This window comes from Papaver somniferum, chromosome 9 (assembly GCF_003573695.1).
Source record: "Papaver somniferum cultivar HN1 chromosome 9, ASM357369v1, whole genome shotgun sequence".
Classification (NCBI taxonomy): Eukaryota; Viridiplantae; Streptophyta; class Magnoliopsida; order Ranunculales; family Papaveraceae; genus Papaver; species Papaver somniferum.
The window spans coordinates 162,397,737-162,469,825 of record NC_039366.1 but is presented as its reverse complement, the minus strand read 5'-3'; the positions used below and the strand labels follow the sequence as shown (position 1 = coordinate 162,469,825).

At 38.0% G+C, this 72,089-nt stretch overlaps 2 protein-coding genes and 1 long non-coding RNA gene across 3 annotated transcripts; 1 reads left to right on the top strand and 2 right to left on the bottom strand.

The window, feature by feature from the left end:
* Nucleotides 1–41,487: 41,487 nt before the first annotated feature.
* On the top strand, nt 41,488–52,340 carry LOC113312802 (serine hydroxymethyltransferase 3, chloroplastic-like; the record flags this gene model as incomplete). The annotated part of the gene is made up of 7 exons (XM_026561539.1): nt 41,488–42,105; nt 51,011–51,168; nt 51,248–51,422; nt 51,548–51,665; nt 51,767–51,879; nt 51,991–52,113; nt 52,242–52,340. Coding segments are annotated over exons 1-7 (1,404 nt in total), but the record flags the coding sequence as incomplete, so codon positions are not given.
* A 3,110-nt stretch (nt 52,341–55,450) lies between these two features.
* LOC113313988 lies at nt 55,451–57,138 on the bottom strand. Its single transcript, XR_003342190.1, has 4 exons — nt 56,686–57,138; nt 56,552–56,607; nt 56,418–56,453; nt 55,451–55,683 (listed from the first exon to the last, which is right to left on the bottom strand). It is a non-coding gene; the product is annotated as an uncharacterized LOC113313988 (long non-coding RNA).
* Nucleotides 57,139–61,118: 3,980 nt separating this feature from the next.
* Nucleotides 61,119–63,335, bottom strand: LOC113312801. The gene is made up of 3 exons (XM_026561538.1): nt 62,498–63,335; nt 61,528–62,410; nt 61,119–61,437 (listed from the first exon to the last, which is right to left on the bottom strand). Exons 1-3 carry the CDS (start codon nt 63,333–63,335, stop codon nt 61,119–61,121), a joined length of 2,040 nt encoding a protein of 679 aa, XP_026417323.1.
* Between the last annotated feature and the right edge of the window lie 8,754 nt (nt 63,336–72,089).

Genomic DNA, 72,089 nt, shown 5'->3' with positions numbered 1-72,089 from the left:
CACCGTTTTTTCAAAGTTTATTAAATGCCACACTCTTGACTTTTCCCGTCACGTTTTTTTGAGAAAACAGTTAACTGGCGTTAGTATCCGTTAGTGCATATGTGGCATTAAATCAGCAGCATAAAATGACATTGAAGCCCCTGAATCAGTAACTGGAACGAGTTAGCCAGTGATTGAGCAGAGAGTTAACTCGTGACTCGGTGCAGTGAAGAAAACGAGTTAACCTGAATCCTATTCCTATTTCTCCTTACTTTTCTGCCATTGATCCACTCAAATCCAAGATCATCAAGCTTCTTAAAGAGAACTGTTGCTGCGCTTTTGAAGAAGAGAGCCATTGCTACAATGAATGCCCACTGCATAAACAAGAATGCTACAAAGAACAATGCAAATCAGAAATGCATCTGAGAATATGTAAAAATTAACTTGAAAAGACAATTAACATGTAATCTGAAAATTAGTTCTAACTAATATCATTTTCATTCATAAAGCAAGATTATCCCATCAAAATAAAACTGATTTCTGGTACATATACATGTCCAGACCAGAATCAGTATCTAAAGCAACCAAAAAAACTAACCATCAATTAGATACTTGTCCACAACATATCTAAAACAAACAATAAAGCACACACACTTCTACTTCCTAGTCTTCTTAGCCTTGGTTTGCTTTCCCTTTGTGACAGAAAGATGTTGACTGACAGATCCAATACCAGCAAAATTCTGACTGAAATTTTGATTATCTTGTGTAGATCCATGAGTGTTAGGTCCTGCTACTGGTCTTCCTTTAGTGCTAGGTCCTGCAGATGACTCACCAACAAAAAATGATGTACCTCTGGATCTGTTCACCTTGGCTTTACCCCTTGCAGTGCTACTTTCAGGCTGATCTCTCTGTGTGAAGGTGCAGTTTGCAGCATCATACTCAGTGCTTGGCTTGAATCCAGTTTGGTTTTTACCAACATCACCACCAGCACAGGTTCTCTTGTTGTGGCCAACAATAGATCCACATTTTCCACACTTCCTTTTCTTCACCACAGTTTCAGGTTCATCATAACTTCTCTTCCTCTTCTTTGCTGGTCTTCCAGTTTTTCTCTGATAAGGAGAAGGGTTTACGTTGATGTTCATGGTTGCCTGCCAGAAGAAGAGAAAACAAATGAGAAAGTTAAAGTAATGAAACCCTAAAGGGTTTGATTCTTAAATAGGGAAAAGAGAAAAATAAATAACTAATATCTTGAAAAGTAAATGCACCACATTCAATAAAGTTTATAAATCTACCTTATCTTCCCATACCCATTCAATTATGTCTTCTAAGGGTGTGACAACATTTGCATATGTGGTCCTATAATACTCCACAGAATAGTAAGGAGCACAATAACTGTTCAATCAATAAAACAAAGGTGTGTCAGTGTACAAGGAACAATAAATAATACAAACCACTTACAAAAACAAAAGTAAATGAATAATTGGTAGGCTTTGAAAGGGGACAGAAAATAAGAGCAAGAGGAAGCCTACTTGTTAACCGCAAGTGCACGGTGTCGATTGTAGCTTGTGCAAGAACGGGTCGTTTCCACAGGGACTAGGGTGTATAGTTGAAGTTTTTAAGCTAGTTATCTAAATTAACAAGGCAGTAAATAAAGCAATGAGGTAACAGTGACAGAGAACAAAGAAACAGTGAAACAAAGACAAACAAACCAAGGCTATGAGCGAAGGGCAGTGATGGAAGCTAAGGGATAAGGTGAGAACTAAGGCTTCAATTCCACCCCTAGCTGCATATAATTCTCTAAGATGATATACTAGTCTTCTCCTATCACAGCGATGCCTTAATCTCAGCTATCATATGTCAATCCCCTAGAATTACTTGTCTTTCTAAGGTACAAGCAATCTAAGATTATACTACATTCAGTTCATATAGCCTTTTCGGAAATTAAAACATGCTTGTCATCAAACTGTCATGGAGAAGAAGTACTCATACAATAAGGTTATATTTATCTAGAGTTTCATCTCTGCCTTAGTAGTATAATTAAAACATGATGAAGTTCTTAAACATGTTGTTTGTCAGACAACAATGTATAAAACTATCCTAATGATGCTAACATAAGAACATAACACGAACATGAGCTTAATGAAAATTGTAACAATCACACAATCACATTCAAAACATGTTGGAGTTCTGAACAATAAATATTTAACAGTGCATTTGAATTGAAAATTGTGGAACTGAAAGATTGACAAACCCTAAAACTAACAGTTCATGGAAATGTAAATTACAAAATAAAACCTAAACTATTCCCATTGATGCTCTGGCTAATCCAGGCATGCCCAAAAACAACACCTAAGAACCTTATTTATACATGCAAACCAAATATCCAAAAATCCCCAAAATATAAAATTTAGGGTTACACAAAAAATCCGAAATTGACCTTTACCTCATATCTGATATCAATCAATGGTCTCGACCCATTCTTCTATTGCTTCTCCTCTTCCGTAGATGGTGGTTTGATTTCACTAACTCCGTTTGTCTCAAACTTAGTTTCTAGGTTCACTGTTTTTGAAAAGATAAAAGGGTTGATAGACAAGGAGCTAGAGGGTATCATGGTGGTGTCCTTTAGTGATGGCGGGGGTGGCTGATTGATGGGGTACAGTGATGGAGGTGGTTGAGCGGAGTTGGTGGCGGACATGGTGGTGGTGATGGTCGCTATGAAGAAGAGGGGAAGAAGAAGGAAGATAACTCGATAGAGTTTCTCTTAGGGGATGTTTGATTTAGGGTAAATAGGTTAGGGTTCTAGAGTATTGAGTGGACCCATCGTATTTTGATGATCAGATGGTGAAAGACGATGGATGAAAAGATGAGAGAATTATCCAACGGCGAGATGGAAATGGGAATAGAGCGACCGTTGGATCTGAGATACATCAAAACTGACGGTCTGAGATGGAGTTAGGTGCTAAAGTGTTAGACAGGAACATCAAAACTCGATGCACTCTGATGGAGCGACCGTTGGATGATGGATTGGATTCAATCTGACGGTGAAGGAGAGAAACGGGTTTGGATTTGTATTTGGGTTTAGGAAATGGGTTTGGGGTTAAGGAAATAGGTTTTGGGCTTAAGTAATCTTGAGCCCACTTCTTGTTTAAGAACAATTTCTTCCTTTTTAAGCCCATTTTCATCTTTGATTCTTCCATACCACATTTTTCACTTCTTTTCCGCTAGAGTTTCCTTCGGCTTTTTCCGTGTCTTTGCACTTTTCGCTCCGCAACTCATCTAGTCTTTATTTATTACCTAAAAATGCAAAATTAATTAATAAAAATATTTATTCTTGAAAACAATGAAAATACAGAATGTGGGATAAAATGTAGAATTAATGCACAAAAGATGAGTTAAATGCCAAGAAAAATATATAGAAATATGCACTTTTTAGCACTCATCAAATACCCCCAAACCTGAATTTTACTTGTCCTCAAGTAAAACAAAACTAAGGAAATCCTACCTATACCACTGTCGCTGGTCTCTCGATTGAATTTAGCGAATGCAATAAGCCTTTTAAACCACTAAGTGTCCCTAGTGGACGAGTGACGTCTCGTGAAGGTTTGCTTAGAACGTACCTACGAAATTCTAGGACAAAATATAAGCTCAGATTCCATGAAATGTGACATGTGCAAGACAGTATAAGCTCACAGCAAAATGGAGATGTCAATCTAGCTATCAAAGGCACAATCCTAGCACTGATAACAAATAAAGACATGTGATAAGAGTGTAAAGTGTATCTACACATGTGTAGAGAAAGATCGGATGTTATGACTACTAATCACCAAGAGATAGTTTCTCAGGCTAAGAACCGAGGTCGAAATCTAGCTAGCTGTCCGGACTTTACGAGAATTGTGAATGAGTTGGAGGTATTTCACAATTACTCGCGTTGTACATCAATGGCATACACCCTTCCTTGCTTATAACACAAAAACACAAAAGATGACTCTTATTTACATTGACTACACTCTTTTATTTTTGAAACAAGAGAGGATGGAATTGATAAATACTTGATTTTTTTTTTTTTTTTTTTTTTTTTTTTTTTTTTTTTTTCTGAATATATACATCATTTTTTTTTCTTTTTTTTTTTTAACATGGTAACACTTTTGATATATATACAAAAGGAAACAAAAAAATTACATGACTCTTAGCAAGAGGTAGCCCTTTTTGATGCACCCAGTTAAATTCGATGGTTGTTTTTCTTAACGTAACCTCCACCTTCTATCCCAACCAACCAAAGAACAAGCTAGTCAAGTTTCGTTCAGTATTCTAAAGTGATTGGCAATCGTGACTTCCTATCAAACACCTTGAAGATCGAGGCTATACATGTATTGGTAGATCGTGCACGTGCAAGTTTCTTATCACTATGTGAATTGTGGTAGAATCAGGGTGCCTAAATATCTAGACTAAGAATCCTTATGTTTACATACATGCACAAGAGTCAACATTTCAAGGTAAATGAGCTCCATTTTTATGTTTTTTTACAATTTTATATTTTTATTTTGATTTTTTCATTTTTTCATTTTTTCAAAAAGAAAGAGTTCTGTTTTCAATTATAACATGTGATCGTGGTATCTATACCATACCCCCAAACCTAAACTAAACATTGTCCTCAGTGTTTCAAAATATGAAAAGAATTATAACATACGAAGAGGATTATGCTCAGTAGAGAAAAAGGAAAGAGAATACCCGATTTGACGGTGAAAGCAAAATTAGAACTCCGTTATTCAAGGCAAAAATCCAACATATTTCAGTTAAGAGTCACATTGGATTAGAAGAATATGTACAAAAGAAACAAAAGATTTAATAATTTTATCTACTGGATTATATACAAGAAAATTCTACCGTACATTTGGTTTTGATGGGAAACATTTGGTTTTGTCGGGAATGAAAAACATTTGGTTTTTATGGGAAAAAGAAAAATTTTGGTTTTTAGGGAAACATTTGGAAAACTTTGGTTTTTATGGGAGAAGGAAACTTTTTGGGTTTTTAGGGAGAAAGAAAAGAAAATTTAAAATTGGGAGCAAGCCCACATTGGCGGGAGAATGCACAGCCCACTAGGAAATTTGAAAACAGCCCACAACCGCTGTGCAAAATGAAGCCTAGCTGAGTGTGAAGTGAAGCCCAACGAATCAGTTTGAATTGAGCCCAGCAAAAGGTTTTGAATAAAAGATCCCAACCGTTTAGGGCAAAGCTTGGTCTGAAGCCCAGATGGGTTGTTTTTGGAGCCGAAATTTGTTTTAAAAACTTTGATTCTTAGGCCCACTGTTGGTGAGTAAATCTCACCGTTGGTTTTTTGGAATTTGAATGTTTGGCCCACTCGAAGTTTGGTTCAGGCCCACAGTTCAGAAACAAGCCCAGAGTTCAGAAACAGTTGGGTTTTTGGGCTAGCAGTTAACTGGAATGCGAGGCCCAGCTGGGTTTTAAAACTTTAAAACGTTTTTCAAATTTTTGGTCTGGGTCTAAGCTCACAATGTAGGGGTTTAAAGTTCAGTTGAGTCTAAGCCCACAAAAGGTTAGAGCCCACAGTTTAAACAAATTTCAGTTTGAGGCCCAAAATGTAACTAAGTCCACAATCCAATTCACAAGCCCATAATCACTTTTAGAATTTACACAGCCCAAAAAGAAGTGCAACTGGGTTTGAAAATGGTTGTCAACTTTTGTTTGGGTCAAGCCCACAGTTCAGGCTTACTCTTGTAGCACAGCCCAGCTGTTCTGTTTTAGTTGCACAGCCCAGTTGGGCTTGGTTCACAGCAGCAAGTTCATCCCAGCAGCAGGCTTCAGTGGGTAGCAACAGTCATCCCACATCACCAGCTCACAAAACAGCAGGCACAGCAACAGAGATGGAGAAGAGAGCAGCAGCTGCAACAAGGGAAAGCAGCACAACTAGCCACAACAACAAGTCAGGCAGCAACAGGCCAGCAGCAAGGTGGCAAGCCCAATGGTACCTGCACTCAACAGAGATGATCAGTCTCTTTGAAGAAATGTGAGGCAGAAGCAAGGGAAGAATGCAATAATGAATATGCAGTGCAAGATGCAAATGGAAATGGAACAGATGCAGGCTAAGCTACAGATGCAGATGCATATGCAGATGATGCAGATATGATGCAAAAGTTACAGACTAAGTTACAGCTAAAGACACTAAGGCTAAGTTAGAGATGCAGGAATTACAGACTAAGTTACATACTAAGTTACAGCTAAAGCAGCTAAAACAGTTATACTAAGTTACACTAAACAAGCTAAGTTACAGCTAAGTTTGAAAACAGAAAAGCAAGAGCACAATTTTTTTTTTTTTTTTTCAACTACACAGCACCAGTCCCCGGCAGCGGCGCCAAAAACTTGGTAGGCTTTGAAAGGGGACAGAAAATAAGAGCAAGAGGAAGCCTACTTGTTAACCGCAAGTGCACGGTGTCGATTGTAGCTCTTGAAAGAACGGGTCATTTCCACAGGGACTAGGGTGTATAGTTGAAGTTTTTAAGCTAATTATCTAAATTAACAAGGCAGTAAGTAAAGAAATGAGGTAACAGTGACATAGAACAAAGAAACAGTGAAACAAAGACAAACAAACCAAGGTTGTGAGCCTAGGGCAGTGATGGAAGCTAAGGGATAAGGTGAGAACTAAGGCTTCAATTCCACCCCTAGCTGCATATAATTCTCTAAGATGATATACTAGTCTTCTCCTATCACAGCGATGCCTTAATCTCAGCTATCATATGTCAATCCCCTAGCATTACTTGTCTTTCTAAGGTACAAACAATCTAAGATTATACTACATTCAGTTCATATAGCCTTTTCGGAAATTAAAACATGCTTGTCATCAAACTGTCATGGAGAAGAAGTGCTCATACAATAGGGTTATATTTATCTAGAGTTTCATCTCTTCCTTAGTAGTAGAATTAAAACATGATGAAGTTCTTAAACATGTTGTTTGTCAAACAACAATGTATAAAACTATCCTAATGATGCTAACATAAGAACATAACATGAACATGAGCTTAATGAAAATTGTAACAATCACACAATCACATTCAAAACATGTTGGAGTTCTGAACAACAAATATTTAACAGTGCATTTGAATTGAAACTTGTGGAACTGAAAGATTGACAAACCCTAAAACTAACAGTTCATGGAAATGTAAATTACAAAATAAAACCTAAACTATTCCTATTGATGCTCTGGCTAATCCAGGCATTCCCAAAAACCACACCCAAGAACCTTATTTATACATGCAAACCAAATATCCAAAAATCCCCAAAATATAAAATTTAGGGTTACACAAAAAATCTGAAATTGACCTTTACCTAATCTCTGAAATCAATCAATGGTCTCGACCCATTCTTCTATTGCTTCTCCTCTTCCGTAATTGGTGGTTTGATTTCACTAACTCCGTTTCTCTCAAACTTAGTTTCTAGGTTCACTGTTTTTGAAAAGATAAAAGGGTTGAGAGACAAGGAGCTAGAGGGTATCATGGTGGTGTCTTTTAGTGATGGCGGGGGTGGCTGATTGATGGGGTACAGTGATGGAGGTGGTTGAGCGGAGTTGGTGGCGGACATGGTGGTGGTGATGGTCGCTGTGAAGAAGAGGGGAAGAAGAATGAAGAGAACTCGATAGAGTTTCTCTTAGGGGATGTTTGATTTAGGGTAAATAGGTTAGGGTTCTAGAGTATTGAGTGGACCCATCGTATTTTGATGATCAGATGGTGAAAGACGATGGATGAAAAGATGAGAGAGTTATCCAACGGCGAGATGGAAATGGGAGTAGAGCGACCGTTGGATCTGAGATACATCAAAACTGACGGTCTGAGATGGAGTTAGGTGCTAAAGTGTTAGACAGGAACATCAAAACTCGATGCACTCTGATGGAGCGACCGTTGGATGATGGATTGGATTCAATCTGACGGTGAAGGAGAGAAACGGGTTTGGATTTGTATTTGGGTTTAGGAAATGGGTTTGGGTTAAGGAAATAGGTTTTGGGCTTAGGTAATCTTGAGCCCACTTCTTGTTTAAGAACAATTTCTTCCTTTTTAATCCCATTTTCATCTTTGATTCTTCCATACCACATTTTTCACTTCTTTTCCGCTAGAGTTTCCTTCGGCCTTTTCCGTGTCTTTGCACTTTTCGCTCCGCAACTCATCTAGTCTTTATTTATTACCTAAAAATGAAAAATTAATTAATAAAAATATTTATTCTTGAAAACAATGAAAATACAGAATATGTGATAAAATGTAGAATTAATGCACAAAAGATGAGTTAAATGCCAAGAAAAATATATACAAATATGCACTTTTTAGCACTCATCAATAATACAAAAAATGTAATTGAATAATACAAACCACTTACTCTTTCCAGTTTGGCCTCAGCAGTTTCAATGCACATACAACATGTTGACAAGGGAATCCCCTTAGCTGCCATTGCAAACAAGTGCATTGTTTGTCTATAATATTCACTGTGAATATTTTCTTGGTGATCACATTAGTTACCAAATAGACTTGTCCAACCACACTGCCTTCTGTATCAAACTTTTCAACCAAGTCAAGCATCTTATTTATCAATTTAACAGCAGCAGGGACCAAACCATTTTCATTCCACTTAGCAGATTCTTCCCTTCTCTTAAATAACAAACCCATGACTAACTGACCATACATCATGCCTAGTTGTATTATAGGTTTATCTCTCATATTAGAAGCCATGGAATTAAAAGATTCAAAGAAATTGTTATTCATATGCTCACAACAGCTAAGGGGATCAAAATAGGCCCTAGACCAAGTACTTGAATCTTCTTTCCTAAGATATTCACCAGCATCAGCATTTTCTTTGCATATACTGTCAAAGTGCTCCTACATTGCAAAACAATCACAATTTTATATATAACCTACAAACTAACAATCAAGAAACATAGGGAATTTTAACAAAAGAGGCACAAACCTGAAAATGCTTTACTTTATAAGCTTTGCATGCATTCCACAATGAGCTGTGCAAGGTTGGTGCCTTGTAGTATTTCTTGAAGTTATTGTATAAGTGCATGCATATGCAAATAAAGAGTTAGTACTTCTTCAAGTTCATGAACCAATAGAAAAACACATACACAATGTAAACTACTGTAAAAAAACAAGGGACTAAACTTAATTACCTGAAACAATATCTAACTCTTGCACCAGGGAAAACCTTAGGAACAGCTTCCAACAAGCCTTTCTGCCTATCGGAAATAAAGGTAATGCTGCCAGCATGATGTGCATTGATTGCTGGAGCCAAATCCTTGAGGAACCCAGTCCAGTTCTCCTTAGTTTCACTCTGACAGACCTTAATGCCTAAAGGCACAAGATTATTCTGACCATAAAGTGTTGTTGCAGCCATTAGAACACCACCACGCTTTCCAGTTAGATGGCATGCATCTAACCCTATGACTGGTCTTCCTGCTTTCTGAAATCCTCTCATTGGTGTAGCAAATGAAATAGTCATGCTCATGAATGCCTTATCTGCACATTAAGTAACCAAACTATGTAACTAACTGAGCATAACTTACAAATAAATAAAGGGAGGGGCATAAATAATATGTACTGAACATAATGTTACCTTTTTTCGATAACTGTATTTAGCAACTGACCCTGGATTAGTATGAGCCACCATTGCACAAAAGATGGGTACATCCTTGTAGCTGTCATCATAATTACCAAACAGATCTTCTAAAAGAAGATTTCTTGATTTCCATGCACAAATATATGGTATATCTATGTTATGAGTAACAAAAAAGTCTCTTGCTATATGTCTAGGCTTTGGAATTAAGGCCCCAGTTGTCTCCTTTAACTTCTCATGTACCACTTCTTTTACAAACTCAGGATTGGCAGATCTGTTAAAACTCTTTGGATTTCCAACACAAGTATGTTCTAGATTAACCTTCCTAACAATGAAAGTAGGCTCATGCCTTTTTATGCTAGCATTTACAAACCATTGACATCCATACTCTTCCCTAAACCTACATCCGACTCTTAATCTAGTTTTGTCACTCTTGTAAACAGTGTACTGATAGTTATTTTTTACACAGTAACCCCTAAGATGTTTCTTAAATGCCTTCTTGTTATTAAAAGCATACTTTACCTCAATCTTTGTAGGATCAACAGGAGCCACCTCTTCTTCTACAGGGAATAAGGGTTCTTCTTCTTCATCATTGTGCAAATTGAAGTCTTCTTTCCAGTTCTCTTAATCAAACTTCGCTTTCACATCTTTATCATCTATTGCTTCAAGACAATCATTATTATCATTACTCCCACCATCATTAGAAACTGCAATTAACAAACAACATCAAAGTGTTAGTACATTTAAAGAAAGGGGAAATATACAATAAGTTATAAACATCAAAGGGTTAATACTTCAATACCTTCTTCATCATCTTCTTCACCGCTGCTTGAATCACTACTTTCATCTCCAACTTTATATGTCTTGACAATATCTTCATAATCAGTATCATCCTCTTCATCACTGTCATATATTGGTGGATCATTTGGGTCTTCAATGGGGTTACATTCATCCACAGTAGTGTTCTCTAACACCACATTCTCCTCATCATCATCACTGCTGACCCCTGCATCATTGTTGTTCACTGCATCAATCTGGTTTACTGCATCAGTATTCTTGACTGCATCAACCCAGTAATCATGGTTAAAATTTTCAGTCACTTGAAGTGGTACACTGCTAGAACCCACAACATTGGCTTGACTAACGCAAGAATAAGCCTGAGATTCCATTTCATTTAACAGATCCACAAACAATTTCCTAGATACTCCTCCATTTGAGTTTTCAAACTTTGACTGAGCTTGCAACCTTGGTGATCTCCTTACAGTCTTTTCTGGTGATCTCTTTACAGACTTTTCCTTTGAAACTGGCTTTTTAGCAATCCTCTTATGGGACTTCTTTGGAGTCTCATCAATTACTGTCACTGGTTGTTTCATTGCAACCTCAATGAAGTCATTATCATTACCGAATTCAGAATTTAATATCTTCAAATGTAAACATATAAATCCTTTATCATCAGGTACTTCATGCTCCCAAAACTTAAACAAGTCCTCATTACTATCCATAATCTCAGGCAAACATGGTTCTATCATCCAATATAAACTAGGAATTTCATTTTCAGTTAGGCGCAACTTAACACGCAACATCTGCTCAAATTCCTTGAGGTCAATTTTTTCTCTATCCATGTGAGGGAAGAACAAAGTCATATTATTGTCCATAACCAACACGCTGATGTCTTTATATGGATAATATGTTTCATCACTGCATCATAAGTAAACAAATGAACTTCAGTAAACTTCAGAAATTGAACTCATGCTTCAATTCACTATGAACTTTACTGAAACAATCAAACATCAACTTTACTAAAAAAATTAAAAACTACAGAAAAATTTCAGAGAAAATTTAACCCTAACTAAATCAGAAAACAAACCAAACATCAACTCATGCTTAGATTCAAAACCCTAACATGCAACAACATCGATATAAGTAACAAAATGAAAAGAAGATGAAAAAAAAAGATGAAAAAAAAGATGGGTTTCTTCAGAAATTGAAAAAAACGAAGTTAGGGTTTTAGTAAAACATACAACTGGTTGTTCTTCCCGCTCTTTTTCTTCTTGATCTTGAACTTTACAAAACCCTTCACTCAGATTCACAAACTAAACCAAATCCCTCTGTAGAACCCTAGTTTTCTCTAACCTAAGTTTCTCCGCTGGAAAAGAGAGACACAGAGAGAACGAAATGAATGAGAAAGTAAAAGCCTTGATGTGGTTTCATTCCGTGAAGGATAAGATAGTAAATTAACAAAATGCCACATGTAATAATCTCGTGATGTTATTCTTGAGACAGGTGTAAGAATCTTGACCTGGTCAACGAACTTTTGACCAATTAGGTGGGTCCGGACGGAAACACTAACAGTTGTGGCATTTAATAAACTTTGAAAAAAATGGTGGCAGTTTTTGAAACATGAAATTGGAAGTGTGGCAGTTTGTTAAAATTCCCATAACTAAATTTTTGTTACCCACCTATACTAGCAATAAATCGCAACAAATTAAGAAAAATTTATGAGCTTCAAACATTACTGCGGAATTGAAAGTTGATTAGAAGTTGCTAAGCTGTCGGCAAAACCCAAACTCTAGATATTGACTAATTGAAAGTAAGCAGTACCAATTTGAGTGTCATATTATAAAATCAAATTCTTTAAACTATTTAGGTACCGGGTAATTTGGATAAATAAGAATTGGTAAAGCTGCCACTTGGATTTGATACTTTAGATTAGACAGGGAGTAGAACTCAACATAACACCTAAAACTCACCTGACCCCAATCCTTGAATAAAATTTTGCAGTCATCACAATCAATCAATCAAAGAATCACCCTTAACGATTTTTCTTATGATTTTAGATTTTGAAAAAAATAATAGATAAATATTTCTTAGATTCAACTTACTTGGAGATATCTGGTGAAGATGATACCGTTTTTTCATGTCGTCCCATTATATCTTGATCCCGTTATGATTTGGTTAAGAGTTTTCAGAAGATGTGAAATTTTTTCTATTCTAGGGCGTATTTCTGTTCTTCCCAGTTCAGAAAAGTAAGAAGTTTAGAAATAAAGTGAAGAGGAAAGCTTTTGTTTCGACTTTTGAGAGGGTTTTGGGTGAGGACAAATTTGTCCGATTCATAGAAAAATATTGGACTGGTCGAATTAGGTAAGTCAATTACGGGTTTTCCACTCCATTGATCCGGAATTCTCCTCCCTATAACAAAAGTGTTATTTTTTCTGTCCTTCTCTACCATGGTAGCTAATAGTAATAAGAGGCAAGGGCCGTTGACATGGTGCAAATTTACAGGATTTGACAGTCCAGTTTAAACCATTGGATAAGAAATTAAATACGGTCAAGATGTTTTCCTTTCAATCCGGTAATCGGATACCATAAAGAAAGGAAAACTCATTTAGGTTTACTTCTCTCTTTTTTTATTTTCCGTGGCGGGTAGGATAAAAGAAATAAAAATGTTTGATGAACGAAAAGTAAAAGACATTTATTTGTTAATTCCCAAATGTGAGGGTGCCACTTCTATGCATAATTTCAGACCCATAAGTCTGATTGGTGGTGTCTATAAGATAATCACTAAGCTCTTAACAGAAAGAATGAAAGTGGTAATGCATACTATCATCTCTGAGTTCCAGGGTGCTTTTGTAGATTCAAGACAAATCACAGACGGAATTTTAATTGTATCAGAACTTATTGATGCTAGAGAAAGAGCCAACATTCCTGGATTTGTGGTTAAGGTGGATTTACAAAAAGCGTTCGACAACATTAGTTGGAGTTGTATTGATTACACTTTAGCTAGATTTGGCTTTGGTTGTGTATGGAGAAATTGGGTTAGATGGTGTTTGTCTACAACCAGATTTGCGATGGCTATAAATGGGACTGCATTTACTCTTTTTAGAAGTGGTAAAGGTATTAAACATGGAGACCCGATGTCACCTTTTCTCTTTATTATGATGGTCGAAGTACTATCTTTATTGATCAAAAAAGCTGCCTTCTCAAGATGCCGCTGCTATTAATCATCTTCACTTTGCGGATGATCTCATTTTATTTATAGATGATGAGGTTGAGCAAATCAATAATCTAAAGAATGTTTTATTTTCTTTTGAACTAATTTCTGGGTTGAAAGTCAATTTTAGGAAGAGTGCATTTGTGGCGGTTGGGGATGCACAAAATGAAGATGAATGCGCTAATAGTTTTGGTTGTCAACTTGCTGCCTTCCTAATGAAATATTTGGGAATTCCACTGGGTAGTAAGTCGAAAGCTGCGGGAGTGTGGGATGTAATTTTGCAGAAGTTCCAGAAGAAGTTAAGTGCATGGCAGAGAAGATATTTGACAAACGGAGGTAGGCTGATGCTTATTAAACATGTACTTTCTAGCTTGCCGGTATACTACTTATCACTTTTTCAACTGCCTATTTCTGTGGAGAAGAAAATGGAAAAGATAATGAGACATTTCTTATGGGGTTCAACTAAAAACAAAGCAAAAAGGAGTTGGGTGGGATGGAAAAAGGCATGTTTATCAAAAGAAGGGGGTGGAGTTGGTATCAAGAAGCTGAGGTTGATGAACAAGTCACTTCATGCAAAATGGATATGGAGGTACGGTGTAGAAAACAAGGCACTATGGAGAAGGATTGTTAACCAGAAGTTTGGTGGCAATCCTAAGGCTTTCTATCCTAACTCGACAAACAAATCAATCGGCAAAAGTTTGTGGCCTGGCATCTTCAAGTGCAGCTCACATGTGGAGAACAACTCAATATTGCAGGTTAATAAAGGAGATAAGTGTTTGTTTTGGAAAGATAAATGGGTGAATGGTTGCTCATTGCAATTTTTATTTCCTTCACCATTCAAGATCAGCAGATCGAAATATGCTACGATAAAAGAAATGCATACCACAGATGCGGGTTGAAATTTCAACTTCCGTAGAGCACTAAAGGACAATGAAGTGGATGAAGTTGCACAACTAATACCTATTCTACCTAATATTAATCCCGACAGTGGTGATGATCAGAGAGTCTGGCAATTTGGTTCCAATTTTTCTGTGGCCAACTATTATAAAACACTTGAAGACGACAGTTTGTTTTATTTTCCTCACAAGAGCCTTTGGAACGCAAAAATAGCTCAGAAAGTAATTTTTTTTTCGTCTGGACTCTATGCTATAATGCAGCACCAACAATGGATACTATCAAGAATACTATTCTAGTGAATGGGTGTCTACTTTGTAAAGCAGCTGAAGAATCTGATCACCACATTTTTCTTCACTGCCAAACAACAAGGTCAGTTTGGTTGTATTTTCTACATGGTTATAATCTGAATTGGGTTTTTCAGCAGTCCGTCAGGCAGACATTATGGGAATGGAACAGAAAAAAATGCACTAATTTGTCTAGGAAAAGAAGAATTTGGGACATAATATCGTTTGTTATTTGGTGGGTTGTTTGGATTGAAAGGAATAATAGGATTTTCAATGACAAGTACATGAATCTGGACGAGATCATTGATAGCGTAAAGATTTTCATTTTCAATTGGTCAGTTAGCTCAAACACTTTTGATTGCATTACTCTAAAGGATGTTTTGAGTAATTGGTATGCCGTCTTGGGTCCTTTGTAATTTTCGCTCTATTATATGAGCTTTGTATCTTCTCTGTTCTCTGCATCATCTTCTTAATGGTATGGAGGAACTTTTCATTCTCAATAATATTGCACTTTTTGTGTCAAAAAAAAAAGACATTTGTTTGTTCATGGGCATTCGATAGCCCGGACTCAAGCTGAGATATCTTGTTCGTCATTCATTTCTCATCCAACGGTTTTAACGGGCTATCAAAACATGTAAAGTTGCATCCTGTCAGAGGATCGTGTCTAGGGATGGCAATGGGTGGGGATCTTGAATCCCATCCCCTATCCCGTTCAGAAAACCAAAATCCATCCCCTACCTATTCCCCATAAGAGTGGGGCGGGGACGGGTATGGGGAATCCCCGTAGGGGATGGGTTTCTCATGAGTTACCATAACATTACAATAAATTTTTTAAATTTTGTAAATAATAATTTAAAAATAATTAGAATGGTTCAAACAATGATACTAACCTAAGCAGTGCATTTTAAAATTTTAAGTTTATAATAACCAACTAAAACTGAAAAATAAAGGAAACAATTGATCCACAATTAAGTATTATGATTCCTTTTACTTCTTAGTTCTTCATTATTAACCATCTTCCTCCATGTTAATCATCTCATCATGATTTTCTTCGTTATCTTCCAAAAAAATTCACGGATCACATATAATAGGTAATGGTATGGGGCGGGTATGGGGTGGGGACTTTGAATCCCATCCCCACCCCATCCCCGCATCACTACTTTCGGGGATTTCACGTACCCCGCCCCGTTCCCCGTTTGTACGGTAAAACCCTAACTCATAGGAGCTGATCCCCACGGGGATGAGTTTGGGTGGGGAAAATTGTCATCCCTAATCGTGCCTCTTGTAATAATTATCTAGCGCACTTATTTTTTTAACCTCTCGTTTCTAAATCCTGGTCCAACCACTGCTAGAGACTATATTTCCATAAACTATTATATTATAACTATGATTCGTGGGATTGGTATTTTGTGGATTCACGGGCAAAGCAGTGACAGTGTAATTCCCAGGCAGGGCACAAGGCATGTCTTCTCCTGTTACTCATAGGCCGCCCCGTACATTAGGTAAAGCTCGTTCTCCTGTCTTGATCTTGGGCCTCATGCTTGGGGCCACAAACAGCCCGTGCTTCGTTCAGTACCATACCTCCTCGCCCCTCATTATTGACTGTCAAAATCAAACTACAGAGACTCATTGATCTCATCGGAGCACTTATATCAACTACACGGACTTTCTGTCTTTATTTGCATTCTTTACTTGGATTGGTTGGTATGCAAAACACTTATCATTGTGAGGCATGTAACTCGTGACCGTACCATCTTTCATTCACGACCTCAGTCAGTATACTGCACTGGAGTGTGCAGATTAATAAAGTTTTGCTCAACCTCAAAGACACTTGTACTCGGATCATATATAGTATGCTACTGGTACTATAATTATTGAAATAATTCGGAATGTATTCGCTAATTACTAATCAGTTGATATACAATTTGTGAACACGTAAATCACAAAGGAATCTATATGTTCACAAACAATGTTCGCACTCTAGGTACAGACTCGCACTGATAATACAACGGCATTGATTCCTTGGCTCCAAACCTTCGGGTTTATCATAGCCTCATCTAATAACATCGCGAGGGGCGTTTACGTAGGGGAAGATAAAGAAAACGAAGCATAAAAGTAAAACTCATGGAGCGTTAGACAAATATAAAGTGCTGAAATGTAAATAAGACTGGAATTTACGTGGTTCAGCACTAAGGCCTACATCCACGGGGTTGTTGTTTCACTATATACTTGATAGTTACAAAGATAGTCGAGTGACTTTGGGGTTTACATAGGTCTGTATATTGTAAATGACTAACTTACACTCACAATCTTTCTCTCTCCTTCTCTTCCTCAATTTTCCGATCCCCTTACTCTTGGTGGAGAGGGGGTATTTATAGGGTTAGAGTGTAGGACCCATCTCTGAGGGCCGTTGGAACCTTATCTTCTTGTGTTTTGTGTCCATCACGCGGGGGTCTTCGTTCATTACTCCATCACGCAGAGTCGTCCTCGTTCGTTCCACAGGTTGATCGACACGTATGCTTCTCAGAGTGTTTAATGCGGGTAGTTGAGGCGCCTGCTCGTGTCAGGCAAGTGTCTTCTGCCCCTGTCACATCCATGTCAGTTCACCTTCTCTCCACCGTTGATCTTGGCTTCTTTTGGGATGAGATAAAGTAACTCTTCGGGAGTTATTTGGTGCTCCGCAGTACATCGTGTTACCGATACATCTTTTTAACTTCTGCCCTTAGATTTGTTCGGGCAAAGATCCAACGTCGGCGGGATGGGCATCTTGGCTGTGGGCGCGTGTCATCATGCTTTGATGACTTTGTCCGCATGCTCTCCACGTATGTTCCTATATACACGTGTTTGATGATGAAATATGTGCACACAACTTGCCCATTTTCTTCGGGATTGAGTGTTTAATGGGAGCATTGAAGAAAACAGTCGTTACATATTCTTCCTCTCTCCTAATAACTTCTCCTAGATACTTGGGCATGTTTCTTATTCGTGCATTAACTGCTCATTTAATGGGCACGTTTCCCATTCCTCCCTTAACTTCCTTCTCTTTCTTTCGAGTATATTAAGGAGGGGAGAAAAATTAATTTCATTCTCCTTGAAAATTAATTTCATTCTCTGTCAGTCTTCATTCTTTGTTCTTCAACCATTAAATTCTCTGTCTTAGCATTAATCACGCTCACTTCTTCATTGTTTCTGGTTTGTTGTCCTCTTTCTGCTGCTGTTTGTGGTGGTAAGGTTTCTTTTCTTTGTTCATGTTGCTTTAAGCTGTGTTGATTGTAAATTTTCTGGTGTTGATCGTATTGTAGCCTCCCATTTCTGCTGCTGTCGTTCCTTGTTTGTGATGAAGAACCTCTTTTAATGCTTGTATGCTAGTTTGCCCCTATTCTTCATCTCAAATCGAGGAGGCCATTGTTTTACTTGTATTGATTGGACTTTTCAGTTTAGGGTTTTAGGGTTTTGGGGAATTTCAAACATGTATGCTAGTTTTAGGGTTTCTGTGCTATGTTGAGATGGACTGCTATTTTTGTGGTTTTTTGATCTTTGTTGATGTCCTTGTGTTTGTTTCTAAGTTGTTTATGTTGTACCTCTTCGCAGCCATGTCTGACCGTCCGCGGATTCCTTATCAAACTCCGGGTTCTCGTCTACCGAGATCCCCTCCACGCAGAGAGTCTCAAATGGATCCCCGTGGTATTAGAGTTTCTTCTTCTGGGGCGAAGGCCTCTCCTCCTAGGAAAGAGGGTCCCTCAAAAAATCCTTCCGGGTCTCGAAACGCTGCCGATCGTGCGGTTTCTCGTCCTCGTGATTACGTTAGGTGTACGCAGACACCTCCTCGTGTTGTTGCCTTTGATGTTCCGCCTCTGCGTTCAGTAGTGCCCGTGCAGCACCCTCAGCCGCCGCCTCCAGTACTTTCTTTCAAAGGGAAGAACTCCAAAGGTGTTGTGCCGAGAGTCGAATCGTCTAAGAATCCTCCTTTGAAAATAAAAGCTTCCGAAGCTTTTGTTGGTTCGTCCGATCCCGCGGAAGGGGATGAGGCTGCCCCGGTGATACGCAGTGTTTCGGTCAGCAAGAAGAAAGTCACGTTTAAACATATTGACCTTGAAGTTTTCAAGGAGAAGCATGAGCTTCAAGCCTTCGAGGTTCGTTTCTATGCCCCTGAGGATGATATTACTTACGAGCTCATCTCGAAGTATCAGTTTGATGAATTTCACTTGTTGACTACGGTTGGAGCCTTCGAGGCGGGCCTTATGCTGCCGTTGTACAAGTCTGGTGACTCCTTTTATTACGATGTGCTCGCTGGTCGTGAAGGCTCTTCCACCAATACTCACAGTCGTTCTGTGTCGCAATTATCGGGGAATTATCTCCGTGCACTGAGGGAGTGTTATCTGCGGAGTAAGGGGGAGACGACGATGACGTGTTACGTTCCAAATCCTGCGGAGAGGGAATGGTATACTCCTGAAAACTTCAACAACTCCTTTGATGATTACGTCAATAGTAGGAACCGTAAACCGTGGAGTGTTAGCCTTCGGAATCTCGCTGCTCCTCGGGGCGAAGTTCGTCTGTTAATTGAGGTCAGCGATACAAAACTGAAGTATGTTCCAGGCACCGAGGGGTCTAGTCAGCGGAAACTTTTTCCGGAACGTGAGAGGATCAAGCGTGACCATGACTACGAGTGGCACGCTACTGTTATTGAAGTTGTTGGTCCTTGGGCGTACGGTTGGATTCCCGGTCCACGCGGTTGGCGTCCTTCTGAGAGTAGCAGGCCACGTGAATCTCCTCCTGCTCGTTATGGAGATTTCTGTCCCTGGCGTTTAAACTTCGCAGGTATGAACTTTCCTTATGCCCTCGACGTCGTTGAAGGAGACGAGGAGGAAGATTGTGGTGCTATACTTCCACCGAAGAGTGCCACTACTGCCAAGGTATGGTTATTGCAGATTCTGGCCGCGCCTCTCCTTTTTTTGAAAATCAAACTGTTCGAAAAAATAACTCTGTGGAACATGTGTTGGTTTGCAGGTTTCGAAGAAGAAAAATATTGGGCCGAAGCAGTCTTCTACCATTGTGATGGGTAAGGCTGAGGTTCATGAAGAAGTTACCAGTCTGGTAAACGAAGAGTTTGCCGAGGATGAGGAGATTTCTGATGGGGAAGAACGCACTGATACTAATGCCACGGAGGAGGATCTTGGTGCGGGTTGTGATGGTGATGGAGGGAGAAATAATGTCGCGGTAGCTGACGGCAGTGTTATCGCTGATATGTCTGTTCCTGCTGGTGATGCTGCGGAAACTCTCCCCACCATTTCTCAAGAGTTCTCTTTTGACAGGGTTTATTCCGCAGGGGAACTCTTTGACGATGCTCTTGATTTTCCTGAAGACTTCTCTCTACTTTCCCCCAATGATGATTGAGATGTGCTCGGGGGGTCTGGTAAGGAAGACGTTGTTGTTCAGGATGGAGGCGCGGATGATCACGATGCGCATGTTGATGCCGAAACTTGTGCTGATGGGGCAATATCAGCAAATGGGAAGTCCGCGGTTGACTCGCCTTCCGAGGATTTCCCTCATATGCTGACGTTTGAGGGTGAGGACGCCATAATGGATTGGCTCAAGAAAAAGGGTCTGCTGTTTGTCCCTCATCCTGCCCCGGTGGTTGCTGGTGAAAAGGATTCTGATGCGTATACCCGTCGGATGATGGAAGTATCTTCCAAGGCGCGGGTATCTGAGATGTGGGGGAAAAGCTTGAGTGTTCCCGAAGCTTCCCTCGTATCGGAGCCTCCTACTTTTGTCGCGGATATGATGGCCATAGCCGATGGGTATCAATATGGTTTTCCTCAGCAGCGTGTCTTGGAGGTAAGTCTTCGTGTTTTCGTACATATCTCTTCGTGACGATTGGATCCTTCGGTGTAATAATGTTTGTTGTTTTGATGTGTAGATGATGAGGAGTGAGCATTGTAACCATATGTTGTATCAGTTCTTTAAAGCGTAATCTTTGAAGCTGGAGGCTAAGCTTCGTCACAGAGAAAAGGAATTGTCTGCGGCTGAGGTGGAAATAGAAGAACTGAAGAAAAGCATTAAAGAGAAAGAAAGGCTAGGTGAAGCGGAGGTTGGTCTTCGTTATGACCATCTTGATGAAGCGCGAGATGCGGTTGTTAATGAGTATGAAGAGGCTTCGGCTTGTGTCGAAGGTATAACCCTATTTCATCGAGTGTGATGTTTCTTTTCTGTGCTAACTCCCTGGTGTTGTCTTTTTCAGAGCTCGAGGGACAACTCCGCGTTGCAAATGAAAAATTTGAAAAGGCTCAATCTTCCTTAGCGCAGCAGGAAGAACAGACTAATCATTTTAAGAGTTTGGCGGCATCCCGCGAGGAGGCCGTTGGTGCTGCTTCTAAAGAAGTGAATCGTCTATCTTCGTTGTTATCCCAAGCCCAACAGCGGACGACAGTTATTATGCATAAGGCTCGGTGTCAATTGGCTGAGGAGACAAACAAGATGCTGGAGAAGATTGAGCTTGGCCTTAAGACCGAGCATGGCCTCGTGAAGAGCTATCCGCGTCGTCCAGTACCTGCTTCCTTGCCTGGCTCCTCGGGACCCTCATCTGGTGGGAGCGTCCCTTCAACTCTTCGGAACAACCCTGCTGATGGGGCGGCATCATCTAAGTAGAGACCGCGGCATCATTATCCTTCCGTTAGATTTTGCTAGTATTTTGTAAAAAGAATATTTTTGATGTGTATTCCTTGTATTGGCCTTGCCGCTTTTTGTAACCAACCTTTATGAAATGGATCATTTTTTTGATATACCTGCAATATCAGTTTGTTGTTTATTTTAAGCATTGTGATGAAGACGCTAAAAACAAAAGAAGAGTTTTTTAAGTGTTTGGGTGCGATACCGAAGGGAGGTACCTTCGTGATCGTCTTGAGACCTGTCACCCCGCTGGCGAACCCTTGGCCAGAGGATTCCCAGACGGTGGGGGCCGAGGCAACGTTCTAGGATATGGGGTTAAAATATTTACATACACCCATTCCGTCGACCCGTTGCCTTAAGATTGGTTGGGTATCTCTTTCTGTTGGGTGCCTTCCCCCTGGTCTTACACTTATGGACACTGATGGGGGAGCCCTGAGAGATTGTAGATTAACTACTTTCCCCAATATTGTTTATAGGTTTTGTTTACTTGAATTTTAGAAAGCTTGTTTGATTGATAGGTTGAGGCCTGCAATTCCTCGTCCAGAGATAGAAACATGTAGAGCGGTCACGCTGCCTTCTTCTTCTGGTATTCTTCACGCAGATGCAAAGCTGCGTTGCTCCTATGGGTAATATAGTTTAAGTCACTTAGCATTCCAAGGATGCCGGAGGACCTCGCCTTTCAGATTGCGAAGGTAGTAGGAACCGTTTCCCGCAATGTCGTGTATTATAAAAGGTCCTCCCCACGTAGGTGCTAACTTTCCCCATCTCTTTTCTCGTTGATACTGTGGGATTGTTCTCAACACATACTGCCCCTTTACAAAATTTCGAAGCTTTACTTTTTTGTTGTACTCCCTTGCTAGTCTTCGTTGATAATTTTCCATCTTCTGCAATGATGCTTCCCTTCTTCCTTCTAGATCGTCCAATCTCTCTAACATCATGTCTGTTGTGAGATTTTTCTCTCATGCTTCGGTCTTTGTGGTTGGCATGAGGATCTCTGTTGGGATGACTGCTTCAGCTCCATAAGTGAGGAGAAACGGGGATTCCCCAGTGGCAGATCTTCTTGTTGTTCTGTATGCCCATAACACATTATGCAACTGTTCACACCATCGCCCCTTATGTTCGTCTAATTGTTTTTTGAGGATAAGGGCGAGGGTCTTGTTAGTGGCTTCCGCCTGTCCATTGCTTTGAGGGTATATGGGGGTGGATTTGTTCTTCCTTATCTTGAAAGTATCGAAGAGCATGTCTATGTTTTTCCCCTGTAATTGCTTACCATTATCGGACATGATTTATGCTGGTATGCCGAACCTGCAAATGATGTTCTCGAATATGAAAGTCAACACATCCACGTCTCTGATCCTGGCTAAGGCTTTCGCTTCTACCCATTTACTGAAGTAGTCCGTGGCTACTATCAAAAATCGTCTTTTCCCTGATCCTTCGACGAAAGGCCCGACGATATCTATGCCCCATTTTGCAAATGTCCATGGGCTATCTACAGAATTTAACATTGTTGCCGGCGCGTGTATCTTTTTGGCGAAACGCTGACATTCTTCACATCGTCGGGACATTCTTGCGGCATCCTGTATCATCGTGGGCCAGTAATATCCTTGCGTATTTGCTTTGTCGGCTAGTGATCTCATACCGCTATGATTCCCTGTGTCGCCATAATGGATGTCGTTTAGAATTAGATGCCCCTCTTTCCGATATAAGCAACGTAGTAACGGTCCGAGGAAGGATTTCTTGTGCAGGACCCCATCCCGAAGATCATATCTTCCTACTTTGGAGAGTATTTTCCTAGCCTGTTTATGGTCCGCGGGTAAACTTCCCTTTTCGAGAAACGCATGGATCACCATTCTCCAATCATCTTCGTTGCTGAAGTCTTCGTCTTGATTTGCTCTTGACAGGATATCTTCTTCGTCAAAATCGTTATGGATGTCTTCTCCTACCTGGTCTTCGATATTTTCTTCCACTGTATCTTGATTGGTAGCGAAGGAGAATTGAGATTCAATCGAAGGCTCGTATACCCTTGTTATTTTAATATCTTCGACGCTTTCGTCCTTCAGCATGGATGATATATATGCTAGGGCATCCGCGTGCCTGAGATCCCTTCTGCATAAGTGCCGGAACTTGATGTTCGGAATTTGTGATGCCAATGTTTGGACCAAGGCCATGTAAGATGAGAGGGTGTCATCGTACAAGTTGTACTCGAGCCCTATTTTCCGTATGACAAGATGTGAATCACTTGTTAGTCTTACGTCGGTTACCCCCATCTCTATTATTACACGGAGGGCATGTACGACTGCCTCGTATTCGACGATATTGTTGGTATGCTCTTTGAATTCTAACCTGAGTGCCTGTACAATCCTTTCTCCGGTTGGGGTGGTGATGACAATGCCTATTCCTGCTCCTTCCTTATTTTTGGAACCATCGACGAAGACTTCCCATTGTCTTTGATTCGCAGGTTCGAGGATATCCATTGGAATCCTGCTTTCTTCCTCGGCTTCTGGTATTCCCTCAATCTCTTCGTCGTTGTCCAGGGGGAGGTCTGCTAAGAAATCCGCCAAAACTTGGGATTTTCGAGAATGTTGAATTTCATGAATTATGTTGAATTGGTCCAGGTGGGTGTTCCACTTGGCTATTCTGCCCACTTTTCCCGCGCTTTTGAGGACTGCTTCCAGTGGTGCTTTGCATGGGACCCGGATGAAGTGAGTTAGGAAGTAAGTTCTCAGCTTTTGAGTAGCCCATACCAATGCTAGGATAAGCTGTTCGATCTTTGTGTAGTTCCTTTCCGCAGAATTGAGGGTCTTACTGACGTAATAGATAGGCTGTTCTATCTTCGTATTGGTTTTGACCAACACTGCGCTGACTGCGTCTTCTGTTGCTGCTATGTATAATGCCAAAACTTCATCAGGATCCGGCTTCTGCAGGATCGGAATTGAAGCTAGGTATTCTTTTATTTTTTGGAAGGATTCTTTGCATTCTGCAGTCCATTCAAACTTGCTCCCTTTTTTGAGAATATTGAAGAAATGTTTGCATTTGTCCGAGGATCGCCGTGTGTGGCTGATCTTCTAGTGTAGCAATAAAGGCCATGTGGCGTGTAGAACGCCGTGTGTGTCTGATCTTCTTATGCCAGAGCTAATTGGTTGTAGCCAGAATGTCCATCCATGAATGACAGTTCTTCATATCCTTCTACTGCTTCTACCAGCTGATCTATGCTTGGCAGGGGATAGCTGTCCTTTGGACATGCCTTGTTGAGGTTAGTAAAATCGATGCATATCCTAACCCCTCCATTTTTCTTGGGAACGACGACCATATTGGAGATCCACGTAGGGTACTTGACTTCCTTGATGAAACCTGCGTCTAGTAGTTTCCGAAGTTCTTTTTCCACTGCCTTATGATACTCTGGTGCAACTTTTCTTATTTTCTGCCTGAAAGGTGGTGTGCCTGGTTTGATGCGCAGCTCGTGTTGGATTACTTTTGGGTCAATCCCAGGCATATCTCTTAATTTCCAAGCGAATACATCCGCGTATTCTTTAAGTAATTTGGTTAGAGAATCTTCTCTTTTTTCGTCCATTATGGTCCCTACTTTGATCATCTTCGGGTTTTCTTCCGTTCCTATGTTGATTTCTTTTACGGGATCTACTGGCGTGAACACCGGCTTCGGATCCCCGAGAACTGGGACGTTCTTTGATTGCTATTTGATATGTTTCTGTCCTTCGTTGGCTGCTGAAGTACTTGTCTCTGTGTTTAGGACATTATCATCTTTGGTCAAACCCCTTCCTGTAGTTTCCTTGAGGAACAGGTCTATGGCCTTCTCTTTCGCGGCTTCATTATTTTTAATTCTTCGGGTTTTTCGTTGCTCTTCTTGTTCGTTGTTGATGCGATACTGAGTGGCTTGGCACTCTCTTGCAGAGACCCGATCTCCCTTGATTTCCATTACTCCCTCAGGTGTAGGGAATCTGAGATATTGGTAGTACGTTCCGCCACTCCCTTGAGTTTATGTATCCACTTTCGTACGATAATGGCGTTTTAGGGGGATGGGGCGTCAACCACGTTGAATCGTGTTTCTACTTTCATGGGTCCGGCGTTAACTTGCAACACGATGTCTCCCAATGGCTTCGTGGGTGCCCCATTGAATCCGTAGATGGTGTAATAAGAGGTCATCAGCTGTTCTTGATGGAGTTTCATTCGTTTGAAGGTGTCGTAGAATAGAACGTTTACTGAGCTTCCCCCGTCTATGAGTATCTTTTTGAGGTTACATCCAGCCACTGGTAGTGTGAGGACCAGGGGGTCGTTATGGTCTTCCATATCTTCTTCGATATCTTCAGCATCGAAAATAATAGGTGAGTCCATCCACTCTTCGTGCTCGTCCACCTCTATCCCATCGATCTTATACAATTCGCAGCGGTCTTCGAACTGCTTCCGTAACCTCTTTCCTATCTGTGTTGTAAGTGAGGTCCCTGCGGCTTCAGAACACGAGATGGTGTTGATTGTGCGGTTCCCTTCTGGAAGCTGGACTGTCTTGGTTTGTTTGGATCTATCCTCGGCGACATCCTTTCGTATGTAATGTTTGAGCTCGCCAGCATCGATTAATTTTTGGATCATTATTTTGAGGTTTTTACATTTTTCGGTCTGGTGTCCGTTGAAGCAGTGATATTCACAGTAATCTTTAGACTTCTCGGTTCTCGGGGGCTGTTTTCCCCTAGACCATGGCCACTCCAGGTTTTCCCTTCTTTTGATCTCTCGCAGGATCCGAGCATAGCTAGCATTGAGCTTCGTGTAAACTTGATCTTAGAATTTTCGGTCGCATGTTCGTCGTTCGTCCCTTCGTTCCTTCCTGTCTTCGTGAGGCCGCTCCGCTGAACAATTCCTTTTGGCCCCATTGGTTTGTTCTGCTGAATTGGTACGGTGAGACCTCTGCGTGTACGCCCTCGGGTTTTCACGCTGGATTTCTTCAAGATGAGCGTTCTTTTCAATAATTATTCGAAGATCTCTGTCTTAGGTACGCTTCCATGAAACTCAACGAATAGTGGACTCATTCGGTCTAATCCCCACTTGTAGCAGTTGATACTTACCACCGGGTCCACACTTCCTATGGCTTGGCAGACCTTGTGCCATCTGTTAGTGTATTCGCTCGTAGTTTCCTTATAGCCGATTGCCAGCGAAAAAAGCTTATACATTCCAGTATTAACAGCCTTGTTGTACATGTAAGTTCTTAAGAACTTTTCTGCGAGTTGGTCGTAGGAGTGGATGGAGTCTGGCGGCAGATTATCAAACCAAGACAATGCCGATCCCTTCAGGCTCGATGGGAAGTATCTACAGAGTACTGCGTCGTTTTGACTCCATCTAGCCAAGACACGGTTATAATACCGAATGTGTGCAGCGGGATCACTGGATCCGTCATAGCATTCGAATGTCGGGACAGGGCACTTGAGTGGAATAGGGGTGTTGGACAGGCGATGAGTTAGGGGCGTGGAGTTAGCCTCTCTCATGACCTCTTCTAACCTTCCCCCGCCTTGTCTACTTTTTAACTGCCTGATCTCTGCCATCATTTCATTACGCAGCTCTTCCATCGCGCGGTGGTGCACTACGCTCTTCTGCTCGTGATAGCTTGACTCTCCGTCGTTATAATCCGGGTCGGATGCGCTACTTCCCCTAGCCGCGTTTCCATTAGCTGCTACGATGAATCTTCGGTCTCGGTTTGGTTCTGGTTCCTTTGAATTTGCTTCATCGAGTTGTTGGCTCGTCTTTATGCTTAGGGCAATCCGGTCTTTTAAATCCTGGTTTTCTCTGGCCAACAGAGCTACAACATCTGCGTAAACCTTCTGGCTCTTCTTCAATTCCTCAAGCTCGGCCATCAATCGATGTGATTGGTTCGACCCCTGATTGGGAGTCCCATCTCGTGCTACTACGTCCATGGTGCCGCCTTCTTCTATGGTTTGCACTAAAGGTGGGGGAAGTTCAGCTTCGATTGTTGGCATTTCCATATCGGGCGGAGTGCCCATCTGCGGCGTTAGAGCCGCCGGCACAGTTTGATTCTGCTCGTTTGTTGATGGCATCCCGAAGGTCGGCCGGGGGCGCGGGTTGGTGTGTTCTGGATTCATCCACCCTTTCTTTTGGTTGGTGAAATTGATTCGTAGCAAAAGTTTTGCTGGCTTCCGCAGCCTTTGGGGCTGCCGCTGTTGTACTATACTTTGTTGCCGCTTCTCTGAGGGCCGCGGCTGCGACGGAGTTAGCGTTCACAGGCGAAGTGATTTCCGCAGTGTCCTGCCTCTGACTGGTCATTTTGGCTTTGTCTCCTTTCTGCTTGCTCCAGGTGATGACCGGGGTTGTCCTTGGTGCTTCCTTTGACGTGGCTTTGGATTTTCCTGCTTCCTGCATCTTTTCCATCGTGGGTCCTTTTGTCGCTTTCATTTTCTTTCTGCACAAGGGAATTTCAAACAGCGAGAAACAGAAATGTCCGTGCGGATCGGGTTAGTTTACAAAATTCCTTACTCCAAGACCGGGAAAAACTTCCCGAGGGCCACAGAGAACTTTTAAAAATGCGGGTTCATTGAAGGTACGCGGGAACGTGAAAGGATCCCCTTGAAAATGCACGTAGATCTTTTTGAAATTTTTTGAAAGAGACCCACTGGAAAGCCAGGTCCGTACGAGATCTAAAAAATGTAAATCCATGGATCTAAGCGATAAATCTTTTAACCAGTTTAAATTTCTTCGACAGATACTGCCAGGACCATCGAAGATAACGGGTGCGTTTTTGAATATAGTAAAGTTAACAAAAGGTAAATACTGCTAAAGATAATGAAATAGAGCAATCATATGCTAATTTAATATGAAATCACAGGATAACATAAATATTTTACCGGGATGAAGTCCCTGTTTCTAGCGCCAAATTGTGAACACGTAAATCACAAAGGCATCTATATGTTCACAAACAATGTTCGCACTCTAGGTACATACTCGCACTGATAATACAATGGCATTGATTCCTTGGCTCCAAACCTTCGGGTTTATCATAGCCTCATCTAATAACATCGCGAGGGGCGTTTACGTAGGGGAAGATAAAGAAAACGAAGCATAAAAGTAAAACTCATGGAGCGTTAGACAAATATAAAGTGCTGAAATGTAAATAAGACTGGGATTTACGTGGTTCAGCACTAAGGCCTACATCCACGGGGTTGTTGTTTCACTATAAACTTGATAGTTACAAAGATAGTCGAGTGACTTTGGGGTTTACATAGGTCTGTATATTGTAAAGGACTAACTTACACTCACAATCTTTCTATCTCCTTCTCTTCCTCAATTTTTCGATCCCCTTACTCTTGGTGGAGAGGGGGTATTTATAGGGTTAGAGTGTGGGACCCATCTCTGAGGGCCATTGGAACCTTATCTTCTTGTGTTTTGTGTCCATCACGCGGGGGTCTTCGTTCATTACTCCATCACGCAGAGTCGTCCTCGTTCGTTCCACGGGTTGATCGACACGTATGCTGCTCAGAGTGTTTAATGCGGGTAGTTGAGGCGCCTGCTCGTGTCAGGCAAGTGTCTTCTGCCCCTGTCACATCCATGTCAGTTCACCTTCTCTCCACCGTTGATCTTGGATTTTTTTGGGGATGAGATAAAGTAACTCTTCGGGAGTTATTTGGTGCTCCGCAGTACATCGTGTTACCGGTACATCTTTTTAACTTCTGCCCTTAGATTTGTTCGGGCAAAGATCCAACGTCGGCGGGATGGGCATCTTGGCTGTGGGCGCGTGTCATCATGCTTTGATGACTTTGTCCGCATGCTCTCCACGTATGTTCCTATATACACGTGTTTGATGATGAAATATGTGCACACACAATTAATGACCAATACTAGTACTATTTCGGAATCTATTTGCTTATGTAATACTCTCTTTGTTCTTTTTTAATAGGCTGTTTTTGTTTTTAGAGAAAATTAAGGAAGTTAAGAGAATTAATCATTGAAAGTGGTCCTCATGACACTTGTCAATAAAAGAAGTGAAGTGAAATGGTCCCCATAACACTTGTCAGCAAAAGAAATAAAGTGAAATTGTCTCCATGACACTTGTCAGCAAAAGAAGTAAAATAAAAAATAGTCCTAGAAAAATAAAGTAACATTTGACTTTCCCAATTAGGAAACCAACCTATATTTTTGAAACATTTATTTATAGAAACCAGCCTATTAAAAAAGAACGGAGGGAGTAATAATTAATGATTAGTACGAATACAATCTCATAATGTACTAATCATTGTTGTAGAATTGTTCTTCTATTATATAACCTTTCCTCTTTGGCTTAAGGTTGCACGGACGCTCCGTTTTTGGAGTCGTGTCCGCGTCCGACTCGCATCGGACACGGACGCGTGTTAGACGCTGACGCGACGCGTGTCCGACGCTCCAATATACGCGTCCCGCGCGCATCTTATTTGGACACACCGATGACTCGTGTTTGGAACATTTTTTTTTTCATTTTCATTTAAACTTCTTCCGTTATTTTTACTATTATTAACTAAATGAAGAAAGACAAACATTTAGATCAATTATTTAAGTCTTTATTAGGATTTTGTAATTGGAAATGACATCACATATATTTTTGGTTGGGCATGTGTTGTTCTAAGAATGCATTTTGATTGTGCCATGTGTTTAATAGTGATAATTGTTTGACCTTCGACGTGTATAAACAAACGATCTCTCATTTTTTTTTTTAAATTTATACACATATAGCTTTTTTTTTTATCGATAAAGAAAAGATGTATTGATCAAAAAGAGAGGGTATAAAATATTTATACCACCCTAAACCAAGTACAAGAGAAGGTAGAGAAGCAGAGACACAGCCTACAGACAGGCTATGCCTTAAAAAAGAAAAAGAAGCACAAGCAAAATACAAACCATCCCAAACAGACTACAGCCAAGTAAGCAATTAATGAGACTCAAAAAAAGAATTGTGCTAGTTCTCCATGACATCAGTGGAAGACAAATGCTCAAACTCTTTGATAACTGAGGACCAAGAGTAGAGACAGTAAATAGCTTTATTTGTCACAGCCACTTCATTGCAGACTTTGTCAGTAAAAACTCTTGCATTGCGTTCATTCCAGATGCACCATAGAACTACTGCAGGGATTAAATTCCAAACATACGTCAAAGCAGCTGAAGATTGCTTCAAATGCCAGGAGTGCACATCATCTGCAGGCTGCTCAGGCATAGCAAAAAAGCAATTCAATTTCTCCAGAAATTTACTCCAGATTTTTTTTTGCAAAGGTGCAGTGCAGTAAAACATGGGAAGCTGTTTCAGGTTCATTGCAAAAGAGACATTCAGCTGGAACATCCATTCTTTTTCTTATTAAGGAGTCTCTTGTAGGTAATCTTCCATGTGCAATTATCCACAAGAAAAAACCAATTTTTGGTGGATACTTCTTCTTCCAGATAAAGGAGAAAACTGCTTTCTCTGTTGTGTCTGCATCAATCACATTCAGAAAATCATACAAAGATTTGACATAGAAAACCTTACTTGCACAGAGATTCCATTGCATTTCATCCTCAAGATCAGGAGTGAAAGTAAAGGAAGTCAAATCAGAGAGAAGAATAGCATGTTCCATTGCAGCACCACCAAACAATCTTCTTGGAGATCTTAAATTCCAGACAACACCACTTTCTTCAGTTACACCTATATCAGCCACTTTGAGATTCTTAGATCTAGAGACACTATAGAGATGAGGATAACAATCTTTAATGGGAGTGTCATATAGCCAATTATCTTCCCAAAATCTAACTAAAGTACCAGATTGTACTTTAAATCTCACATGCTTAATAAAGAAAGAGTTATGATTCATGATAGCTCTCCAAACTGAACCGCCATAAGAACAATTAGGTACCTTTGCCATCCATTGAACATCTCCAACACCATATTTTTCAGCTACAATTTTCCTCCACATAGCATCTTCTTCTTTAGCAAACCTCCAAGACCATTTACAAAGTAATGCTTGATTCATTTGTTTTAAGTTTTTTCACTTCAAGTCCCCCATGTTTCTTCTTTTTACAAACAGCATGCCATTTCACAAGGTGAATTTTTCTTCTTCCCACATTATCATGCCACAAAAAATTCCTCATAATCGTTTCAAGCTTCTTACAAACAGAACTGGGCATTTCAAACAAGCTCATATAATAAACAGGCAGGCTAGCTAAGACACTGTTGATAAGTGTGAGCTTACCTGCTCTTTTGAGAAGCTTCTTACACATGTAGCATTATTTTCTAATTTTTAGGATCGAAACACTTGACTTTGTTGTATAAATACATAATTGTATATATAAATAATATATAAATTAAATATGTATTTACGTGTCCGCGTCCTAGTTTTTTGGGAAATTTGTAGTGTTCGCGTCTGCGTCGTGTCGTCTCCTCGTCTACGCGTCCGCGTCTGTGCAAGTGGCTTTGAAACAAGTATCCAGTGATAGGGATCTATAAATGAATGCAAGGTAGGAGTTTTTGTCTTTTAAAACCCCATATCTAGCTCATATGTTTTACATTATTAATGCCTATGATATGTTAGATGGTTGGTGTGTAACATGAATTTCGCCTATAATATGTTAGATGGTTGGTGTGTAACATGAGTTTCACAATGTTCAGCTCTTGCTATCTAGCTATGAGAAAAGTGATGGCCATGGATATCTTAGGTTTAGTAAATTTGCTAATGCACAAAATGACGCAATGATGCAAACCAAATTTTTATATTTGCCTGCGGTAGGCCGTATGTATGAATGGCGGCTCATGGCTATTTGGTATCCTAGAAGCAAATTGACCTAGCTGAAATGGTTACCTATACCGCGTATTTAAGCTGTCAAAAAGTTCAGTTATTAGCTTGGGAGCTGATACAAAAATCCAGCAATTGCTGAAATTCTAGGTTGCAAGGTAGAAAAACTACCACTAACATATCTTGGACTTCCCATTTGAGCTACTTGCAGGAACAAGAGCATTTGGGATTCAATTACCATGGAAAAGATTAGCACCATGGAAAAAGAGACTTATCAACAAGGAAGGTAGAGTGGTCCTCATTAAATCCACTTTGTATGCTTTACCTATATACTTCATGTTTATCTTTCCTATGCCGGCAACAGTAGAAAAGACTCTTAACAAAATCATGAGAGATTTTTTATGAGGAAGATCACCAACAAAAAGAAAAATATGTTGGGTAGCTTGGAGGAGACTTTTCAAACCAAAAGATCAAGGTGGACTTGCAATTAGGAGTCTAAAGCACACAAATGAAGCTCAATTAGACAAATGGACATGGAGATATTCTAAAGAGAAAGAAGCAATGTGGAGGAAAGTGGTACACAACAAAATGGGGGAATAACTCAAGATTTATGGGTCAAGATAATACTAAGCCACAAGGAAGAGGGATTTGAAAAGGAATCCAAAAAAACAAGTCAATCATTGAGGATACAACATCCACTATTCTGAAAACTGAACACTCAGTTAGATTTTGGTGGGACAAATGGAAAGACAACACATCTTTGAAGATCATATTCCTATTAGCCTACAGATTATCCTCTCAAAAACAGAACACACTACATGAAGTTATAAAAGAAGGTCAATGGCACATTCTCCTTAGAAGAAACCCAAATTCTGCTGAGTTGGGTGAAATTACTGCATTGTTTTCATTCCTTGGTGACCCTCCAACTCTGCAAAATGATGGCGTGGATGAACTGATCTGCAATCTTGTTTCAGGATTCTCAACCAAATCATGTTATAACTGGATCATCTCCAATGCAGCAGAAGACCCAATTCAGGACGCATTACTCATCCCTATGCAAAGTGTCTGGATAAAGTTAGTTCCACCTAAAATTCAGTTCTTTATTTGGACAGCTCTCCAGAACGCAATACCCACTACAGATAATCTATTGAGAAGAGGATGTATACTTCCAAGCACTATCTGTAGTCTATGCAATGCCGAAGAAGAAACGGTAAGTCACCTATTTTTGCACTGTAATTTCTCCTCTACTATTTGGAACTACTTTGTTGGTGGCTACAACCTGAAATCGGTGCAAACCAGAGATTTGTCATCTCAACTAATGGTATGGAAAGTGAGAAAAGGGAGAAATAGGGGGAGGAAAATTTGGTCCATTCTCTTTTTCGCAATTTGTTGGGTCTTGTGGGGTGAAAGAAATAGAAGAACTATGGCAAAGAAGACACCAAGACCGGATAAAGTGATCATTAATGAAGTGAAAAGCTATGTATTTCTTTGGTGCTTGGAAAACAAATGGTTTAGGACAACCCCATTTAGGGACCTTGTCACACATTGGAAAGTTATCATTGATAGCTAATTTGTAACCCCTTTGGTTGATTCTGTACTCAGGGTTTTACCCATCTTTTTACATCAATAAAGCTTTAACCTTTCTACTAAAAAAAAAACTAAAGCAGATATACGTAATATCAACTTGCAGTTTGACTTCGATTTTGTCGTCGTTTGGCGAGCATGAAATTTGACTCTTGTTAACCAAATCAAATGATCATTTTACGCACACAAACAAGAAGGAAATCTGATAATTTCTACTTTAGCATTCATGGTTAATAATAGAACCATCTAATATGGAGGATGTGTAAGTTCTTCTCATATTAGAATTTAGTAGATTAGAATTATCTACTAAAGTATTTGAATAAAATGTTGTATGTGTGTCTAAGATCACTTTAACCAGCCCAATTATTCTCAACAATAACATAAGCAATTAAGAGCAACCTGAATTTAGCGAGACAGTTCAAAAACCATGGATCCTAATAGGAGACCTGAATATAATATTGGACATGAGAGAAAAGCAAGGTGGAAATAGTACGAACTCAAGCAGTAAAACTTATGTCAGACAGATAATAGACTCTATGGGGCTCCAGGATGCGGGTTATGAAGACGCTCCTTTCATGTGGTCAAATAATAGAAGTGGAGAAGCTAACATTTGCGAAAGGATCGATAGAGCTTTAATATCTTATCAATGGATTAAATTATTCCCAAACACAAAAGTAAGTCACCTAACCAGAGTTGGTTCTGACCACACCCCTATCCTTTTTGATTCCAATCCGGAAACAAAAAGACTTCATAAACCTTTTAGATGCCTTAGATCTTGGCTCTCCCATCCCTCGCTTTCATCTGTGGTTGAAGTGTCTTGGAATCTACATTCTCCGAATTCTTCGCCCAAAAATTTCGCTTCGAATTTGAAATCGCTTTCTTCGGATCTAGCCCAGTGGAATTCAGATGTTTTCAGTAATATTAATAAAATTAAATATAAAAACCTCAATACCAAAATATATAACATTCATAGATCTGGAAACATCTCTTCCAAGATAAATACACTCAAAAATCTTCAAGCTGAGCTAGGAAAATGGTAAGAAATTAGAAATGATTACTACCATCAACTCTCAAGGGATAAATTCTTCAAAGAATATGATCAAAATATTGAGTACTTTCATGCAGCTACTTCAAATAGGAAGAAACTTAATGCTATCCATTCTCTCAGAGAACCATCAGGACTCTGGATTTCCGAGAGGGGCCAAATCAGTTGCCCATTAATCAATCATTTCACCCAAATCGGAACTTCCCAAATAAAAAACTACAATGTATATCTAGCTGAAATTATACAACCTTGTGTTACCAATTCGGAAAACATAGATCTAACGCAAATTCCTACCAAAGAGGAAATCTGGTCAACTCTCTCTAACATGAATCTTTGGGGTGCGCCGGGCCTGGACGGTTTCCAACTAGGCTTCTTCAAAGCTAACTGGGACACCTTGGGTCCAGATATATTAAATGCTACGCAAAATTTCTTTAGAACTGGGATTTTGGAAAAGGAGTTTAACCACTCTTTCATTACTCTAATACAAAAATCCCAACTTCCCAAACCCCTGCGGATTTTAGACCTATCAGTCTCAGCAATACTATCTATAAACTCATCTCAAAAAATTTAGCGAACATACTAAAACCCATTTTAAATAGGCTAATATCCCCAAATCAATCAGCCTTTCTTCTGGGGAGACAAATTACAGACAATATTATCATATCCCATGAACTGATTCACTCGATGAAAACTTCAATGAAAAAAAGGGGGTTTTAGCCCTCAACATTGATCTTTCCAAAGCTTTTGATAGAGTTGAGTGGCCTTTTATTACAAAAGCATTATCTTCCTTTGGTTTCAGTGATTGCTGGGTAAACCTCATTTCTCAATGCATATCCACGACCTCTTATTCTATTCTCCTAAATGGATCCCCGGGCCAAAATTTCTCTACCTCTAGGGGTCGAAGGCAAGGCAAACCACTATCTCTATATCTTTTTCTAATATGCGTGGAGGTTCTCTCAAGACTTCTAGAAAAAGCCACAAAAAAATAAGATCTCGGGTATTAATGTAACACCCCGTGTTTTCAATATGGTGCATGCTAAAAGATGCGCCATGGCCTGAGATGAAGCTTCATCCAAAGCTTCATTTGGTTGGTAAGAGGTAGATTGGCTTAGGGCCAATACCGCGCCAAAATGGCGCATTATGTTTGGCATTTGGCCAAGATCCAATTCTCACATCAAATGATGCATTATGCCAGCTGGGTAGATGTCCTTGAGCGTTGCAGCGCGATCGTTGCGCATTATGTGGACAATTGACCTAGAGCCAAGATTGCAGCATCATTGTGCATCAGGCCAGAGAGGGCTGGCCGAACGAGTGTCGCGCAATCATTGTACGTAATCATTGTGCGCAATCATTACACGCAATCATTGCTCATGTATAGTAAAAGTGGGACTTGGTGAATGATTTTTCCTCCCCTAATCAAAGTTGTAAAAATGTCAAGTTAACATATATATGGAGGGGTACTTGGTTGAAGGTGCATATGCGGACCATGCACCAAGTAACCTTCATAACTTAGCCGGAAGAGTATAAATGATGCTTAAGTCTCATTTATAGCTCCGTAACGTTTCTAATGGGGAATATGATGCGAAGCCATCATTATGCCACGCCGCGGACCCGATAATGCATAATCATTGTGCATTTCGACGAAATGGCCTATACGGACCAGGCCATTACTATTATTGCTAGGACACGACCTTGCAAACGAGTTGGGATAAGTTGTTGTCCTTCGAGTATGAACTACAATATGTGCTTGATCCCTTTAGAGTAGGGAAGGGTACGTAGGCAGTCGCAATGAGTTGCAGCATTGCCAGTCCAGCACGTTGTCGCTCATATCATCTAATTTAAAGATGATTGCGTCACTTTGGCCTCTCATCATCTGGCTCGGTAGCTCGGCGCAAGAGGTGATTGTGGCCATACTTGATGAGTCTAGTTTTATTCCATTCCTTGGATGCTCATACTTCCTATCAAGGCGTTCGACGTAGGCATGTACCAATAGTGCATTGGACATGGCCAGTAAAATAACTCATATCGGTGTGCAAGTAGCGGAGCCTGCATGAGCCTAAGGGAGATGTAATTAGGCCGAAAAAATAGCTTATGTGCAAGTCCAAGCATGCCTTATGCATGGACAACACTCGGAAGCCAGTGATGCATGCAAGATGCATCGGCCATAGTCTCTATGGATGTGAACCCTTCGCAGAACAAGACTAAGTTGGAACGGTGTGGAAGTTAAATTAGCTGCATCATGCTCCACGAGCATGATCGCAAGGTAAAATGGATGTGCATTTTCCTAGCTTTGAGGCCCGGACTGTAGCATCATCATGGCGAATCGGGGAAGTTATGGCCTGCGCACCCAGGCGTGCCAGGAATAAATTTTCCGGTCCGTCACAATTAAAATAAACAAACATGCCCCTATTATATCCCACCTATTTTTCGCAGATGACTGCTTTCTTTTTACCAAGGCGGACTTAAGGGAAGCGAAAAATTTATTGGATATTTTATATAATTTTGGGGAAATCACAGGGCAAATGGTAAATTTGTAAAAATCTGGAATATATTTCACCCAAAATATGGAAAGATAATTGCAAAGATCCTTAAAGTTCCCCTGATGACAAAAAAGGACAGATATCTTGGTACTCCTCTTTTCTTTGATAAAAACAGAAAAGAGAACTTTGAACCTTTCCTTCAAAGGTACTACAATACTCTCCAAGGTTGGAAAGAAAAGTTGTTATCACAAGCAGGAAGGACATTTTTAATTCAATTAATTCTCCAAGCTTACGCAACTTACCAGATGCAGATGCTAGCCCTTCCAAAGGAAACTCTAGATAAGCTTGACAAAATTCAAAGAGATTTTTGGTGGGATAAAGATAAATCAAAAGGAAAAGGTGGATATATAAAAGACTAGAAAGGCATGTGTAAACCAAAATCCCAAGGGGGGTTAGGAATAAAGAACCCTCATAATTTCAATATAACCTTGCTAACGAAGCTAGCAAGCAGAGTAATGACAGAAAAAGATCAATTGTGGGTAAAACTTCTAGAGGCGAAATACTACCATAATTCAAACCCTTTTGAACCGAATAGGAACTATGAGCTCTCTTGGATCTGGACAAGTATTCAAAAAGGTCTAAATATTATAAAAAGAAACTTCATTTGGCAAGTAAAAGATGATGCTAATACGAAGATTTGGGAAGATAATTGGATCCCTAATATGGATATAGTTAATAAACCAAGCGATAGAGACGATACTATGCCTCAAAAAGTCCAAGAGATATTAAATACAGACGGTTCCTGGGATTGAAATACTTGACGAGTACTTTCCACCAGAAATTAAGGAAATTTTTTTAGCAATTACCCAAAATAAAGATAAGAGAAATAGAATTAGATAAAAACACCATATTTCTGGAGCGTTCTCGGCAAAAAATATCTACAACTACCTCATCAATCAACAGAACAATAACGAGGAGGATATTTTTTTCCATGGAAAAACCTCTGGAAACTACAAGCTATCCCTCGGATAAGACTATTTATTTGGAAAATGGTTCAAAAGCACTTCTGACCAATAGCAGACTAGCAGCGCATAACCCAGAAATGTCCTATGTGTGTCCTTTATGTGATAACCAAGCGACGGAAACAGAAGATCGTCTTTTTAGAAAATGCCACTTTGCTAGATCGAGTGGTTTGGTTGCGATTTGAACATGGTTAATTTGCAAATTAACACAGATTCAATTGTTAAATATGTCGAAATTTGGATATCAGACTCTAAATTCTCAAATTTTTGTAAACAAATTGCAACAATAATCTGGTTTCTCTAGAAATATAGATGTGAAGTGGTTTTTAGAAAAAACAACCCAGATCCATATTCTTTGATTCAGCAGATTAAGAATTTCATTCAAACTCAACTATACAATAAGGAAAAGAGTAATGAGTATATTCAGATAAAGAAAGCAACTAAACCCGCTTGGAACAATTTCAAAGTGGATTGGATAATTTTTACAGATGCGTCTTTTAACAAGGAGAACTTATCCATGGGTTACGCCTTCATTATATATTCGGTCGAACAAGAAGCCTTTATGCATCTTTCGGTGGGTTCAGATTGGGCGTCCCCGGATTTACATGCAGAAGCAAAATCTTTCTTTAATGCTTTAAAATGGCTAGAAGACAATATTCTTTCAAGCATTATTATTGCTACATATTGTAAAGTTCTGGCAGATTACATTAACAAAAAAAGAGCAGATGTTTCTTGGGCAGCAGAGAATACTATAGAAGAAATTTTCTATATTTTAGACAGATTACCGCAAGCTAAGGTAAAATTTATTAACAGAGATCACAATGCTGCAGCGGACTCAGTGGCTAAAGAAGCAAGAATCGGAAGACTACAACACATTTCGAAACATTTGCAGCAACAAGTGAAAAAAGAAAGCATCCTTTCTAATATTTTCGGAAAAAATGAAATTGTAGACCTTCTGTATTATATTGCTTAGTTAATATATTCTATTTTTCTATCAAGAAAAATAAATTAAGAGCAACCTGCACGGAAAAAATATCAAAATACCGTTTTTTTTCGGATTTTCTCTTTCATGGCGATTTTTTCCCCATCACAAGCTCAGCCTCTCAATCGTTTCAATCTCTGATTGATTCAGGTTGACAGTGTGCTAACTGCACTTACACGCCATTCAAGTACGGATCGATGATCCTTCCCCTTGAGGCCTGGATTTATTGGTTAGTGGAGCTTGTTTTAAGTCGTTTTTTTTTTTGAGTTAAGATTTTTCTTTTATTTCTTAGTTTTCATGATCACTGATAGATCTAAAGCTAGAACAACAAGAATGAGAAAAAGATTGTTGAATAATTGAGAGGTTAGACATGGAGAAATTTTGCAGGATAATATGATGGATCCAGAAAGAATACTTTTTCAACTGGAAAGAAAAACTTTTTCTATTGAGGTGGAATATTTTGGTAGTACGAAGAGGTGAAAATCACGGAAAGACGAAGACATGGATACCGAGCGTGGATATCTTTTCATCCGCAAATGATTTCGTGGTTGAAGAATATCTTAGATGAAGTCGTAGAAGGAAGAACGGATGAGAAAAAGTGGAGAGGAAGAATAGGTGAAGATGTCTATTTGGCTCAGATTTAGACTAATAAGGATAGAAGTTTTATGTGAGTTTCAGGATACAAAAGAGGGAGTGAAGGAAGATATTTTAGTCTTTGATTCCCTGATGTAGAATATTATCAGTGTTGGTTTATCTTGTCACAAGCTTTGGACTTTTTCATTCCTAAACAAACACCAATGAGAACCGTAGGAAGCTTAAGATCTAATGATGATTACCCTAATCTGGTTCAAACAGACAATAAAGGTGTTGTCAAGATCTCTAAGAATATAGGATGAGGGAAGATTGCGAAGATGATCAAGGCCAGATTTGGTTGGAGAAGTTATATAAAATTGAATGAAATCAATGGTCCCACAACTTCAGTTCAGTTAAATGCCCAAGAATGGAGCAGGTTATGGAGGCCGGTGATATGGGAGGAAGATGGAATTATTATTAAGATTTCCAAATGGAATGGAGATAATTTGTTGGGTGTGACAAATAAAAAGATTAAAAAAGCAGAAGAAGAAGAAGAAGAAGATCAGATTAGAAGAGGAATCAAAGAAGATCCATTAATACTCATTGATTATAAATCAGAAAAATGGTTCAAGATCAGGGATTTGGCATTAAGATTATGGAGTCCGGAAAATTTCAAACTGATAGGGAATGTATTGGGGGACTTTATCAGTATTTCTCAAGAAACTTTATCTATTTCGTTGGAATCTCAAAGTATTTTTCTTTAGAATTTCGGTAAGTGGTGATTTTGATCAGTAACAATGGTGGAAGGAGAAAAGATGGCGTTGATTGTTTAATGGGATTTTCATTATACCCCAAATTTCTCGCCATCAGATTAAGACTATACAAAGAAAGTCGAAGATTTTGAGGCAAGAATTAAGGAGCATATGCAGGATGTAGAAGAGAATATTTCAAATTCGAAACTTCCTGGGCAAGATACGAGGGAATAAGATCTAGGTCGTCCAAAAGAAAACTCCAGAATTCATGAACACATCAACGGTTCTGAAGGAACTGTTCAAAAAATCATTGAACAAGAAAATGGCAGTTGGGTTTTTATACCTAAAAGTGGGGGAAGGGAAGCATCTAATACTTAGAAATCAACATAAAAAACCTTATGAAAGACTGGCTCAAGGTACACTCCAATTCAGCAAGAGGAAGATTCAGAAAACAGTTTTTCTTTTGTGGGTTCAAGCAGAAAGGAGATGGAGGATGATGTAGTGAGAAATTTAGAAGAGGTTCAACAATTCAAGGAAGATGAGGATGATGGCCTCATAGATAAAACCGTGTAATCTTTGGTACATGTTGCGTGCAGTTATGGAAGTATTAATGAAGTTCAAAAAGAAACACTGAAGAGGAATATGACCAAATTGGTGATAAACTATAGACAAAGATTTTCAGAGTAAAGAAGACGGGGAAGAGAGAGCCAATGAGGAAGGTGATATGCATACTAATGACAATAATCTTGATGTGAATCGAGATGAAGAGAAATCAGATTGTGGGGATGAGGAAGATAACAGTGTTGAAGACGTAAGAGCAACAAGGGAGGAATCAATTATTAATGGATTTTAAAATACTTTGTTGGAATATTAGGGGCATGAACGAGTTTGATAAACAAATTGTTGTCAAGAATTTGGTGGCATCTCAAAGATGTGGTGTGTGTCTAATTGAGGAGACAAAAATTCAGTACATGTCTGACTGGTTTGTTAGGCAGCTGTGGTATGATGATAATTTTGACTGGAATTATATTCCACCAGTAGGAAGTAGTGGAGGAATGTTATGCATTTGGGATAGTATCAAGTTTAAAAAATTGCAGGAAAGATTGGGATTTAACAACATTACGACTGTGTTTTCTAACATAAGTAATGATTTTCAATGGGTTGTAACTAATGCCTATAGTCCTTGTGAGTACAATTTTTGGAGTGATTTTTGGGATGATAAGAATGAAGCTAGAAGGTGGTGGAATGGTCCAATATGTATAGCTGGAGATATGAACGCAGTGAGAACTAATGAAGAGAGAAACAGAGGGGATGGAGACAGCAGGAATGTGGTGTTTCTCAATAACTTCATTACGGAGCATGCTCTGATTGGTCAACCTTTGATTGGGGGATCTTTTACTTGGTTTCACAACCATTCTTTTCCTCTCTTGTGCAGGTTAGATAGATTCTTGTTCGACCATCTTTTTGAGGAGGCATATCCAAATGCTCTTCAAATCGTACTAACATGAACTATTTCAGATCATAACCTAATTCTAGTAATCACTGAGCCTACAATGCCTTCAAAACCCTATTTTGAGCTTGATAGAGTGTGGATTGAACACAAGGAATTTACTAAGAATGTGAATAATTGGTGGGAAGTTATGTCCTTTCAAGGCAGTGCAAGTACTAGATTCTTTTTGAAGCTTCGGAACTTGAAACACTTAATCAAGCCATGGAGAATTCAGGAGTTTGGAGCTATTTGAAGGGAGAAGACTGCTCTCGCTGATAGGATACATGAACTAAACATATTGGAGGAGAGTGGAGATCTTCAACATTGCCAAATGGGGGAAAGGTTACATTGTAAGCTGGAGCTGAAGAACATTGAGACCTTGGAAGCTAGAAAACGGCAGTTGAGAGCTAAGCAAAACAATTTTAGGTGGGGAGATGATAACACTGGATATTTTCATAGCTTGTTAATGCAAGAAGGAAAAGGAACACTATAGTCAAGCTGCAAGTGGGAGGTGTGGATTGTAAGCTGCAAGTGGGAGGTGTGGATTGTTTTGAGCAGGATACAATTAAAGAAGAAATCAGGGCTTTCTATGCTAATCTTTTCATTCAACAAGATGAAGTCAATTCTCAGATGGAGAACTTATATTTTCTAACAGTGAAGGAGGAGGACAAGTTTGGCTTGAAAGAGAGTTTACAGAGGAAGAAGTTTGGGGGGTTATTAAAAGGATGGGAAGCAATAAGTCCCCTGGGCCGGATGGATTAACAGCTGAATTCTTCAGAAGTTGACCAATATGGATTAACATCCAACTCTTTTAGTTGACCAATATAATACTTTCTTTTTTTCTGGGTGTGGCATCGGAATACGTTGGAACTCAGAAAATATGATGCGGAAGTTTTTTTTAAGATAAAATTAGGGAAAATAATTGTGAACTTAACCACAGTTTGGTGATATCACATCTTCCTAATCTAAAGGTTAAGAGGCCGTTGCGTGAGCAAAAAAATTCCTGGAAAGAACTACTTTTTACACGTGAAGATAAATATAATGGTTTTGGGAACTTTCATGAACGTTTTACTAAACAAACATAGGAAAAACGAGGGAGTTGGGTTGGGCAATATTTTGCTCATTCGTTCTCTGGCATATATCTAAAGGAAAGGTGCAATGTGATCTTCAAAAAATCTAAATTTTCACAAGCGTGAATAGCAACCCTTTATTTTATATTAGACTATAAACATAGTCATGAAAAACAGTATAATTCTCCAACAATAAGTATTCATCTTTTCAGAGAAAGAAAGGAGATTAGAAATACTGCAGGAAACATTATAAATTTTGTTAAAGCTCAAATGTGATAATCATATGCACATAACCTATTCTCAGGAGGAAGCTGAGAACAAGATAGTAAATTCATATTGCAATGGCTACCCCTGGATTTCTATCTTTAAAAATTAATATGGGGTTTGCTAGGAATCCAAATATTAGAATGCATTTATTGGGTTAACACTGACTGACTATGCAAGTTGTTGCAGAGGAGCAGATGAATGGTAATTCCACGAGAATATGCAAGAGGGACACCAAAAAACACTGGCCAAGAAGCCTTGCAATGGGCTACTGAAATATAGAGCGAAATGGCACTGGAATCTGGCTCCAACCAAACAATTCAGATTATCAAAGGGATGCAAGATGAAAAGATTGGCCAAAAATTAAGAAGTGAAGTGGAAAAGGAGACAGTTGAAGTTGCAGCTTAGAGCACTACAACCAGAACAAACAATGATATGGCTTTAAATCTAGTCATGTTTAGTAGTTATTTAGATGGGAGCTACTCCTGGTGTGGGTTTTAAGATTACTTGAGATGCCTTCAAACGACGGGATTTATATCTTCATCTTTGTATTATTCGGCGACGGGATTTTCATCAATGATATTTTTTGTGAAGGAATCTTCATCACAAGTTTTAAGAGATTTGAACAAATCACTCCACTTTTAAGAGCATTTCTTTATAAACAAACAAATAAACTAAAATTTCGAGAAAAAAATATTATTCCACCGATTTGATCGGTTCTTATTCATTCTTATATACATCATGTTCCATCAATCCTTCTCTTTCTCTTATCGGATTTTTCATTATTATACTTATATGGCATGTTACTATACTTGTATGGTATGTTCATGTTACTTTATATTATTCACTAATGCTCCATTTTAAATCCAATATGATCTTGAATTTCCGTTGGTGAAAGGTTCTTTTTTCTTACAAAAAAAAATAATTAAATAATACTCCCTTCGTCCCAAATTAGATGAGCTAGTTGTAGTTTGCACAATTCTTAAGGCAATGAGGAAAGGGGAGTATGTTTTAGTATTTTTTACAATTATATCCTTATGGATAATAACTAGTAAAACTTAGAAATGATTTATCACTTAAACTATACCACGGTTTTTCGTAAACTTTATAGGCCGTCGAAAAGCATTTTAAAACACCATGGCTATCAAATTATACATATTATAGTAATCAATTAAAAGGGTAATTTTAGAAATATCCCCTTAACTAGACAGATAACTCATTTATGTATGTGACAAAATGTAAAACCAACTAACTCATCTAATTTGGGATGGAGGGAGTACTTCTTCTTTTTTTTTTGAAATATGGAGGGAGTACTTAATCATAACCCACTGTTTTAATGAATGATGAAAGTTAAGTATAAAAACCATTTGACTAGGTCAATAAATGCAAAGGTGTTGGCAATTCCTACTTGACTATGTCTCCCGATCGTCTACACCAAATATTTCTCTACACCTCTGCGCCTGTCAATGAATGAACACCACGTGATTGCTTTTCAACATACCAAAATCAGGATTTCTGAGTATAGTAAAGTTGTTAAAATAAAAATCTTTACACGGAGGTAAAAATGGAAAATGTTAATCCTCCCTTGATTATTTCTTCTCACTCATACCATACCAGATTACGGTTATGGACTTCTCTGGGAATTAAAAATGTTCGAATGCAGGAGTCTATACGCAGTGATCTCTAGACATCACTTTCCTTTCTTAAATCACTCAAGTTGGATTTTATTGAAGGTGAAAACGAAGAGAGAAGCTATGTGATACGTTTGCTAAAACCCATTCTTCCAATACTATAAATAGAAAAACCAAAGCTCCAAAGTCATTTGGCTGCAACGAAGGATGTAAGTTGCCCTAGTTTACTTGCATAAAGAACAAATATATATAGTGATGAAACATTTAACTTACCGGTGTTGGTTATATAGTGGTAAAGAGTTCCTTCACTTATTGCCTTGTAATTTTCCTTTGGGTCTGCCTGAACTCCCTAGTATATATTTAGGAAGAGTTGATAGAAGCATTGAAATTCAAATGGATTACTTGCTTCTTGTTAGAGCGATGCACGGAGAAGAGGGGTTGTTCAAAGTATGATCAGTAAGATAAAATTGCTACGGTGGGACAGAGTTTTGCATCGGTACTTATAATCTTAAAGTTGTAGTTGTTTCGATCTTCCTCTCCACTTGTGGAATGAGTTGAATGGAATTGTGAAATTGTTTTGGTTGAGTCTGATTCCAAGTTTAAAGAGTGTGATGGCTGAAATGGAATCATTCAACTTATTTTTAAAGTACTACTATCATTGTGACTTCTTTAAGTGCTGCAAGTGAATTATATTGGTCTTCAGGAAAATTTAAAAAAAAGCTTCAAATTTTATCCAGGTGTGTCGACCAGTATAGACCAACAGCCGTAACGTCTCAATAAAAAGAAAATGTTGATTCATATCACCATTTTCCAGCTGTAGTTTGTAATACCTGTATCATGATCTACCATGAAAAAAGCCAGACCTATGTTGGCCACTTTATTAAGGGGAGCTTGAGATAAATAGTAGCTGTAAAAGAGGTGAAGGCTCCATATGTATTTAAAACTAAAACAAAGCAATCAGAAATTGAAAACGTTGAAGAAGATGAAAAGTGTTCATCAATTAGTCTAAAGACCATGGTATATGGAGATAATTGAGTGAGGATAAACATTTTTCATTTTTATCTCGGTGAAAATCTTTTGATTTTAACAACTTTAGTATACTCAGAGATTCTGATTTTGGTATGTTCAAAAGCAAACACATGTCGTCCATTCATTGGCAGGCGCAGAGGTGTAGAGGATTTCTGGTGTAGACGATCCGGAGCCCTTGACTATGTGCATCTTGCTCCAAAAGTTGATGCAGTAGATCTACTCCCTCAGTTCCGATTTACTTGACGTTGTAGAGTTTTTCACGGAGATTAAGAAATACCATAGAGAATAAAATCTTTCCAATTGTACCCATATTAATTTTTCTTAGAATTTTAAATAACTACTTTTTAGTTTCTAGATTTTGGAGAAAGTTATTAATTCCTTAGTAATTTACTTGGGATATACTACCAAACTAGAGTAGATTTAAAATTAGAGTATTGATTACAATAAAAATTAATGATATTGTATGTATTCAAAGCAAGGGCAAATCAGTGAGAATATGAGAAAAATACTAAAACTATCATCTATTTTGGAACATAAAAAAAACCTTAAAACATCAAGTAAAATGGAATGAAGGGAGTATTAAATAATCATAGCCGCCCATCCATCTGACCTAATTACATTCGTCATCAATTTTGGCATGTCATCAACGGACGTGCAGAAACCACACGTATGATACGTTCGAATGTCGAGAAGATTTCAAGCCAGGCAACGAGGCAAATCTATTGCTAACAAAAAAATGCTACTATCGCCTACGAAATCATAGTTTGATCCCCTCGGCTCGATGGATCGAATTGTGTTAATGTCATTGCCAGCTAGCTGCACATAAGCATTCTTTAGAATTAGAATTGGTCAAATATACAGTCACCTGGCTTAACCGACACTAATTAATTCCCATAGAATTCAATCTGCTCTCTCTTTTCATGACCAAAACCTGTCAATATCATCTCTTAATCATAGTTTTGGATAAAATCTCATGAGTATTTATATGGAGTAGAGTTATTAATCTAGAAGGTCGGTCAGCTGGATCAGCTGTGTATCGACATAAAATAATCGGCTGGAGTACATTTGACTATCAGATTTGTGCAAGTCTCACCACTCAAGTAAACATGTGCTCAATTAGCACCTTCCTTGCGTTTCACGGTTTTACCTTCCAAGCCCAGATCATATATTAGACATTTTATTCTCCGAGTTTACATAAATTTAGTAATTAGTGTTGCTGTGTTAATATCATCTTGAATTGACAAGGGAAACAGCAAGTACGCTTCTTAATTGATCGATAATGAGGAAACAATCGCGTCTACTACATAAATATTAAAACCAATAGTTTTGTGGGACACGAATCATCACCACTTAAACTAAATTGTGTCTGATCCCTATCAGGCTCCACCATATCTAACATCAGCATCACATAAGTTGTTTAAGAACCAGCAAAGATGGTCTAGTTGGTTAGACATATGGCTCTCACAGAGTCATAGTATAGAAATAGAGAACAGAGATCGGGGTTAAAATCGACTCTCCCTATAGTCCTAAAGTCCTTTCTAAATTACTAATGTGTATGAGCTACCATTGTTAATAATGTCATGGAGTCACAAACTACATTTACACCACCACCACCTCTTACAGTTACACCCCAACCACCACCACTTTAATGCACGAAGGAAAATCAAATCCTAACTTATCAATTTTGATGTGTGCAAAGAAATAATTCTTGTCAATTGGATGATTTTCTTTGTCATTCATATGCTAGAACACTGCTCCCATGGTGGGAGAGCCGACCGAAGAAAAACGAAACACCGATGATTACATAACGCGTTATACATCCTTTTTTTGTTGGAATGTTATTTTTGAGGCATAATGTGTTATGCATCTTTTGTGGTGGTTTGCATAATGACTATGCATTCAATTTTCAAAAATTGTGTCTAAAAGGATAAACACCTCCGAATTTTTCGTAAAAACTCTAAATTTGATATTGTTGTTTGTACTCATGGTGTAGATCTCTATAAAATCTTTTTAACGAGATAAAATTCGTAAAATTCCAAGACACGATTTTTAGATGTGTTATATATATTCTAGTTTGCTTGCCAATTATCCCCTGAAAAATAGGATACATAAGGAGTTATAGTAATATCAATACAGTTCGGAGGTAAAACTTGCCAAAGTACTTGACCAGTTGGGGAGAGATTCTTGATTCTCTGGCCCTTAATTATAATATCAATACAGTTAGGCATTACCCAATCAATCCTAGCAAAAAACATAAAGTATTTCCATACTTTTGTTGCGAAAGGGCAATGGAACAGTAAATAAGTAACCGATTCTCCATCTTTGCGATACAAAACACAGTCATTGACCAATAATTTTCCTTTTTTTTTGTAAAGAACGTCTTGAGTAGCTGTATTTTTTTGTGGTATACCTGGCATATGAATAATCCTACTTTATGTGGCCAAGACCTCGACCAAATACTTAGGTTATTCGTCTCCAAATCCCGCTCCTTCGAACCAAGAATAAACAGATTTTACCGTAGAGATCCCTTTTTTTTATCAATCGACCAAGAAAGAGAGTCCTCTTTAGAGCACACACAAATATCCTTGATACTAGAAATGAGGTCAGTGACTTCTTCAATTTGAGTGTCGGGAAGTATTCTACTTAAACCAAAATACCAACCCCCCCCCACCCCCCCACCCCAAACCCAACACACACACTAGCTATGGATTCCACAGATTTCTTGATAGTCCAATTCTTAGCAGTGGTGATCCGATAAATATGAGGATATTTCAGGCTGAAGGGTTGATTCCCAACCCAAGTATCTTCCCAAAATCTAATAGTATTTTCGTCCCCCAGATTCAGATTCGAGCGAAGTTTAAAGCAGTTTAACATATAATAAAAACCTTTCCAAACTATGCATTTGTTCGGAGGTTTCGGCTTCTTCGTCTCTCTCTCAAACTGGATTGTATCATATTTGGAGGTCATGGATTTTCTCCATAAGGGTTGTCTTTTCTTTATTAAAACGCCACCACCACTTTCCAAGAATTTGATGCCTTGTTCATATTCTTCAAGGATTTGATGCCTAAGCCTCCTGATTTCAGAGGAGTGCGACATTTCTTCGAAGACACATAGTGATAACCTTTTTTCGTTTTCGAATGGTCCCATAAGAAATTTCTGATTACTTGATAACGTCTTTAGCTCTTCGAAGCATAATACTGCCAATCCTAAACTTCGTTGATCACTTAATAACTGAATGAGACATGATGAGAGGGATATGCACTGCCTTAGAATTGGTGGAGGCGGTGATGTAACAGAACAAAAAGAGGCAGTAGCGATATAATAAAAGTAGGAATTACCAATAGGTACTATTATGGTAGTCTTAGTTAATGGCAGGTCCACCCACTAAAGCCCAGTAAGCATAGGTCCATAATTAAAAGAAAACATGAAACTGGACCTAATTTTTTAAGCCTAGGTCATGTACACGTGCGGGACACATGTGACGTATTATCATAATTCCCAAAACACCCCGCAAGTTTTTTTAAGCTAAGAAACACGTTCGTTTCTTTTTCATTCTCTCAATTTATGTTTTCAGAGAAGAGCTCTGCAAGTGAAGATTATTTGAGTTCCTTGTTTGATTCATGAGTTCGAGCTCTGCAAGTGTAATCGGTAGGTGGATTTTTTGTTCTTACGATATTAATCATCACAACGATTTTTTGTTCGAGCTCTGCAAGTTTTATTCGAAGTTTTTCCAGTTTTTTTTGTTCGATCCATGGTCTAATCGTTGTGGTGTTTGATTAAGATTTTGATCTCCATGTTTGATTTCTTGATTATTTACTAGATCTAGATGAATAATCACGTTTTTGGTTCATTTCGTTATTAGATTTGATCTAACTAGTTCCATGTTTGATTTCTTGATTATTTACTAGATCTAGATGAATAATCACGTTTTTGGTTCATTTCGTTATTAGATTTGATCTAACTAGTTCCATTTTGTTGTTTTTAGATTCGTTTTTTTGTATGAAACAACAGTACGTATATCCTGTATTGACAGAAACCTAGCTTATTTTGAATGAAGAAGAAGAAGAAGATGCATCGTTATGACTTACGACAAGAAGATTTGTTGTGTTTCCATGTATGTTTTCTTATCATCTTCTTTGATTATTTTTTTCGTTTTTCTTCTATTGATTGTATTATGAAGATGAAATCGATTTTCCTGACGTTTTTATGTTTTCAGGTTTTTTACAGTTTGTTTTTGTGTATGAATTGACAGTACATATTTGGTGTACTAATATAAAATTCTTATGATGAACGAGGAGAATATTTTTTTTCTGTTCCAGGTATGCTTTCTAATCATCTTGTTTGATTATTTTGTTCGGTTTTCTTCTTTTGATTTGTTTTTTGATTGTATTCTGATAATCAAATCGATTTGATTGACGCTTTTATGGTTTTTAGGTTTGTTACAGTTGTTTTTCGTGTATGAATTGACAGTACATATATGGCGTACTGATACAAAACTCTTCTAATTTTGTTTTATTTGAAGTTTTTCCAATTTTTTTGGTTCGATCCATGAGTATGTATGTATAATACTGATAGGAAGTGCTATTTGTTGTGTTTTTGCTCCTTTTTTAGTCTTACCCTTCAATACTTATGTGAAATACTGTAATATGTCTTTCGATTCTCTTATTTTTCATAGATCTGTCACCTGTTGTTGTCATACTGTTGATTTGTAGTTCATGAATCTTCAGTACATATATCTCATACTCATAGGAAGTGCTCCTTGTTATGTTTAAGGAGAAGTGAAGAAGATGCAGGCATACAGTGGAGCTGCAATAATGGGTGCTGCTGTACAACAACCCAATCTTTTTACTAAAGGTTCTTCAACTTTTTTTCCCAAGTTGGGTACTACTACTGCGGATAGATTACCTTCTCAAGTTAGGCAGACCCTGAAGTACGTTCAATAATTGATAGTGAGAAGAATCGTCAGTTTAACAGCTTGGAGCTCATTGCTTCAGAGAATTTTACATCTCGCACAGTGATGGAAGATGTGGGTTCTTGTCTCACAAACAAGTATTCAGAAGGGCTTCATGGTAAAAGGTAAATATGGTGCTTAATGTTGTATTTTTTCCCTGTATTTGTATTGAAATGCATTTGATCATTTCATTCTGCAATGTAGGTACTATGGTGGCAATGAGTACATTGATGAGCTAGAGACACTTTGTCAACAAAGGGCTTTGGCTGCATTTCACTTAGACCCAAAGAAATGGGGAGTTAATGTCCAACCTCTGTCTGGTTCTCCTGCTAACTTTGAAGTTTACACTGCACTTCTCAACCCACATGACCGTATTATGGTAAGTTGAGGCCTCTTTCTCTTTCTCTCCAATTTTTTGAAATCAGTTTTGAACCCCTAAGGGATGTAATCAACTCTCCTTTCAAAATATGGGGCTGTATTAATTTGTTCATGTAACTGGCATAGGGTCTGGATCTTCCTCATGGAGGTCACTTGTCACATGGATTTATGACTCCTAAAAGACGGGTATCTGGGACTTCGATTTATTTTGAATCGATGCCCTACCGTCTTGATGAATCAACAGGTGCTGCTCTGCATTATTATATTGTGTAATGACTATGTGGTCTATTGTTGTTCATTTATAATTCGTTGATAATTTGTATTCATCACCAAAGTCACTTGCAGGCCTTATTGATTATGATATGCTTAAGAAAACTGCCACCCTCTTTCGACCAAAACTCATCATTGTTGGTGCTAGTGCTTATCCTCGTGATTTCGATTATCCTCGAATGATAAAGGTATACACATATCTTTTGATTGTCAACAGTTGTGAGTCTTAGTGATCAGAGAATCAGACTAGTTAACCGATTACGCACACCTAATTCCCTTTCCTGCTATGTTTCTTGAAGATTGCAGATTCTGTTGGGGCTTTTCTCATGATGGATATGGCTCACATAAGTGGTCTCGTTGCTGCATCTGTACTTGCCGACCCATTTGAATACTGTGATGTTGTAACAACCACCACTCACAAGGTACACCTAGTCCCATTCATGAAGTCTGCAAGACTGCAACTACTGACACCAACACAGGCAGCATTTGTTTTTATTGGTTTAGGTTCAAGGGTCATGTTGTTTACTATGTCTTCTGTTTAAATTTGCAGTCATTACGAGGTCCCAGAGGTGGCATGATTTTCTTCAAGAAAGATCCTGTTCTTTGGGTTGATATGGAATCTGCGATTAACAATGCTGTTTTCCCAGGGTTACAGGTAATTAAAACTGTAGCGGTTATTTGTGATTTATCATTGGTTCAACATTATAACATTTTTTAGGTTTGTTACAGTTGTTTTTCGTGTATGAATTGACAGTACATATATGGCGTACTGATACAAAACTCTTCTAATTTTGTTTTATTTGAAGTTTTTCCAATTTTTTTGGTTCGATCCATGAGTATGTATGTATAATACTGATAGGAAGTGATATTTGTTGTGTTTTTGCTCCTTTTTTAGTCTTACCCTTCAGTACTTATGTGAAATACTGTAATATGTCTTTCGATTCTCTTATTTTTCATAGATCTGTCACCTGTTGATTTGTAGTTCATGAATCTTCAGTTCATATATCGCATACTCATAGGAAGTGCTCCTTGTTATGTTTGATTCAGTACGTATATGAAATACTGAAATAGATGCTCTTTGTTACGTTTGATTCAGTACTGGAATTGGACATGGAGATGATCTGGAGCTGCAGTTCAGAACTTATTGCAAGAAATGACAGATTTTGAATGATAGGAACATGAGTTGTTGTTGGTTCAGATTTGCAAGCTTGTGAAATCGGTGGTGGTCTTGATGAAGTTACAAATTGGTTGTGACGTGTGTTTGAAAGAAGGTGTGCTGCAAATGGATTTGGAGGAACATAGAAGGTTGGGTTGCTACATTGTATGATCCTACAATGTATGTGATGTAATACGTTTTCTAATTTATTTATCATTGACTCTTACAGATTTGTACTCTACCTGGAAGCAGTGCAGCAAATATGTACTCGAATTTGTAAGCATTCAGATATATAATCGGATTTGTAAGCAGTACAACAGATATGTACTCAGATAGATATGTACTCAAATTTGTAAGCAGTGTAGCAAATATGTACTCGAATTTTTAAGCAGTGTACCAGATATGTACTCAAATTTGTAAGCAGTGTAGACACACACGTTTGGTAGTAATGGGCATTATGGACATTTCCATGTTTTAATTAATTTTGGACCTCCGGATAAAAAAAAATTCCGGTTGGACCCCACTATAAATAACTGTATGGGCCTAGGACCAAACAAGAAATTTTCTATAATAAAACGGGAGTTGTTACTTGTTGAAATGGAGACTATAAGATATAAAAAGAGCAGTGGTGGAAGACTTACTAGTAATTAAGCTAAGCTACGATAAGTAGGTTTTTAGGGATTTATATTTGGGAATTTTCTTTTATCAAGCACCCCAGCCACGTGTACGTAGGCACAAGGTACTTGCTGACAACATTTCAAAAGTAAGCTAACGCATTGGACGTGCCTAATAAAAGTAGGCTATAGACTTTAGATGCGTTCAAGTTGTGTTAGTATCTCCATGTTCGCGTCAATATGCTACCGAGTTTAATGGTTGATAACTATTTTAATTTAAGGTTTTGTTTTCTGTACTATACTATGCTTTCAACGGGAACTCGTCTAAGATTGTTCTTGTGATGTGGACAATAATTTAGTGTGCTCTTCGGGATTCATAAGTATCGAATTTTGAGGTTTGCTTGATTTTATCTATTGCAAATAGATTTCCTCATCCTAATATCACGATTTAAACGGAAATTAAAATAGGCTTATCTGTTAGAGGCATATTGGTATTAACAGTCTTCACCTAGGTTGAAGAAACTCTTAGACTGCAAAGGACGTCAGCTAAGGGAACCAATTGCGTAGAGCCTTGTGAGGTTCAAGAGATGTTAGGAACGCGACTGTAACTGAATCGCTTGGAGGGTGGATTCGGTCTCAAGTACACTCCAGTCCGAAGTTCTGATAATAGGTAGTTAGTGTTTATAGCGGCTTACTACAGTTTGGTGTTCAAATCTGGACGAGGTCCCGGGGATTTCCTGCAGTTGAGGTTTCCTCGTTAATAAAACTTCTGGTGTCTTGTGTTTTTCTTTTTCCGCATTATATTGTTTATCTTTATAATAGGATTATCACAAGTAGTACGTAATCAATTGTAGTAGATACGTCCATCTTGATTGTGATCGATTATAAGAACTTGTTCTTATAAAATTCGTATTTCGAAAGACAGATAACAAATTTCATACTTGGCAGAATTCCGATCCGGTTATTTGGACACGACTCGATTGATCTTGGATATTGATCTTTGGAATCATCTAAGTACTCTCATGGTTTAATCAGGTTCAAGGACTTCATGTCTAGAACTCTCTGATTGTGATAGAAAGAGATATAAACTCTTCATATAATATTGTTCAAGGATTATTAAGTTGGTCTACTTGAATTGTATCAAAGTTTTGTCCATATAGGGTTGCCGAACGAAAAAGTTGGTGGTGTATTTTGGTACCCCTACGTTTTCAATTGGTATCAGAGCAGGTAAACACACTAAGACATAATAAGTTTGTGTTTGTGGCAATTTGAATCTATAGACAGAAATGCAATCTTTATAAATGTACCACCATCCTTCTATGGCACAAATCATTTATGTTGAAAAACCGCTATGCATTCCTTCTTACAAGCTCGCGATTTCCAAACCTCAGTTTGTGTTGTAAAAGGATATAATCCTCCAACAGTTGCAAGAGATGGTGCAACAGCTGAAAAAACATAACGGAATATAGCAAAATAAAAATCAGTGTTGCAAACACTACAAGAAAAGGGGTGTATTGCAACATGTCCCAAATGTGGCAACAACCCATATTTAGTGTGGCTATTTCTTTTTGCCACATAAAAATATTTCGCCACACCAGTGGCAACAGCTTGGGTGGCAAGAAATAGTTACCACCCCTTTAAGATACAGTGGCAAAAGCTGGATTTCTTGCCACACCAAATGGTGAGGCAATAGCATGAGGCAATAGGTATTTTCTTTTTATTTTTTTCTTTTTTCTTTTAAGTTTTAATTATTTATTTTAAAATTTTTGCCACATCAATTAGTGAGGCAAAAACATTTATTACTATTTAATATAAAATTGTTTTGAATTACATTTTATTCAAAAAATATTTTGCCACACCATTGTCGTGGCTATGAGTGCGACAAGGCAGACCCTGATGCCACAACTTGAATGTAGCTAAAACTTATTTACTGATTTACTTGCTATTTTTATATTATGTTTTAAATTATGCAGGGTAACAAAAAAAAAGTAAAAAGATACCAAAAAGTGAATCCAATTGAAGAATTTAAGTTCCATTAAATAAAAGTAATTGTCACAAGGCATAGAGAATCCCACTTAACCATAAGGAAACAAAAAAATTACACAATCAAAACTAAAGAAAATAACCTAATAATTCAAACTTGGCCTAGTCCATGTTAAATCAACTCTCAAGCGGCCTAGGTATCCAATCCCATACGTCTGTTCCCGTTCCCTGCGTACCTGCTAAACAAACCAAAACAGAGCAAAAAGATATCAACAAATCTCCATTTCCTTGTACTTTTCTTTAGTATATAGCATGTTTTCCACTGACTTTCACCTATTATAGTATCATTTTACAGACCTTGGGACTTGGGAGCAAAGATGAAAATCATGTAGTGCAATTATGCCTCTTTTTCTCGATGTCAAGGTGCATGTGTCATTGTGGTTTAACAATTAGCTAGGTAATAAGTGACCTCATAATATGTGTCATCGTGGTTTAACAATTAGCTAGGTAACAATGAGCTTATAGTATGGTACTGGAAGAACATCTCATAAATTTGTACTATACAAAAGTCCCCTGTCAAGAAAACCAGCAGTGGCCTACTATAGTGTAACACCTGCTTACATGGAGGGCTTACAGAATATAACCTTCAAGGCTACCTACTGGTCTGATGGCTTTAACAATTTTGTGTTCCAGTATAAACCCAATGATGGACAATCTGGTTGGGCAGAACCAAAATACAACGCCAACTCACTTCATGGGACACAATCTTTACAAGATTTAAACATCACATCTACACACAATTGGCAATTCTTAAACAAAATCAAATCCAAACAAGAAATGAAACAAAACAGACTCAAAATCCTTACCTAATACTCAATATGGCCCTATCAAATATGAGAACCAAACAAAAAAAATTGCCAAAACCACATAAACCTTATAAGACAGGGAAAGTTAGTAGGGATTGAAAACTTACTCTTCCTCAAATTCCATCTTCAGAAATTAAAGAACCCTACAAAAAATAATTAAAAAAAATATCAAAACATCAAAAACCAAAATTAAAGAAAACCCCTATTCGAATTGAAATTCAGAGCGGAGGTGAAAAATAACCTGAATGAGTCTCTGGAGAGTGAAAAACTCAAATCAATCCGAAGAACTGTGTGAATCTATAAATAAAAAAGAATAACTTATTATGATCGATTGGAAGTTATTTAACCATTGATATAAGCATAAAAATGATATACCTTGATGTTTTTGACCTCGGAACTGATAATCACCCAGAAAAGGTGATTTTAGGGTTCAATTTATAGATACTCAAAAACAACAAGCGGGAATAATCGCGCCCAAAGGACTTTCTTTTGATTTCATCCCGCCTAGAATGAAAATTTTATGGTTCAAATCGAAAAAGATTTGACCGAGATTATTCCCGCTAGATGTTCTTCTTTCATTCCTTCTCAATATACTCTTGTTTTCATCCTTCGGCGATGCAGAAATCTTTCCAAAAATTCCAGACTATTTCTTCTATGAATAACCCCTAATTCCCCTTTTCCTCTAACAAACTTTCAATAATTTGAAGCGAAAATACCTCAAAAAATTTATCCTCGTTATCTCCGGTTCTCTCTGTTGCTCTGTGTTAATGCAAAAGAAAGAAAGGAAATAAATTTTAGAAAAACAGAAAAAAAATCTGAAACTGTTTTGTGAGACGGACCCTTCTATGCATTTGTTAATACGTGGGCTTGTTAGAGGCTTCTTTGTTATTAACGTGGCTCATGTGTGTTAATACGTGGACTTGCTAAACCACCTCCAAGTGAGCTACCAGCCTAGCTACATGAAATTCCTAAATTGACCGGACGTTCATAAAAAAATTCTGAAACTGTCGCATATCGGGAAAAGCGGACTATATCGTTTCGTATATATCGGCCGATATTATCGGCTAATTAAATATCGTACCGCGATATTTGTGTTTTCATTTCGCTCTAACACCGGTACACGAAATTCCGCCGATATTTCGGTCGGTACGAGCGAAATTGACTACTTTGGTTTGGTCAAGCCATGTGTAAACAAGTTAATTATCAACCTTTTGTTAGTAAGTGGATCATCGGTGTTAGTGGGGATTCAAGATACGACTTATACAAAGACAAAATCCATGTTATTATTATTTTATTTAATTTTTCTTAATATATTTTAATTTTTTAATTGCTATTAAAATGTTATTACATGGGATTTGTACGGAGCCTAGCAACAAGTTATACACCTATATCTTTTGGATGGCTAGCACTTTTATGTCAAAAATAAAAAAAATTACCATGATATTAACATCATAACTAGAAAAATAAAATCACAGTGCCCCCAATCTAGTTGTGTACAATTTTACATATAAGCTAATCCAGTTCTGTTTAGCTTTACATAATTAAATAAGAATTCATTGGATCATAGACATAATGAGTGATTATATTTGATGTGAATAATTTATGTATGTATTTCCATTTATATAACTAAATAAAAATATCCATAACTTTTCCATAGGATTACTCGATGATACTCTCTATGACCGATTATCATATAATTTAATCCAACCATGCTCAATTTTGCATAATTTAATTGGATCATAGTCACCATGAAAGCTAAATCGTCTTTATCCTAAACTGATAGTTAATCGAAGAATTGAAGCTAGCTAATTTATCTTTATCGCAAAAATAAAATACATCCAATTAATAATGAGTGTGTCATGAACCATAGTGAACAAACCTCGTCTGAACAATTCTCGAATGATCTCTCGGATAATTTGGACTATAAATTCATTTGATTTTGGAAAATCGAAAAATAATTCTACCTGTGAATCCAAATAACGAAAGCCAAATCGTCTTGATCGGAAACTGAAAGTTAATCGAGGATTTGGAAGCTAGCTAATTTATCTTTATCGCAAAAATAAAATACATCCAATTAATATTGATTCCATGACCTTAGTGTATAAACCTCGTTTGAACTATTTTCGAATGATCTCTCGGATAATTAATTTGGACTACAAATTCATTTGATTTTGGAAAATTGAAAATAATTCTACCTGTGAATCCAAATAACGAAAGTCAAATCGTCTTGATCGGAAACTGAAAGTTAATCGAGGATTTGGAAGCTAACTAGTTTATCTTTATCGCAAAAATAAAATACATCCAATTAATATTGACTCCATGACCTTAGTGTATAAACCTCGTTTGAACTATTTTCGAATGATCTCTCGGATAATTAATTTGGACTACAAATTCATTTGATTTTGGAAAATCGAAAATAATTCTACCTGTGAATCCAAATAACGAAAGCCAAATCGTCTTGATCGGAAACTGAAAGTTAATCGAGGATTCGGAAGCTAGCTAATTTATCTTTATCGCAAAAATAAAATACATCCAATTAATATTGACTCCATGACCTTAGTGTATAAACCTCGTTTGAAATATTTTCGAATGATCTTTCGGATAATTAATTTGGAATGCAAATTCATTTGATTTTGGAAAATCGAAAATAATTCTACCTGTGAATTCAAATAACGAAAGCCAAATCGTCTTGATCGGAAACTGAAAGTTAATCGAGGATTTGGAAGCTAGCTAATTTATCTTTATCGCAAAAATAAAATACATCCAATTAATATTGACTCCATGACCTTAGTGTATAAACCTCGTTTGAACTATTTTCGAATGATCTCTCGGATAATTAATTTGGACTACAAATTCATTTGATTTTGGAAAATTGAAAATAATTCTACCTGTGAATCCAAATAACGAAAGCCAAATCGTCTTGATCGGAAACTGAAAGTTAATCGAGGATTTGGAAGCTATTTAATTTATCTTTATCGCAAAAATAAAATACATCCAATTAATATTGACTCCATGACCTTAGTATATAAACCTCGTTTGAACTATTTTTGAATGATCTATTGGAGAAATTTAAAAGTGCATTCATGAAATTCAATATGTTCCGAACCATTAATCACAAATTTTGTCTAATCAATTTTCGAATGTTCATCATAAGAAAAATGAGAGCAAATAAAATTTAAGTGAGAATTGAAAGTAATTCAAGCTAAATAAAACAGGAAAACATCAAATAAACAGTACATTCAGTAGTAACTTTGACTTTATGTTAGGCGAGATCATCTCGTTCACAATCACTAAAATAATCACTGTGATCATTATCACTGTCATTATTTAGATCGCCTTTATCACCGTCAGTTGTACTTCTAATCACCTCTTCCCCTACAATTTTATTTCGGGTCCAACTCTCAAAGTCTTGGACAATTTCAGCTGCACTGGTTACATTATCTGTGTGGGATGAATCTTCTTGGATGAGCTCAATTTCCGGTGACCCCAAACTATAGTGATCCCTTGCCTGCATTTTAAGTACAATTCGGCGATTCTTGTCCTTATTGTCCCGAAGATAAAAAACTTGATGTGCTTGCTTTGCAAGCATAAAAGGTTGATTTTTGGCTATGGTTCTTGTAAAATTCAACGACGTAAACCCAAATGCATCTCACTGCTTCTTTCTTGTCTCGTTGATATCCCACCAATGACAATTGAATAAAACTACTTGGTTCCCCTCGCGATACTGTAATTCCACGACTTCATCTAATCTACCATGGTAATCAATAGATTCAATACTATCTTTATTTGAAGTCTGTACATTAACGCAAACACCGTTGTTATGTGTGTTTCTGTTCTTCTCATGATCAATTGTGTGAAACCTAAACCCATTCACAATATATCCTTTATAACAACTAACTGATTTTTTAGGCCCATAGGATAGGATTTCAATATCCTTTTTCACTATTTCACCATCTCGCTTCATTTCACAAACCTAATAATAATAAGAAAATGGGTATGTTTAAAATATTTTGAATCAACATTGAATAATATTTTTCAAACATCAGGATCAGTATCTTCCACAGTAGTTGACATAGGATGCTAAAAACGTCATAGGGATGTTAAATGCAAATATGTGGAGTATCTGTACAAAGTATAAAGAAGTTCTTCTAAGATTAGAAGTTTCATGTAATTGTTTTTCATCATGATATAAATCGAAATGGATCAGTTTTATACTTGTATTATTGTATTGACAACTATCAGTTTCATCATGGTATCGTAGGTTCCACAGTAGTTGATGCTACTATCTACGATAACCTTAAGTTATAGGTATCCTTGCCTGCTAAAAAGGTAATATTCTTGTGTAGTATACTTGTATGACTGTATTGACAACTTGTATCCTTACTCAGGTGGCGTTCTTGATATATCGTCCTGTCATGAGGATGTTTAAGTGTGCAAGTGGTTCTGATCCTAATGTATTTTGGCCGTGTAATAATATCAAAGAGACAAGTATGTCAACTACTGTAAATTGATTTCATAAGATACAAACACTTACATGGTTTTCGAACCAACCACCGAACATTTTGGCATGCCAATGCTCCAACTCATTATCACGAATTTTCCCTCCATATTTATCACGAATTGTTTGCTTGTGTTTCCTGCATAAATGATACAGAAAGTAGACTTACTCGTTTTTTGTTTATATACATTAACTGCATAAATGATACAGAAAGGTGATACAGAAAGTAGACTTACTCGGTTAGTAAGTATATATACATTAAATCATCTACCAACTCATAATGATTTTTATTCAACATCAGAAAGTAGACTTACTCGATGAACGGAAGAATTTCATCACAATTACTCAACACATACATTCGGGCTTCCTCCCACTCATTGTCAGATAAAGTTCGGAAAATTGGTTTCCCTAAAGAACGACATGCGTCTTCAAAGATAGGCGATTCATGACTAGATGTCGTCGCACCATCACCATCACTATTTCTCCCTATCTGGTTGAACTTTGTATTAATCTCAGCACTCAAGTATCTGGAGAAAAATGTCAGACATTCATCAGCAAGATACCCTTGTGCAATCGATCCCTCAGGTTGACTTTTATTTCGCACATACTTTTTCAAGGTGTACAAGTACCTGATAAATACAGGAAAAATTCAGACAGACATCAGTAAAAAAACATCACTATTATAATATTCTACTCACTATTTAAAAATACGTACTAACCGTTCGATTGGATACATCCACCGGTAATGAACAGGTCCAGCAATTATAGCTTCTCTTGCTATATGAACAGGCAAGTGTGTCATAATATCGAAAAACGAAGGAGGGAATATCATCTCCATTTTGCACAAAGTGAGATACATTTTTTTAAGCGCCTCCAAATCTTCGATTCTCAATGTCTTGGAGCATAATTGAGTATAAAAATCAGAAAACTCAACTAAAACTCTAGTCACGTCATCGTGTAAGATACCACGCACCGCAACAAGAAAAAGTTGTTGCATGAGAACATGCCAGTCATGACTCTTTAGCCCGGGAATCTTGCATTCTTGTACCTGAACGTGCCGCGAAATATTCGATGAATAACTATCGGGTACCTTTATGTCACGCAAGAATTGACAAATCTTCCTCCTCTCCGCCAAAGACAAGGTATACTTTGCTGGAGGAAGGTAGAATTTGTTGTTCCCCAAAGCTTCAGGGTGAAGTGGTCCACGTATACCCACTACTTTCAAATCTTCCCGAGCGTTCAAGTTATCTTTTGTCTTACCTTCTATGTTCAACAGTGTCCCTATCCAACTCTCACTGTTGTTCTTCTCGGTATGCATCACATCAATATTGTGTCGTAAGAGAAGATCTTTCCAGTAAGGTAGTTCGAAGAAAATGCTTATCTTCTTCCAATTATAAGGCAGCTCATTGTCATCCCTCCTTCTTTTCTCCCCACACACAGCATGTTCTTCCTTGCCAAAAGTGATTTGATGATAACCACGGAACTGCCGAAGAACATCCTCACCGCTTAAAGGTTTTGGTGCACTATCATGTTCTCTGCGGCCATTAAAAGAGCTCAGGTTTCTTCGTAACGGATGACCAATAGGTAAGAATCTCCGGTGCCCTAAATAAACATTTTTTCTCCCATTTCGCAATCTTACTGAACTTGTATCCTTGTGGCAACATGGTCAAGCGAGATAGCCTTTAGTACTCCATCCTGACAGGTTGGTATATGCTGGAAAGTCATTAATAGTCCATAAGAGAGTTGCACGCATTTGGAAGTTCTGCTTGGAATAAGCATCATACGTCTCAATTCCCATTTCCCACAATTCCTTTAGCTCTCCGATTAGTGGCTGTAAGTATACATCAATATTATTCCCAGGACCCTTAGGCCCAGGAATAAGCAGAAACATGATAAAATAGGGTTGCTTCATACACTTCTCTGGTGACAAATTATAAGAAGTAACAAAGACTGGCCATGTACTGTGACCAGTACCCATAACACCAAAAGAATTGAACCCATCACTTGCCAACCCGAGTCTAACATTGCGACGTTCTGAACCAAATACCCGATGCTTTTCGTCCAAGGTTTTCCAACATTGCGAGTCTGCCGGATGCCTTAAAACACCATCTTTGGTACGCTCTTTATCATGCCATATCATATCCTCTGCGGTTTTAGGGTCCATATAATACCTTTGAAGCCGTGGTATTAACGGAAACCATCTCAAAACCCTGGCAACTTTTCTCTTGACTTTCTGTTTTCCACTTGCTTCTTTTTCTCCAGATTGACAAGTACCTGATATCCATCTAGACTCACCACAGGCGTCGCACCTTTCCTTATCACGATTATCCTTCCAATATAACATACAATCATTTGGGCATACATCTATTTTAATACATTCCACACCAAGATCTCGAATTTGTTTTTTTGCTTCATAGTAATTCTTAGGGATACTGCTATCTAGAAAAGCTTTCGTGGACTGTAATATAGTACAATACTCGTCAAAAGCTTTGTTACTCAACCCATTAGTACACTTATGGTGTAACATCGAGACAAGAAAAGATAATTTCGAACTTGTTGTACATCCAGGGAATAACGGTGTTTCTGCATCTTTCAGCAACTTGTAAAATTTCTAGGCCTCCACATGCGGCTCATCTGGAACACGATCATGCTGACTTGATCCACTTGTATTGGCTTGATCTGGAAATTCACCATCCCCGGCGAAAAACCTTGATTCAGGGAACGCAGCTTGTAACATCCCATGCATATCACCCTCACCTATAACATTTGTGACTTCTTCCCCAATATTATTAACTAGCTCTTCAGGTTCTCCATGTTTTGTCCAACAAGTGTAACTATGTGTTATTCCATTCTCTCGAATGTGCTCTCGCACCACATCTCTACCCAAGCAGTTCACATTATTGCATCTCAAACGGGGGCAAAAAATACTCTCACCTAAATCAGGAGTACGATGAGACCAAGCAAAATTTATGAATTCATCGCAGCCACGGAAATAGTCAGGGTGGCACCTACCCTTCTGCATCCAACTTTTATCCATCTAAGCTTAACAAAGTTTAACAATGACAAAACAACCAGCCCCTGCCAAAAATTTCCCAACATTAATTCAATGTGAAAAATGAAATAGTTATGTCATATGATACGTCAAGTTGGTTAAGGCACTAAAAAAACTTGATAAAAGCGAAAGTCTTGGTAACTTTGAGAAAAATCTTGTTGATCTTGAATCATCAGATGAAGATCTCGAAAATTCAGATTTTCTGATCACAAGAAATTTTAGAGAGCTTCTTAGGAAGAGAAATAAACTATTCTCTAGAGAAAAACCCTTGTTAGATTAGCCACATAATCGTATCCCTCCTAAAAACAGGGATTCCAACGATAGTGACGATGAGGATATGCCACAGTGTTTTAAGTGTAGAGGTTTCGTTAACTTTGCTAACGAGTGTCCAAACCGGAAGATATACAATAGCAACAAGGGTCTTGCTGCAACTTTTGGCGATGAAGATATGCCATAGTGATGAAACCTATGATCATTATGATTCTGAAAAGGTAAATATTCAAAGTGTAGCACTCTTGGCTGAAGCTTTCAATTTTGATGAATGTATCCATACTCCTGTCAATCTTGAAAACTTCCTCGATGATTTTTCATCAAAGTCATTGGAGGATATATATGATGGATTTTTCTTTTACTAATGAAAATTCTATTGACAATATTGCAGAGTCACAACTATGTTTGTCTGCTGGTACCGACACGGTTTCTGAACCGACCTCCGACCAAACAATCCCTTATTGTTAGAGCATATCTCGGTCAACCTCACATGCGTTGCTATCTCAAGCATGTTTGTCAATGTTAGTGATCAAAACTATAAGTCTTGATTTCTAGCCTACATAGATAGGTCTCGGACTAGGATAGAAAAGTGTAGTTGAGCTCAAGGACTTCATGACGATTCATCATACAACGACGAAGATATATACAAGGAACCGTGGAACTTCATCAACAAAAAGTTATGTGGAGACTTAAACTTATTTATCACTCAAAAGTCTATCTCTTCTATCTCCTACTTCTTATGAGACAAAAGTCGTATGCTATATAGACTAGATCATACACATTTGACATTTCAAGCTGAGCATTCATTGCTTATCTTTTATCTCGAAATCGTGTGTTGGTAAAGCGTTTCGCTTTGATCAAGTTTATCTTCACCTACTAATGAAAGTCATGAAAAGTTTCAATTACTTTGAGAATTGCTCTGACGTGAATCGGTCTGTGAATAACGGCTACATAGCGTCCTCTGAGAATGTCTCAATGATTGAAATGTGAGTTTAGATTACATAACCATGTATTCCTTGAACCAAAGTTTTCGAACTTTGTTGATCAAGAGAAATCGGGAGGATTGTGGAATTGGCTTGCCAAGTCCACGAACCTAGTTCGCAGACTCAGTCCGGAAACTAACGGAAGTTCTCGACCGAGAAATTCTGTTGGGATTTTCCAAAACTCGTTTGTGTGCTAAGTCCGCGAACTGGAGGAAGTTCTCATCCCGAGAATTTCTGCTGAGTTTGGAAAACTCAACCAATTAACTTAAGTCCGCGAACTTGTTTGTGAACTTAAGAGGTTATGATCTAAAGATGTGCTCTGAACATGAAACATTAAATTACTAAGGAATGCTTTATGCAAACCGTGGCTATAATGTTCATGAGCCGATTCAATCGAATCGAATCATCTTTGTTTCAATTGTGTCTTGTGTAGTTACATAAGATCTCATAGCAATTGAACAACTCTTTAACTAGTTCATTTGAGTCAATTGAACTAGTTATGGTGAAGAAGAACAAGGTTAATATGAAAAGCTCATATGGTTAACCTTTTGGGTTACTATGTTGAACCGACATATACGTACACGTTTGGGCATGGTTTTCACGAACCCGGTAAACGTATACCCAAGTGTGTGTGACAAGCTAAGTTTTCGATCTAACGGTTGAGAAATATTAGCTTGAATCTAAATCAGGTTTTCATCTAACGGTGAATATGGATTGCTTTGTAACTAAGGCAAAACCCTGATTTGAAGGCTATATAAAGGAGACATCTAGCATTGTGCAAAACTAATCCCCACACGTCTGTGTGCTACTAGTGCGCCCGCTGGAGTCGATCTCCATTAACCTTTGATTTTCTTCTCTAAAATCAGGTTAACGACTTAAAGACTTCATTGGGACTGTGAAGCCAGACCGATACTACTTTATCGTAGTTGTGTGATCTGATCTTGCATATTATATCGTACGAGTACAATCGATTGATTGACTTGAGATCGTGAGAGTTCTCCGATAGGCAAGATAAAGAAGTCACAAACATCTTCGTCTCACTGTTTGTGATTCCTCGACAATCCGCTTGTGTAGTCATGAATGATTGTAGAGAGGTGATTGATTAATCTAGGCTGTTCTTCGGGAATATAAGATCGGATTATCAATTGGTTCCTGTTACCTTGATTTTATATCTAAAGACGGAACAAAACCTAGGGTTTATCTGTGGGAGACAGATTTACCCTCTTATAGACTTTTCTGTGTGAGACAGATTTGTTTATTATCAAGTCTGTGATTTTGGGTTACAACAACTCTTGGTTGTGGGTGAGATCAACTAAGGGAATCAAGTGCGCAGTATCCTGCTGGGATCAGAGGCGTAGGAGTACAACTGTACCTTGGATCGGTGGGAGACTGATTGGGGTTCAACTATAGTCGAGTCTGAAGTTAGTTTGCAGTAGGCTAGTGTCTGAAGCGGCTTAATACAGTGTGTATTCAATCTGGACTAGGTCCCGGGGTTTTTCTTCATTTGCGGTTTCCTCGTTAACAAAATTTCTGGTGTCTGTGTTATTTCTTTTCGGCATTATATTTTATATAATTGAAATAATACAGGTTGTCGTTCGTGATCATCAATTGGAAATCCAACCTTTGGTTGTTGATTGATATTGATTGATCCTTGGAAATTGGTCTTTGGTACCGTCCAAGTATTCCTTGTATTTGATAAAGACTCACTATTGTTTTTAGCTTGAGTAAAAATCAAATCAAGAGAGAGATATTAACTCTTTGAGATACTTTTATCTAGATTGAGTATGATTGTCTAGTTGATTCTCTAGCAAAGTATTTCGGAGTTAGTCCATACAGATTGATAAGCGAAATATTGGGTGGTGTTGTTAGACCCCCGCTTTTTCAATTGGTATCAGAGCAGGCAAACACGTTTAAGACCTCATCAGTCTGTGTTTGTAACGATCTGACTCTATGGACAAGAGTACTATCTCTGATAACGCAACATCAGTTCAGGGTTATTCAGATAAGCTTCAGAAATCTGAAACCTTTGAGAAAAACTCTTCCTCGTCTCCTTCTGTCGAATCTGCATTCAACTGGAAAAAATCTCTTGATAAACAGTTGAATGATCTTTCAGATGACGGTGATTCAGAAGAAGAACAGAGCGTTGATGAGGAAGTTTCTCAATACATCATGTTGTTTAATCGTGAATTAAAGAAACAAAGACAACTGCTTCCCTGAGAAAATTCATGGGTCCTCTCTGTCAAGAAAACAGAAAATTGAGAAAACTCTTCAAGGGTTATGATGGTGGATACAAACTATTACAATCTACCGTTAAAGATTATGAAGAAGAGGTTCGTTCAAAAAAAACTGAATGCGATAATCTTCTTCGTAAGCTCGGTGTGTTAAAAGAAAGGCTTGACGAAACTGAAGCAAGATATGAATCTCAGCGTAAATGGTTCAAGGACAAAGAACATCAGTTTCTTACCAAAGAAAAATCCTTGAAAACTGAACTTGCGGCTGCGCTTGAGAAGGTAAGGAAAATCTGAAGAGATTCAACACTAGCTCTACAAAGCTATCATCTATGCTTGGAGCATGTAAAGAACATCGTGATACACGTGGTCTGGGCTATAAAAGTATAGACATTCCAAGCACAGGTAAGATCAACTTTGTTAGAGTCGTTAATAATTCTTCATGTGAAAGACCTGTGTCAGCTTGCAAGAACAAGGATTCTACTCCAACAAAGTCTGCTAGTAAGAGAACCACTGAATATAAATCCTTTCACTGCTATTTCTGCGGGAACAAAGGACACTCTGAGCAGAGGTGTCGTCTTCGGAAAAAGAATGAAAAACTTCGTAACATTCTTACATGGATGTCTAAAGAAGTTGTTAAACCTGTATCACAGATTGGAAGAATCAAGGACTTTCGCTATCAAGGGATGAAGTGTGATAAAGTTGATCCTTGCCATGTTCCTTCGGAGGATTTCTATAAAGAAGAAAAAAGAATGGAAAAAATCTAACGGATCTGTTAAATCAGTCTGAAAAGAGAAAAATGAACAGAAGGAAGAAAATGTCAAGTTCCTCTAATTCTCTCAAAAAGGACTGTAAATCCAAGACTTCCAATTCAGACTTCTTACATGTCAACAATCGAGTCTCTGATCTGAAGATTCACATAAACAGACTAAGACGGAATATCAAGAAAACATGGAATGTTGTAACCCAGGTACTTCTAAATCTTCTCTTGATAATACTTCTTCAACTAAACTAGGTAGTTTGTTAAATACCGATGAAAAGGAAAAAGAAGAAGTAAACAATGATGAGAAATATGCTCATCTTATTACACCCTGACATGTTCATGTTGCATCTCTTTTTAATTTTTGTCCTATTAAAAAGGGATGCTCTTGATTCTCAGGATTTTTCGCCTTAAGAAAGCTGTCAGGATTGTACTGCATTCGTTGTTACTTTATTCCGTTTGCTCCTCAACATCTATTTCTTTTATTTTGGGCTTCCTAGTCTATCATAGGCCCGTTTCTCTAGTACACGCACCAACCCTCACGAACGTCATGTTTCCTAGGGTTTGATGGAATTCCTTATATATATATATTGTGTTCCAAAGGTGCAAAAAGATTTTCTAAAAGTATTTTTGGTGCACAATGGAGGGAAGCAACAAGGTTGATGATGTTGAGCTATGTCCTATTGATATCTCATGCTTTCATGCTCTTGATCATGAAAACGAAGACAAACTGCCAGTTCAGATTTCTTCACAATTGGTAGGAAATCTTCTTGGAGACTTTAAGGTTGTTCGCGAACAACTTGGTATCGCAACACGGAATCTAGACTACCTAAAAAACGAACTAAGGAAGGCAACTGAGGAACTCGTTCTTGTTCAATCCTTGGTTGCATACAGGATTTAGCTTTTCGTCTGATCTTGGTTCTAGTTGTTTGCCTAGTATGTCTTCTTTTGGATTAGTTGGAAGAATAGCTAGTGCTTTGAATAGCGATGATTGTGACTACACATAACTATTTTTGTTTTCATCTTCTTATGTTATTTTCAACTGAGGATGATGTTTATTGCAGTATTTTAATGGTTTGTGATATTGCAATATTTTTATGGGATATGTGTTGTTTACGTCCGTGAACTTGAAAGTCACGTATTGCAGTTAAAAGTAAAGTCGTTCATGAATCGGTATTCGTATTGATGAAAGGAATAGACTTTTGACATGTACAAAAGATATGCCTATGCAGTCATGTATTTGATGGAAAATAGGATAAAATATTTTGTTCAACAAGGATAAAGTTTATTATGTCATTATGATGGAAAATAGAATAGATCCTTGTATGTTATCCACGGTATTGATCTTCATTGATCCATTTTATTATGTTTTACCGTGAAGGCTCCATTGCGTGTCTTATGTTGAGCACCTTACAACTAAGTCGATTTACCTTGGCTTTGTTGGTTGTTCCATAAGATGATATATGTCGAGCATTAAGAACTAAATTAATCAACTAGTTTGGTTATTTAGTTTGTACTCCATAAGTTTTCTTTCTTATGTCGAGTACATGTACGGTTAAGGTTGTCATATTCTATGATGAACTTAGTCGGGGTTCCATAAGTTCTTTTATGTTGAGCCCAAAATAATTAAATTGATTACTTCAGTGATTAGTTTGGTTATTTTTATTCCAATTAGATAAATTATAGGTTCTCTTGTAATTAATCTAATTGAGTTTTCATATATTCCACAAGTTCTTGTGTTGAGTATATGAAAGGCTACACTATCATGTTCTTTGGTTAATGTAGTCATATATTCCGTAAGGTTTTCCTTATGTTGAGTATTTGAACGGTTAAGTTAGTCATCTCTGTGTGATTGACTTAGTAGTAGCTCCGTGAGTTTACTTTTGGTGAGCACTTTCAATTAAATTGATCATTTTTGTGGTTTGATTTAGTTGAGTATTCCAATTGAATTAATCATGGGTTTACTTGTGGTTAATTTGGTTGAGATTTGGATATAGAAAATCATTCATATGGTTTTTGGTGTCCAATATAAAATCCTTCTTTTCTTTCGAAATAAAGGTCGCTCTTATTGTTCTCTCGGGAATGACATCAAATGGGGGAGAGTTCTTTTGAACTTGTGCTTAATGGTAATATCTTGTGGGGAGTGCGGCCGTGGAATCTTATAGGGGTTATCTTGTATCTTAAAACTCCTTGATGAATGTTGTTAGCTTCGGCTATTAGATTGCATCTAAATTAAGTTGGTATGTATTTTTCTTTTGGTCATGAAATGTCTCTTGTGGAAATTTCATTATGATCCCATTCTTGTGCCTTTGCCAATTTTATTGACAAAAAGGGGGAGAAATATTGTAGTTCACACTACAAATACATATGGTTTTCGGATCATTGTGTAAGGGGGAGTGGTTTCCATGATCGAGATGGAGTATTGACTAAGGGGGAGTGATACATATCACCGTAGTATTATTGTTAAAGTCATGATACAATTGGACTTTGATGTTATATAATAATACTATGACACTGTATAATAATGATCGAGAATCTCGATTTCTCTCATTGTTATAGCTACGGATCTTCAACAACGATGGTGCTAAAATTACAACCTTTGGGATCATTGGAGTACTTGGAAGGACGAAGATTTCAAGGAACGTTGAATATTAGACTATGGAATAGGAGCCACTAAAGTTTATCTTTTTTGTATTTCATATGTATTAATAGTTTTGTTACTAAAATTGACAAAGGGGGAGATTGTTAGAGCATAGCTCGGTCAACCTCGCATGCGTTGCTATCTCAAGCATGTTTGTCAATGTTAGTGATCAAAACCATAAGTCTTGATTTCTAGCCTACATAGATAAGTCTCGGACTAGGATAGAAAAGTGTAGTTGAGCTCAAGGACTTCATGACGATTCATCATACAACGACGAAGATCTATACAAGGAACCGTGGAACTTCATCAACAAAAAGGTATGTGGACACTTGAACTTATCTATCACTCAAAAGTCTATCTCTTCTATCTCCTACTTCTTATGAGATAAAAGTCGTATGCTATATAGACTAGATCATACACATTTGACATTTCGAGCTGAGCATTCATTGCTTATCTTTTATCTCGAAATCGTGTGTTGGTAAAGCGTTTCGCTTTGATCAAGTTTATCTTCACCTAGTGACGAAAGTCATGAAAAGTTTCAATCACTTTGAGAATTTCTCTGACGTGAATCGATCTGTGAATAACGGCTACATAGCGTCCTCTGAGAATGTCTCAATGATTGAAATGTGAGTTTAGATTACATAACCATGTATTCCTTGAACCGAAGTTTTCGAACTTTATTGATCAAGACAAATCGGGAGGATTGTGGAATTGGCTTACCAAGTCCAAGAACCTAGTTCGCAGATTCAGTCCGCGAACTGATGGAAGTTCTCGACCGAGAATTTCTGTTGGGATTTTCCAAAACTCGTTTGTGTGATAAGTCCGCGAACTGGCGGAAGTTCTCATCCCGAGAATTTCTGCTGAGTTTGGAAAACTCAACCAATTAACTTAAGTCCGCGAACTTGTTTGTGAACTTAAGAGGTTATGATCTAAAGATGTGCTCTGAACATGAAACATTAAATTACTAAGGAATGCTTTATGCAAACCGTGGCTATAATTTTCATGAGCCGATTCAATCGAATCGAATCATATTTGTTTCAATTGTGTCTTGTGTAGTTACATAAGATATCATAGCAATTGAACAACTCTTTAACTAGTTCATTTGAGTCAATTGAACTAGTTATGGTGAAGAAGAACAAGGTTAATATGAAATGCTCATATGGTTAACCTTTTGGGTTACTATGTTGAACCGACATACACGTACACGTTTGGGCATGGTTTTCACGAACCCGGTAAACGTCTACCCAAGTGTGTGTGACAAGCTAAGTTTTCGATCTAACGGTTGAGAAATATTAGCTTGAATCTAAATCAGGTTTTCATCTAACGGTGAATATGGATTGCTTTGTA

Coding starts and splice junctions, on each gene's coding strand:
- LOC113312801 (XM_026561538.1), bottom strand. CDS start 63,335: ATGTTACACCATAAGTGTACTAATGGGTTGAGTAACAAAGCTTTTGAC. Junction 62,411..62,497: donor TACCAACCTGTCAGGATGGA/GTACTAAAGGCT, acceptor ATGTTTATTTAG/GGCACCGGAGATTCTTACCT. Junction 61,438..61,527: donor TGGATGTATCCAATCGAACG/GTTAGTACGTAT, acceptor TGTATTTATCAG/GTACTTGTACACCTTGAAAA.